Below are 72,089 nucleotides of genomic sequence, written 5' to 3' on the forward strand. Positions count from 1 at the left end.
TATTCAATTATATATCACAGCTGCCTTTCCAAGTCCTAACCTTCTTCTGATTTCATAACTGCAGTCTCCACTCTCATTAATGATTGAGCCAATGTATGAAAAATCTTGAATTACAGTTTTAGGTACTGGTTATAAAACTTATTTTTTAAAAATTATTTGCCTATCAGTTATAAGAGAAAAACTAAGGGAGGCAGCCTGTACTGTATAGCTGGCCACACACACACACACACACACACACGAACATCACAGAGGGTTTCTTTCCCTCTGTTTTAGCCTACACAGTGGGGAACACATTTAAGTAAGTGGGAAGGTACCTGAGGTGGTGGGCCTGGTTTGGATCCGGGCCCAGGTGCTTGCTGTTGCTGCTGCTGCTGCTGCTGCTGCTGCTGCTGCTGTTGTTGTTGTTGTTGTTGTTGTTGTGTGCCTTCAAGCCATTTCCAACTTATGGTGACCCTAAGAGGTTTTATTGGCAAGTTTGTTTAAAGAGAGTCTGCCGTTGCCACCCTCTGAGGCTGAGAGAGTTTGACTTGCCCAGGGTAACCCAGTGAGTTTCATGGCTGAGTCGGGATTTGAACCCCAATCTCTGGAGTCATAGTCCAAGGTTCACACCACTAAACCACCCTGGCTGTCATAGATGCTTATTAGCAAGTTTTAAAAGGCAATAGCATTTTAATGTAGCATGTACTGCAGTTTACACCCAACTTTCTTCCTGAATGTGTCAGTTCAAGCACAGATACCTGCCTTACATCTTTTAGACTAAGGAGAAATGCAAATATTATAATTCAGCTTTTGCAGTTTCCTTTTCCCCTTTAGCATGCTTTGAACAGTCTTTAGCACTCCTTTTCCCTAGCTGGTTTTTTGCTCCTGGGGTAATTCATGTATCTCTTGGTGTACAATGGCATCAGCAATATGTCCCTTGGCATCTGTGGGGTGGGGGAGAATATTTTTTGTCTGTTTGCAAATCTTTTGTGCAAGTTTGTATTCTTTAATCTCTTTGTTTGGATGTGATTTCCATGTCCTGAATGAAGCTCTATTTTCTTTACTAGTTTCCTTTGCGCTGCCTTTTAACTATGCTGGTGACCTCCTGGACCTGGTGGTACTTTCTTGACCTGAAGTATATATTTAGTTGAACTTCTGTCATTTAGTTTTTGAATAATCTCAAGTGTTTGACAGAGATCTGAACTTCTCGACTTTCTTTTTCCCAGCCCCTTCCTTTTTGAGAAGCTTCTTGGAGTCAAGAATGAATACTGTAAGTTGGGCTTTCTTGGTGTCACATCATGTACACCAGGGGTAGGCAACCTGCGGCCCGCGGGTAGGGTTCCCATATCCTGCCTGGGGGCGGGACTTTCCCGATTTGGGGCGGGTCCACACGGTCCCGCCCCGGTTTGGCCCCGCCCCTGGGACTCCCCCCCCCAGCGAGTCCTGCAGGCTTGGCTGGGGCTTGGAGGACGGCTGTCTTCCAAGCCCTAGCCATGCCTCCTCCGCGATCGCGGAGTCCTCCAGGCTTGGCTGGGGCTTGGAGGACAGCTGAAGCCAAGCCCCAAACCTCTGCCTGGCTGCCTCCGTCTCTGTGGGGGGGGGAAATCCCGGGGGTGGGGGCAAAACGGCGACGGAGGCAGCCAGGCAGGGGTTTGGGGCTTGGCTTCAGCGAGGCCCCATTCCCTTGCCTGGCTTCCTCCGTTGGCGACGGAGGCAGCCAGGCAGGGGAAAGAGCCTTTCCTCTTTCTCCTCCTCCTCTTCTTCTGCTTCCTCCTCTTCCTCCCCTTCTTCTTCATCTTTTTCCTCCTCTTCTTCTTCCTCCTCTCCTCCTCCTCCTCTTCTTCCTCCCCTTCTTCCTCTTCCTTCTTCCTCCTTTTCCTCCTCTTCTTCATCTTCTTCCTCCTCCTCTTCTTCTCCATCTCTTCTTCTCCTCCTCTTCTTCTTCTCCTCTTCCTCCTCCTCTGCCTTTTCCACTCTTCCTCCTCTTCAATGCCCAAATAAGCTGTTTGGAATGGGGGGGGGGGAGGTTAGCCAGAAAGGGAAGTACATTTCTGCCATCTGTCTAGGAACAATGCCAAAATGTCCTCCATTTTGATCATGCCTAAGAAACATGCATTTATATTAACATTTTTAAAAAAATCATCAATTTTTTTTGCGTGTCCTCCATTTTTAAGAAATGTGTCCTACATTTGAAAATTTTATCCTACTTTTGTCCTACATTTGTCCCAGTTTGGAGGTCCAGAATTATGGCAACCCTACCCGTGGGCCGGATGCGGCCCGGCGAGGCCTTGGGACCGACCCCAGCCCGGTCCTGCTGCCGATTGCTGCCGGGGCCTTTGACCTCTCGCGCACAGGGGCAAGGGGGGCAATTGTCTATAGACGCCTCAGAAACATGCATTTATATTAACATTTTTTTTGCGTGTCCTCCACTTTTTTAAAAAAAGTGTCCACCATTTGAAAATGTTGTTCTACATTTGTCCCGGTTTATTTATTTATTTAATTTTTAAAAAAATTATTTAATTATTTATTTTTTGGCTTCGGCCCCCCAGTTGTCTGAGGGACAGCAACCCGGCCCCCGGCTCAAAACGGTTGCCTACCCCTGATGTACACTAATGTCATCACATACATTTTTTGATGCAAATCATCTATATCTTGAACCCTGTGTGATTTGTACTTCGGTAGTTCTTAAGAACATAATTCCTTAGGACTGAACCATATTGGAAAGAGGAATCCAAAGATAGGTTCAAGGAACCTGCTATCATGTGTGAGTTAATAATAAGTTAAATGATGACTCTGTATTGACTTGTGGGCAGTTAACAACAAAAAATTGGTGTGGCTAATGAAAAAATATACACGTACCCATTCTCATCACAAGCCAAATGCCTGGGATAGCACATCCTTGGTATCTACATGTGGAGTAAATAGGGACTACTCTGGCTAATTTGCAAACACACTGGTAATTACATTTATTTATCAGTTTAACTACTTATATCCTACCCTGCATCATACAATTTCAGACAGGCATACAGTAAAATTAGTTTAACCAGTGTAAACAATATAAAACAGTAAGAAATTATTTAAACAGAATAAAATATATTAAACAAGTTGGCAGGTTAAAACCAGAAAATCAGAGTAACTTGAAACATTTTAAAATCACAATGCATATGCAGATTTCAATAAAGTAAATTAGGCCCCCAAGAGTTTAATGTTTTTATATGATGCATAAATGATGCCAGTTTCTACAGAATCCTAGAGCTGGAAGGGTCCACAAGGGCCATCCAGTTCAACCTCCTGCCATGGAGGAATACCCAATCAAAGCGCCCCTGACAGATGGCCATCCAGCCTTTGTTTAAAAACCTCCAAAGAAGGAGACTTCACCACTCTCCAAAGCATCGTGTCCACTGTCAAACAGCTCTTTCAATCAGGAAGCTCTTCCTAACATTTTGATGGAATCTCTTTCCTCTAGCCTGAATCCATTCCTCCGTTTCTGAAGCAGCAGAAAGCAAATTTGCTCCATCCTCAACATGACATGCCTTCAAATATTTAAGCATGTCTATCATGTCAGCTCCTAACCTTGCCTTCTCCAGGCTAAGCCTATCCAGCTCCCAAAGCCACTCCTCATCAGGCATGGCTTCCAGAACTTTGGTGTCATTCTGGTCTCTAATGGGCGGGCATTCTGCAAGTGGGGTGCCACAGTAGAGAAGCCCCTCTCTCGTGTCCTCAAACATTGTATTGGCCTCCCTGGTGGGACACCTCTGTGCCTCTTGCTATATTTACGCCTGCCCAAAGACCGGGGGGGGGGGGGACTCCTCTGTCTTTGGGCAGGCGTAAATATAGCAAGAGGCACTCCCTCAAATATTGAAGTCCCAACTGCTTTGGGTTGTGAGTTTTACTATAAGCACCTTGAATCCAGACTCAAAGCATATTGGCAGCTGCTGCAGCTCCTTTAGGATCAGTCTTATACAGATAGCTGTGCCTTCTAAGCAAGTGTGCTTAAAACTGTCTGCTGGATCAGACCCATTAAGGACAATGGTAGGATGTCTTGATATTCTTCAGCAGAGTTTGATAGATCTGATCTTTGCGCTTATTAAGATGGATATATGCAGAAAGTCATGCCTGTTGTGTGGCTGGAAGTTCTGAAATCTCATTGACATATGAATGTATTAGTGTATGGAACTTGTAAATGACCCCCTTGCCTTGTTTTGGCATAGCCATATCTGAGGCTGAAGTTTTTGATATTCACCTCCTATATATAGCATCATCATTCCATCTGGAAATCGCACCAACCCCCAATATTGCTTTCTTCTTCTTCCACACACAATAACCACAGATATTAAATACTTAATACTTCCTTGTTATGTTGCTCACTATACATTTCAGTAAATTATTGCCAGCCTGGCCTCCAAAGAAAAGACGGAAATTTTATTGCTAGAAGCAGGAGTTCCTTAGGGATTTTTTTATTTAATATCAGAGCAATTAAGAGGGATACATTATTGAGCAGCAGAAGTAACAAGCGACATAAGTGCTGTGTTGCAATATAAACCTTATCTCAGAAATAAACATTGAGCTTCTTTTTATGAACATTCAGGTTTATTCCAAATTGTGAAAAACACAAGTTGGAAAGATAAAACTTTCAGTGTTTTCACATTGTGGAGTAAGGCCCTGTACAGACTGGTGCTTTGTGCTGGTCTGAGGCCAAAATTAGGGTTTTGTAGGGCTGGGTGTCCACATGCGCCCAGCCCTACAATAGGTGCATGGGCGCCATGATTGCGCATGCCTGTCCATCAAGGGCACAAAATGATGACGTTTGCATGGCGCAGCACCCAAACAGTGCCATGCCACACGGACATAATTGTTGCGTGTGAGGGCGCCAATAGCAACCAGCGACCGGCAGGTTCTTTTTAGGCCTCGCGGAGGCCAAAGTGTTTGTCTGCTGCGGCCTCCATCCAGGACAGAAAAGGGTGGCATCTTGCCGCCCCTTTCTGCCCGTCTGTGTCCCCCTAAATCTCTGAAGCCAACTCTACCTTGTTTCCACAAGATTTTAACCTAGCTCAATCATCTGCCTTTCATAGAGTGGGCTAACATCCCAACTATATTTTAAAATAATAACAAGTTACAAAGTAATACTAGGTCCCAGGAGACAGAACTCCCCCCCCCCCAAATTGGAATAGTTGCACAGAAGGGAGACTGAAATGACAGATCTAGAGTAATACTCAAGAGTGTGCCACAATTATAACTTTTATGGCAAGCCGTGGAGCTCCTTCTTCCCTGTTATCCTGCCACTATCAGGCAAAGGTTGTTTTATTCAGGTAGGCTGTTTAGTGTTAAGGAGGGAGCTTTCCCCCTTGTTGGTGCTTTATTATTCCTTATTGTTGTGTCTTGAATTGAATTGGAAATTGTTTTGAATTATGTTTTTCTCTAATTATGTTGGTTTATTTGTGATTGGAACATGGTGGATTTTGGGGATCATTCGTGTATTGCATTTTTAATTTTTGTTGTTGTTGTTGTTCATTCAGTTTTAAAAGACACGTTGCAAAAGAAACATGAGATGGGGAGGGGAAAAGAAAAGAAAACTCCTGCAAAATTAATCTTATGAAGCTCCTCAGTATCGTTGAATGGCTGCTGGATGGGAGTTGAGGATCAGCAAAGCCTAGTGATATTGACTTCTCAGGAGGGCTAAGGTCAGTCTTGTTATCTTTCTGCAGCATAGCCAGTTGGATTCTTCATCTCCTTGATCAGCCATGGCACCCAAATTTCTGTTACTTGCAGTTTTCCAAGAAGTAGCCCTCTCACAAGCTATGGGAGCCACGCCTTTATTGGCCTATAGACAGCCTCCAAATCTTAAACAACTATTCACTTACAACAAGATACATTACATGGATGATAATGCAGGGACAAGACCTAGATGCCAACTCTGTTCCCACAACTACTCTTGGAGCAATATTACATGGTCCATTAACATCACCCACAACATCAGAGCTGCATTTACTTGCTCTTTCTCCAACATGCCATCCTTCTCTAGCAGTACCCCTCTATACTCTACACTGGATAAACAGGACAGTCTCTATGCAAGAGGGATTAATGGACACAAATCTGACATTAGAAGCTGAAATATCCAAAAACCAGTTGCAGAACATTTCAACCTTCCTGGACACACAATAAGTGATTTACAGGTTGCAATCCTTGAACAAGGAAATTACAATGGAAGACTAGAAAGAGAAACAGCTGGATTTAATTATATCCACAAATTCCAATCCACTAGCAAAGGTATGAACATAGACAATGGCTTCATGGCACACTACATATACAGTGGACCCTTGTTATATGCTGGGGTTTGGTTACAAGATTCCCTGTGGATAACAAAATCTGTGTATGCTCAAGTCCCATTAAATATAATGACATAGCAAAATGGTGTCCCTTATAAAAAAATGGAAAATCAAGGTTTGATATTTGAAATTTATACCTTTTTTAACATTTTCAAATCATGGATGGTTGAATCCGTGTATAAAAAATCCATGTATAAGAAGGGCTGACTGTATTGATACAAGAGTCCTGGCTACTGCACATGTAAGAAAAGGAATCTTATGAGAGAGAGTTATGAATCCAAGGAAACTGACTTTTGGTAATCACATTTATTGCTCTCACACATCAGCACTAGCGGACCACTATAAAGACTTGAAAGTCCTGATCACCTTATGCAACCCTGTGAAAATTTAGGACAAGGGTCATGATTTCATTCCATCCCACCTCACAACTGTGTAAATATGTGTTATGCCTGAATATTTGTTATCACTGCACTGAATTTGAAAAAGTGAGTTTATATGCAGGAAATCTCATATCAAAATAAAAACTAGTTAGTCTTAGGACTTTATCATGCATGATTTTTAAACCACCATAAAAGTTGAAAAATAGCAATTTTGGTGATACCTATCGCATGACACTGTCGGCCTCATCATTATTTTGTCTTCAAAGAGTTGTTAGAATGCACCTTGCTACTGACAGGGAAAACCCATCAATAAGTTCCCAATCATGTTGGTATAGCATTAGTACTCAGGTGCAAGAAGGTACTCCCATGGCAGTTCAAGATAAGGCAGTTGCATGGTATCAGTGAATCCTCCTCTCCAAACTCCTTATTCCAGAACAACCTTTTTTTAAAAAAATAAAAATAAACTTTCTTTCTTTCTTCCATTAGCAAAACTCTGGAAATGTGTTAAAAAACAAATAACCCCCCTCCCCAGAAAAATGCAAAAGGCATGCTAGGTAGCACATAGGACAGGGAAGGTAAAGTTCAGGATGAGGATGAAGAGGGCACGTGGGACCACCAACAGACTGGTTGTGATAGGGAGTGCTCCCAAACCAGTCTGTAGGCATTTCCTTTCATCAACACAATTGCAGAGAGAATGGGGGTCATGTGATAAAATCCTTAAAGGTTCTGCCACATTTTTATTTCCTTCTCTCTCTCCCTCTTCCTTCATCCTCTTCCTTCATCATCCTCTGCTGCTGGTGTCACAGGTTGGATTCTCATGCTTTAGGCCTGATGAGGTTGATTCATCCATTGCCCCATTTGCTGCCACACAATGTGCTCAGTTTTAGCCAGTATAATACAGAGCATATGTAACTGTCTAACCTCCCATATCCCTTTGTACTCGTGGCTTTTAGCAGCCGCCATCCGCATCAGATGTGTAATCTGGACTGGAGCGACTGCTGTTTTCTGGCAGTGGGGATACAGTAGTAACTTGAGGTTACTGCTTAGCGTGGGCAGTATTTTACTCTTGAGGCCATGGGCCAGACCAGTAAAATGGCATCCTCATTGTGCCATGGCTATTAAAATCTTTGAATGTCATTATATGTTGTGTGCCCAGATGCTCAGTGGGTGTGGGCAGATGTTGCTTTGTTTAGGCGGCTACAGTGGAGCTCTGCTAATTAACACCAGCAGCATCATGTAATGCAGTGTGAAGGCGAGGAATGGTACAGTTTAACTAACAGCACTCTTTTCTATATTTGTAGCTGGAAGCTTCCAAGTTAGCTGCCTACCAAAGCAGAAATACTGCAGGACCTTTCCCTGTATTTAGGATTTTTCTTTAAAAAATGAAAGTTTTGTTTAATAACAGGATGTAAAAAAAATGTTCAGTGGGCCCTTGGTTTCCACTACAGTTTGGTTCCAAAATCCTTGTGGATACCAAAATCCATGGATGCTCAAGTCCCATTATATCCAATGGCATAGTAAAATGGTGTCCCTTATATACAGTAAAATGGCAAAATCAAAGGCGCGTTACAGAGAGCCAAAAAGCGGCACTCTGCCTGTGCTGTCATTAGCTGCGCCGAGAAGCCCCAGTGGCCAAACCGCGAGGCTTCCCGGCGCAGCTAAAAAGAAGCGCCAAAATGGGGCTTCTTGCGTCGCAGAAATGACGCGACGAGGTGCCAATGGCGCACTCAACGCGTCATTCTCGCGATGCTACGTGTGGACTCTAAGCGTCCGACACGTAAAAATGGCCGCACCCGTGTGTATAAGGCGCGGCCATTTTTATGCCCCCAGTGAGGCCAGTATGGACGCTAGGTCATCAGCCAACCCCAGCACATGATGGGGGCGCCGCAAAGGCCCGTTTGTAACGGGCCAAAGTTTGCTTTTTGGAATTTATATTTTAAAAAATATTTTCAACCTGTGGATGATTGAATCCATGGATAAAGAATCTGTGGATATGTAGGGTTGACTGTATGTTATGACAGACAATACAGTAAGAAAAATAGGGGTAGGGAAGAGCAACAGGGAAAATATAGGGCTTACCTGGGGAAGTGGGAGGGTCTGACCTATATCTTCCAACATTTCACAGATGAATACTGGGACACATGTGGCCAAGCAACAACAGAGTGTGATTAAACCCATTATGCTGATGGATGAACGAAGGATAGTGGGAGAGAACCAGTGGGAGAAATAGTGTTGCAGCAGGTGTAGTGAGGCTTACATTTATGTTGTCTCATGATCACTAACCATGAACACATGAGTCAAGCCAGCAAACAGTAAAGTTTCAACAGTGTATTTATGTGGATGATGGAAGCAGTCAGCTTGGGGGGAGCAGATAACTTTGCAGTATGCCCCAGTAACCACTTCATAGTTGTTTCAGCTGTTGTGGAGGACAGCTGTGCATGGGTGCTAACTGGTTTATAAGCTGGCCCATTGTGCTGTTGGCAAATAGGGAACTGCTTGAACAAGTAGGTATTAGATACTTCCTAATGGAAGTCTGTAACAAGCAGAGATGCCAACATAACCAGAAGTTACTCTAGCATAGTACTCCATCAAGATTCTGGTCCAGTTCTCTGAAGATGGATCCATATGTGTAACCAGGGGACATCATCTGTGAAGGAAGGTATCAGCATGTTACCAGCAGAGAACCAAACACAGCTAGGGGTGGGAACAAAACCCCAGTGGGGACTAAACATGTCCACTGTGGACATGGAGTGCAAATGAGCTGAATCTGGGAAGGGGAAGAAATGGCAAGAGAATGGAGTATGCTGGAAAAGGTAAGGCTGAATGGCTGGAATCGTGAACAGTAGTGCTCCAGATGATGACATTTTGTTGCAGAATCTATATGATTGTTAATATATGGGAAAGTGGGTACGTCCTGCCTCCAAGTGATGACATAGTACTGGCTGTTCTACTTGAGTGGCTGCTCACTATCACACTGCAGTGTGCTTTGTGCCCCAGGGCATGATGAACCCACTGGACAGCCAGAATTCAAGCCAGGCAACTGAATGTGACTTGGCTATTAATTCAATTGGAATTTCTGGCTGCTTCTGAGCTGTCAAAAACAAGTATCTGTAAACAGATAGATAAATGTGCTCCTAAGCCATTTTGACATAGGATTATTCACTTTTGACATGTTATGAACATTAAAGGAAATTTAGTGTCCATCTGGACTGTTGATTTTTGCCAAATGCCACTGCTACCAGCTGCAAAATGTACATGCGAAGAGCCATCCAGCTGCCACCGACTCAGCCTGTGCCAAGCAAAAAGCAGCCTGCCAACACTCTCTCTGAGTTAGTACTCAGTCAGCATGAGGAGAGCTGTTAGGTAAAAAAGGAATTGGCTAGAGCCTAGATTCTCAAATTGTGTTCTTCATATTGCAGCTCCCTATGCCCACGGACACACAAACACACACATTCTGATCTTTTTCAGTAAATGGAGTCTGGGTGTGACCAGAGATGGGAAGGAGTTTCAGAAAGATGTAATGTTTTGTATGGCTTGCAATAGCAACTGATGGGATAGTAGAGGGCAGGGAATGAGGAGGAAACAAGTTAGGCTGTGAGTATTTCCAGGAGCACTGTAGGATCTTATTTAGAATTATTTCTATTAGCTGATGCTCAGCATTTGGGTCAATGTGGGGAATGGTAGAAAATTGACTGTGGGTCAGTTGATAGCATCTACCTGATAGCATGTGGGTTTCTTTTTGATTATCCTGTTTTTAAAAAGTGCACTGTTCTTGCTCTTCTCTCTGCTGGTGCCACCCAGCTAGAATTGCTATCCTAGGCCTACTTGATATTTTTACATGTTAAGCTCCTCTGGACTAAGGCCCCATACAGACAGGCCAAAATAAAGCTGCTTCGGGTCACTTTGGAGGTATGCTGTTTAAATGATGCATGCATACTAAGAGTCCAGAAGTTGCACCAAAGGGGGCTTTGCACTGGGTCTCCCCAAATTCGGGTCAGGAAAACCCAGCGCAAGTGTGAACGACCCCAATTTAAACCAGTTTGCAAACCAATTTAAAACGTATTGTGAACGGGCCCTATGTACGGTCTATCCCACCAAAACAATGTGCTGGATCTTGCTAACTGTTGTGTTGATGTGTGGGATAGTGGGGGTGGGGTATTTAATGATATATGTTTTAATCTGGAGCTCTGATGGCAAAGTGGTTAAATGCTGGTACTGCAGCCACAGTGAATTTGATCCCAGACAGGGCTCCAAGGTTGACTCAGCCTTCCATCCTTTTGTAGGGCAGTAAAATGAGTACCCAGCTTGTTGGGGGCAATTGGCTAATGCACTGTAAACCACTTAGAGAGTGCTGAGTTCACTATTAAGTGGTATTGAAATGTAAATGCTATTGCTATTGGTTTTAGTTTTTTCATTGTTTAATCTTGTTTTAACATTTGTATTTTGTGGATGTTTACCAATATTTTTTTTGTGGGCTTTTTGGGCTATGTGCCCATGTTCTAGAAGAGTTTTCTTCCTGATGGTTCGCCAGCATCTGTGGCTGGCATCTTCAGTGAATGCTTACCTGGAAAAGAGTTGGATGCCGGCCATGAAAACCTTCGACTTCACATTTACCAATATGTTTTTTAATTTATTGTTAGCTGCTTTGAGTCCCAAATTGGAGAAAAGGTGACAGAAATAAATAAAAAAATAAATATAACAACAACAACAACAACAAGTGTCTCATGATTTCTTACTTCCAAGCTGTAGTGAGCTTGAACCAGTTGCCACCTCACAGACTAATCTACTTCACAGCATTATTCTGAGGATAAAATAAGGAAAGCCCTGTAGGGTGGGATGCACCTCTTGGAGGAAAAGTGGAATTAAAAAAACAACAACAAAACAACCAAATAAATAAGACAGATTTTTCAAGTGGTGTTTTAATATAACTCTTAGCAAAGTAAATGAACGTGGAACAGACAGGAGTCCCTCATTAGAAGTCTTACAGTCTGGTGCTCCTACTTACAATTTCCTTTAGCTAAATGGACTTGATTGATGGCTCTGGGGTGCAGCATTGCATCCCAAGTGACTGCAGATTGTTGTCTTTCAACCCTGCCATGACTGTAATCCAATGTCCTGGTTTCTGCTACTATTCACTTCTTCCTGAAAGCATTTTTCTCTATAATCCCAGGCATGGAGAGAATCGCATCTCTCCCTACTGCTGCATAAATGCACATTACTGTGACACCCTTCCCTACAGATGGAAGGCTATCATAAATGCCTGCATTTAGAAGCACTGGAATGGGCTTAGTATCCTCAAGGGTAATCAGGATGAGGAAAAATAGTCCTGATTCAGGCTCTTTGCTCCACTTGGTGGTACGAGTGAGTCAAAATGTTTCCATTAAGGTCACTTACATTTCACATCAGCATTTTTTTTAACCTTCCACATAATTGAGGAGCTCTATATCTCAAACCCCATTCCCCCACTGGAACATCTCAGAAGATTATGACAAGTATGGCTTCAAAGTCCCAGTTGTACAAGGCAGGAAGCAAATAGTATTCAAATGAGTTTATTTCTGTGCAAAGCCCTAAACCCTTTGCTTTGACTACTTGAAAATAAAGGTAGTGGCAGTGAAGTTGAAGTAAGTTTTATTGCTACACTTCCTCTCCGCACAGCTCAGAATAAATATAGGCTGTTCCAGATAGTACTGTGGATCTAACTTTTCATTACCGAATGTGAGCAGTTCTTAATTTTTAGAAAAAGGAAACATTGGGGCTTGTCTATCAGGAAACAATGTCCTGTTGTCTGGCAATTCTTTGGGGAAACAAGGAAGTTCTTATCACATGAGTTACTCTCTTCTGCATTGACAAAGCCAATGCTAGGCCTCATCCCACTTCACTTCATGTGCAATGACAATTCTGTGTGAAAGGATGAACACTCTGGCCTGTAGGTCACTCAGCAGGACTGGAACAGTGCTTATGCTAAGCTTTAAATACCCTGAAGACACCAGGTCTGATCTTGGAAGCTAAGCAGGGCCAGCTTAAAGGGAGACCACCAAAGAATACCAGGTGCTGTAGGCTGTATTTCAGAGGAAGGAACTGGCAAAGCCACCTCTGAGTATTTTTTCCAGAGAAAACCCTATGAAATTCATGGGGTCACCATAAGTAGACAGGTGACTTGAAGATGCGCACGCACACATACAAAATTATTTGATTATTTAATTTAATTAATCATGCACCTTCCATTGGTTACGGTATTCCTTGCCAATCCTGTAGGGCTGTTGGCACTAGCAATCCAGAAACATCAGGAGGGCTGACAAAACTACAAACTGCAGAATCCATTGGACAATTCCCTGGAAGTTAAAATGGAACCTAGGGCTATAACTGCAGGGTGAAAGGGTCTCCTACAGTGGCAGCAACAAGTGGGACCCCTACAGCAAGTAGTAACCGGAGACCAAGGCCCTAGTGATTTGCTGTTTTTTGCATATTGTTTCAACAAGTGAAGATATGAGTGTCCTAGAACACTTTCCCCCACCCTAGGTTTTATAGCTTTCCTACAGGTGGGAGTTGATGGGGCTGATGCAGAGATCTTCCACTATCTGTGGATACTCTCCACTTGAAATGTCATCCTTCAGAGGTAGCTTCACACAAAGGTGATGAAAGTGATGTCAGAGGGGGGGCAGGGCTAATGGTATCTCCTTCTCACATCTTGATATGTGAAAAGGAGTGGATAGAGCTTGAGGTTATGGGGAAAACAGAGGTCAGGAACTGCTAAGTAAGGAACAAAGCTTGTTCTGGGAAGTTGGTGAGATCAGCTAAGGATGGAGGTTGGCCCAGCACAGTGGCAAGCTGAAGACATCTGCAGCTCAGTTGGATCTGACCTAGCTATCTTTGATCAGCCCTGATGGAAAAGATAATCTGCAAAGGCAGTTTGGATGCTGAAACATTTGGTGCTTCTCTTCAGATAAAGACATCCTGGCCAGGTTCAAGACCTTGCTTTAATTCTTCTGCCACTAGAAACCTCATGACTATTCTTCAGCATGTTCCTTTGTGTAGTTTGTTTCTCTGGCTTTTTGCCTGACACTCTTTGCGTCTTGACCTTAGATTGTCAACAAACAACCCTAGCAGCAGATTATCACTCAACAAAGTAGTTTATGACTTGGCAGCAGCAACCTGTAATAAAGATCCACAAAGGATGGTACTAACCCCAGGTTTAGTGGTTTTGATGCAGGCCTTAATTTGGGGATCCACTTCTGAATCTCATAATTCAATGTGAACATTCAATCACTGGGTGTGTGAAGAAACAGTAAAGAGAAAAGTAAAGAGAAAATATTCTTTAGAATATTTATATTCTATGCTTTCTTTATTTAAGGCATTATATGTGGGATTTCTGAATCTCCTTTTTTTATCAGAAAAAAACTGCAGTAGATTAGGATAAGAGAGTGATTTTAGTTTGGAGTCATCCAATGAGTTCCACATTGAATAGTATCCCTTCACTATAAAATATATACAGCAAGGACTAAAGAATTAAGTGAGGGGAAGAGATTGCCTTCACTTTTCATTTGAAAACTCCACTTTGGAACTTGAAGGAACTCTGTGACTACATGTGAGTATATTGTCACTTTGTCAGTGATGAAAGGCAGGAGGGTTTGAGCATCTAATTCTCCTGAGCCCCTTTACATTGCCTGCAATATGCTTCAGCCACTGAAACAGATTAAACTGTGGTTATTGCTTTGTGCGTCTCTCTTCTCCAAGTGAGAGGAAGTTCCAGGGCAGATTTACAAGGTCAGTTTCCATGCAAGAAGAAATTGCTAGAGCTTTCTGGTATTCTGGTTTCATCTTTTTTATTTACCAATAAACTGATTAAACAGAAGGGAAGCCACAGGGCAAGGACAGCTAGTCACCAAGCAGAATAGCAGATCCTCAAAGTGACTACTTGCCAAGCAGTGCAACATGAAGGAGACAATTGGGAGAAAACAGAAATTCTTCCTTGCCAATCTATTTGAAACGAGTGGGAGAGCAAAGCCAAATTGAGTTAATTCATTTGAAAGCCAGAAACCTGAACTCTGGGGTGAAGAGGGGCTATTTCCAACCCATCCTCAGACTGTCATGGGCCACACCATCCCCTGTTTTCCAAGTTTTAAAAAATCCACTTCCATTTAGGAAGAAAAAAACCAGGTCTGGGGATAAAACAAGGAGGGCTTGAGGGCAGTTCACAACAAGGTAGTGTTTAAGAGGAAACAATTTGGCTGCACTGCCTAGGATTGCTGGAAGTTGCTATCTGACAACGTCTTGAAGGCCCCATGGCTCCCACCCCTGGTGTAATGTTTCTAATTAAAAGTCAGTGTTTAAAGGCATTTTAGAGGTATTTTGATATTTATTTTTCATGTTTTTGGCCATTCTCTTCTCAAGGTTTTGTTGAAAATATAACAAACAATGCAGTAAGACTCACTTTTTACACATGGTCAGAAGTAACAGCAAGATCCTACAATTTTTATTTATTTATTATGGCATTTATACCCCACCCTTCAGCCCTAATGGCTCTCAGAGCGGCTTACAATTATTATTTTTAATCAGACAGTTCCTTGCCCTCAGGCTTACAATCTAAAAGACACTACACAAAAGGAGAAGGGAATGGTGGAGAGAAAGGGGATGAGGTCCAGTGGTTCTTCTCTCCCTCTGAGGTCTGAACCAAGGCAGATGGACTGGAGGGAGGGCTCTTCTTCTGCAGGCTAGCCCTGATGGAGCTGGGCCAGCCTGTTCACTCCCATGCAGGCTGAAGGAACTTATTGGAGGAAGAGTGCTCTATCTTCAGGCTAGCCCTGGTGGACCTAGCCTGCCTTCCTCTCCCTCAAGATGGTGGATGAAAGGAGGGCTTGTCCTCTTCCAGGCAGGCGTGTTGGAGCTAGCCTGCCTTCCTCTCCCTCAATGAACAATGATATCAAATTACTTCTAATAAGTGCCTTGCCAAGCTACAGCAAAGCAGAGGGAGAGATCAGTCTGTGTATGAGATAGGGGTGTTGGAATGAGAAGATGCTTTTAGGCTTCCCCGTATAGGCATCTGGAGTGTGTCTGCAATACACAATTACCAATTGATGATTCCACTTTAATTGTCACAGCTCCATTCTGTGGAATCCTTGGATTTGCAGTGTAGTGGCATACATAACACTCTTTTGAAGATTATCGCACCGGGGTTAAAACTGTTTCAAAGCGTCCCCAGAAATGGCGTCCCCTGGAACTCAATGGGAACGCGATGGGAATGCCCGGCGGCAAAGGCAGCATTTCGGTGTGCAGTAAACTGGCGTTCTGGGCCCCATCACATTCCTGTGATGCTCTGTGTGCGCCCCCGCGCGGGCACGTTAGAACACACCGGGGAATGTTTTAACCCCGGTGTGATAATCTTCTTTGTTTGACAGCTCTGGTCCACTGCCCTGAACTACAGTTCCCAAGGTACGCCAAGAAGAGGCACTGAGGGTTAGATCAGTTTACTTCTGTAGCGTAGGCAGGCATCTGGTGGGCTACTGGAAGAAACAGAGTGCTTAAGAAGTCAAAACTTTTTGCTCTAGTCCAGCAGGAATCTTCTCATGTTCTTAAGAACTGCTGGATGCTGCTCTTTTATTACAATCTGTTCTGAATAACTTGAAGACCAAGATGGGTGTGGAGAGGATCACTGTGCCTAGAAATAGACTTAAAAGAGGAAAGGGCAGATGTGAGAAAGGACATTAGTTGAACTATTATAAGAATCTTTGCATTTTCCACAGATTTTAATATTGATTAATAGAAAGCTAAAGGTTGAGTTTTCATGTGGTAAATGCTAATACATAGAATATGTGAAGCACGACAGGAGCAGATTTTTAAAGGAATGGTGCTGATAGATTGACCTGGGTTGTGGAGCCACCTAATGGGAGAAGTGGCTTTTGGATCCTAGAATAAATATTCTGTGGCCAGTGAGAGAGAGAGAGAGAGAGAGAGAGAAGAAAAAGCATTTATTGTGTCACACACTGAAGTTGTTCCCAAAGGGTTGTGTGTTGGAGTTTTTTTGTTATGGGAATTAATTTTCTTGTGTACATTTGTTTTATTTTGGGTGGCTTTCATCTTTAAAAGTAGAACTAAACATGCTGTAGTTACTAATGAATCATGGGCCCAAATGTCCTGACCTCATAGGGACGGAAGGCAAGAGACTGGTGGGGTGGGGTGAGGGGGGGGCACCATTGGGAGGTTTGCCAGCAGAGACCGGCCCTTTTCCAAGGCTTGGATTAGGACAGCCAGCAAATGTTTCCCATGCTCTGGGGCCAGCCGCTTGGAAGATGGATATGTTAAGGTTGTTGCTTCAGAACCATTAGAGGAATAATCCTTGTGATGGTGGTGTGTGCCCTGATATAGATACTACACCTGCTGTATTTCTTGGCAAGGGCCATTGTCCAGTGGTGTTTTATTGAATCATTTCCTGTATTGCTATGTATTTTATATGTATTATCCTACTAGAGAGGCAGGCTAACTCCAACAGGCCTCCCTGGAAGAAGTTTACCCATCCATTAAGAAGCCAAGCCCTCCCTCCAGTCCATCTGCCTTGGTCCAGGCCTTGGAGGTAGAGAAGAACTGCTGGCCCTCATCCCCTTCCCCACCATCACTCCCTTCTCCTTTTGTGTCATGTCTTTTTAGATTGTAAGCCTGAGGGCAGGGAACCGCCTAATTAAAAGATTGTATGTACAGCGCTGTGTAAATTTACAGCGCTTTATAAATAAAGGATGATGATGATGGTGGTGGTGGTGGTGGGCCAGGTGGATTGTGTACAAGAGTACCTTGCCTCAGTCCTGACTGGCCTCTCTAGTGAAAGGCACCTTGTGTGGTTGATCCAGAAATCCTGAAGAACCGTTGCCAAGAAGACATTGTTAGTGTTACATGAGGGGTGCTGTGAGGAACTGGAAAGCAAGCATGTGTACACACATATTCATACATACCCTCCAACCTTTCACAGATGAAAAAAGGGACACATGTGGCCAGGCAGAATTGAAGCACTAACTTTGCAAATTGGCCATCTGAATGGGGTTTGTAGGTGGGTTTCAGGCAGGATGCAGTTGGGTGGCGACATTGGCAGCATTTCCCCTGCGATAATACCTGACTGCATCCCATAATAGACTTGAACACGGCAGGGGTAAGTCGGGTTCTTTTGTAATGCGATAAACTCCCTAGTCCAGGACACTCCTCTGCCACCTTTTTTACAGTGGGAGGACTGGCCTTTGGCCATAGCTAAGCTAAGCTAAGCGAAATAGTTCATTGGAGATTTGCAGATACAGGTACAAATATCTACCAAGCAGAAATACTGATACCCAGTTATGTGCACAAATGCAGCACCCTTTTTAAAAAATTATGAATGAACTGCTTGAACTTACCGTCTTTTGAAAAATGTCACTTCCTGGTGGAAACAATTATGTGACCACTGGTCCCTGTCTCTACAGCCCCAGCCACAAGTTCCTCTCTCCAGTGTCAGTGCAAATCTGCCAGTCACATATCCACTCATCTGAATTTTCCTGGAAATTCAGGAGAAAATCAAGATTCTTTTTTCATTCATTGGTCAGAATGTCATGTGTCCAGACCACTATGAAGTGGGTGAGGTATTCTTTTAGATAATATAATCAAGTCCATACACATGCAAACTGCACTGCAGTGAAAATTTATGCTGGACAAAGAGCTAATGCATTGTGGGTATGCTTAAAACAGGGGTAGGTAATTGCAAGGTACATGTCCTACAGCAAAAATACATTTTGGGAGGGTTCCAGAATGTCCTCAAGAGCGTGGGACATTACTGCAACATTTTGGCCCCCTAGGGAAGAGGCCTTCTTTACATCAGAAAGTGACCTAGAAGGTACTATCTGTTTTTAGTAAGCACTCTTCTAAAAGTTCCTGGGTCAGTAATGCCCCATGCCCCCCAGAGGGCATTTAAGCCAAAAGCCTTCCAAAACAATTGTTCATGGGGGCGGGATTCTGAGGGCCCACCTGTGTCTCGTGGACCACACTTTGCCCACCTCAACTAACAAGCTAGGCGACCCAGCTGTTGACATCCAGTGATACTGCCGCAAATATATGAAACTAACTGGGAATAATTCTTTGTGGACCACTTCATCAGATACACGGTTGTTCGCAAAAGCTTGTGCTAGGTGGCAGCCCAGTTGTAAAATACCCTTCCCTTGGAGGCCCAATTGGTGCCAACATTGGCATCATTTCACTTCTTAGTTAAAACTTGGCTTTTCAGTAAAGCCTTCCAGCCTAATTATTATATCCAGGTTGCGCATGTGTTATGGCTGGTGCTATTTTAAATTGTTTTAACTGATTTTAAATTATCTGATAAATTATTTACTATATTCTAGCTCTTTTAAGTTATTGTTATTTATTGTTTTAAACTGATTTCATTGTAAGCCACCCTGAATATTTAAAGAAATTTTAATTTTAATTTTTTTTATCCCAGTTAGTCACAAAGGTGTTACTGGATTCCTTTATGTATTTTGTGCTAAAACAGGCAAACATGGCTAGCTCTTTGAATACTGCTGAAATTGTGTATCTTAAAAGACTAATGCCTGAATTTGCTTAATTTCCTCTTCCCTCCCTATTCCTTCCTCCCACCTTGTTGTTGTTGTTGTTGTTGCTTGCCTTCAAGTCATTTCTGACTTATACCTAACTTAAGGTGAACTTATCCCAGGGTTTTCTTGGCAAGACTGGGTTTGCCTGGTCATCCTCTGAGGCTGAGAGAATGTGACTTGTCCAAGGTCACCCATTGGTTTTCCAAGAGTGAGCTGGAATGTGAACTCTGGTTTCAAGAGTCACAGTCCAGCATTCAAACCACTACACCATGCTGACTCTCCTTTTCCCTTTTATACTGTATATACAGTGGGCCCTTGGTATCTGTTGGGGTCTGGTACCATACCAGGCTCCCCTGTGGGTATCAAAATCTATGGATACTCAAGTCCCATCAAATACAATGGAGTAGTAAAATGGTATCCTTTATATAAAATGGCAAAATCGAGGTCTGCTTTTTGGAATTTATATATTTTAAAAATATTTTCAAGCCATGGATGCTTGAATCCATGGATAAAATATCAGTGGAAATGGAGGGCCGACTGTATTTGACTATGGAGAGTCAGTGAGTGGTTTGAGTGTTGGGCTAGGACTCTGGGAAACAAGGGTTCAAATTTCTGCTTTGCAATGGAAGCTCATTGGGTAACCTTGAACAAATCACACTCTTCCAGGAAGGCAAGGGCAAAGCTCTGAACAAATCTTGCCAAGAAATCCCTGAGAAAAGGTTGCCTTTAGGGTCACCATAAGTCATAAATCACTCAAAGGCATATGACAACTAGAAATATTAGATTGTGAACCTGCAGGAAGAGACTTTCTTACCATAGGCACCACTCTATTAACAACACCAACAATTAATAATTGGTATCAAGGACCATGAACAGGCTGACCTTGATTTCCACTGATCAGTTTGATCGTGCATTCGGAGTTTATGAAGCGAGATAGATGTGCAAATGGCACCTACTACTCTTCCTCCATCTGTGGCAGATTCCTGAAACTCCATTATTGGCTTCTTTGCTCCAAGGTCGGGATTATCCAGCTTTAGTGTCAGCATTCCCTGCTTTCTCTGCAGGCAGAAATAGGTTTCCAAACCAAATCCCACTGCCACAAAAGAGCCAAAACCTTAATATAGCCATCAACCTGATATTACAGAACCTCTGCCTTGCTGAGCAACCTTAATACGTTAATAACAGGGGCTGCTCATATTGAGTGGCTTTTATTATATCTCCGTGTGTGGTCCTGCACATTGAGCCAAGCGACTATGTCAGCAGGGAAACCACCATCCTTTCCTCCCTTGACGGAGCCCAAATCACCAGACAAATGAGCAGTTTTTCTTATCTTTCAGGAGTCAGTTCCCCTTTATTAGGGGAATGTTGTTTGCTGTTATTATTGTCAAGTGGACTTTGACATATGGTGACCCTGTGAGAATCCTCCAAGAGTGCTCTTCATCAATAGCCCTGCTCAGGTCTTGCAAACTCAGGGCATCTGCAATGCAGTGGCGTTCCCAGGGTTGGTGACACCCGGTGCAGTAACTCATGGCCTCCCCCACCCACTGACCTCCTCCCATTTCACACCATACAAAATACTTAGTAATGTTTTTTGTACTAATGTACTTATAAATTTCCATAGATCACTGAATGTAATGGCAATATTTGTGATATAAACAACTAGCAACATTAAATTTATACCTTTAAATTATGATATCATACACACATAACAAATGTGCTTACATATGCATAGTTTCATGTGGTTAAAGTGACAATTTGGTAAAATGTGACATGTTTAAAGAAATTTTTTTAAAAATTAAATATTTTTTTAAAAAATTAAAAATTGAAAATTGAAATGTTATTATTTTTTAAAGAATCCCTGGGGCCTCTCCTTTCTATTCCCACTGAGACTTACCCCACTCACTCCATCTCTTCAGCATTTTAAAAAGATATAGGCGAATGCCACAGCCCATTTTTACCAAAATGCAGATGTCTGAGGATCAGTGGTGTCACCCCCCCTTAGGGTGTCACCTGATGTGATCTGCACTACCGCAGCCCCCTAGTGATGCCACTGCTGCAATGTGTTCTTCCTCTTTTGCTACAGCCTTCCACTTTATTCAGCATGATAATTCCCCTACACTCAGTCATTATGAGACAACCCAAAAAGGGCTGGGGAGTGTAAAGGAACACAAGGTTTCAACAAGTCACACGCCAGCCAGCATTTCTGGACTTCAGTATTAACAACACAGGGGGTGTCACTTCAAAGAGTCCTCCTGTGTGTTTCTCTGCTGTGTGCCTTCAAGTTGTTTCTGACTTATGGTGACCCTGTGGCGAATCTGTCATGGAGTTTTCTTGGCAAGATTTGTTCAGAGGAGGTTTGCCATTGCCTTCCCCCGAGGCTGAAAGTGTGTGACTTTCCCAAGGTCACCATGGGTTTCATGGACAAGCCAAAAATTGAATTCTAGTCTCCAGAGTCTTGTCATCCAACACTCAAACCACTATGCCACGCTGGCTTCCTACGCCCTCTATTTTTCCCTTTTACCACTAACTTCAGAGCCCTGCCTGAGTAATTGTGCCACTCTGTGATTAAGAGCCCATTAGTGCCAACATGGGCTTCCAGGATTGTATCAATTAGTCCTATAGCCACCATGATTAATTTACATCCTGGAGGAAGCAGATAAGGCTTCATGTTCAAGTGACTTTTAATTAGAGAAAAATAAATAACAGGGCAAACCAGGATGGTTTATTTTGAGAATATTGAGCTGCAACTTTGCTGGCTCTTAGATGTCTCTCATGGAACTCAGGGAGAAAGTACATTGTGTATACAAACAGAGGGCAAATGACTTTGACCCTGAGATGAACCGGGGGCTTTCCATCTGTCCCAGAGTCCAGAGAGGTGAGATCTGTCTTCTTTTACTGGTGGCTAGGAATGCACAATGAGTTCAGGAAGACAAGCCTAAAATCATTTGATACAGATTAACGGATCTCATATCAAGCTCCTTGTGCTTTCATTATACTGCAAATGCAGTGCTTGGAAAGGGTACAGTTTTGGATCAGAGCTCCCAGAATCACACAGCTAATCGCACTAGCATTTAAAAACAAAAAATAGTGCCCAGTTATCTTTTAAGATGTTGCCAGCTGCTTCTTTTAGGGCGTTGTGAACTGCTTCTTGAAAAGCAGCAAAACAATAACAACAACAACTATAAACACTGCAAAGTACAATAACATCTGAAATCCAGAAAACAACAATATCGCTGGATATATAAACACTGCAGTTGGGACAGTAAGGGGTCAGGCAAAGGTTGGATTCCACCTCTTGCCCCAGCCGAATCTATCTTTATCCTCTGAATTAATTTCTCTAGCATTACCTCAAGATTTGGCCCCTGTTCACCCTTCCTTATGCAATATAAAATTAACTCAAGAATGACTCTGCTGCGAACGCCCCAGGTCCATGGCAGGCTTGAATTCCTGCACATAAGAGTTAGCAAGGAAGAGGTTGCAGGGAGCCCACCTTGATAAAATCATTGTAATTTCCCAGCAGATCTTATTATGTTTGGAAAGGGTGAAGGGATCATGGCTAAGGTATAAGACTGGAAGCACATAGTCTGATAAAACGCTGGAGAGCCGATCTGCTAATTCCTTTTGTCTGAGGTATCTGCACCAATCACCCATTGCATTCAATCTGGTTTCAGACCATTCTTTCCTGTCCTGGGAAACCATCTAAAGAGAGCTCACAGGAAGGACATTGAAACTTGAACAGACAGAGAAAAGGGCATCCAAGTTGAACAAGGGACTTCTCCTTGGGGACTATTTAGCTTAGGAAAAAAGCAAGTCAGGGGAACCATGACAGAGCTATAAAAACTATGCATGGAGTACACATGGAGGAGGTGTTTTCCTTTCTTGGATGAAGCTAATGAAGCTGAATGGTGGGGGGATTCAGGAGAGAGAAAAGAAAATGCATCTTCACAAACACATAGTTATGCCATGGAATTCATCACAGCTGAACAAAATCTGGAGGGTTGTTTGTTCATTCTGCTTTAAATCCAAGGCAGAGGCTGGAGAAGTTCCTTTTTGGCTGCCTCTTGGCCTCTGGGAGTATAATCTTGAAGAGTCATTTCTCCAAGCAAACTTTCTAGACTAGCTTTGCAGCTTTCTCTTTCTCTGCCATTCTATTAGTAAGTATGGACAATATTTGATCTCAATAACTTTCTTTGGGAGTGTTTATTGCATTTTTACACTGCAGATTATTTTAGAGAAGAATATGAAAGAAGCTATGCTCTTCCTAGATTTCTTCCTTGGTGGCTTCTTTTTTGCAGCTCTTCTGCTAAAGACCCATCTGAAATGTCTTGCAAATGGCTACAGTTCCCATTCTGTTCAGAAGAGGGCAGCATTAAACCTTGAATTGCACATCAATGTCTCTCTAGATTAGGCTGGCAAATGTAAGGAAGGAAAGGGTTCAATCTAGGTGGGAAAGACTCCAAAAAGCTTTGCTAAATAACATTTCCTGAACACGAATTCTATGGTTTGGTTTGTTAAAACCAGAATCTCTCTTCAGTTCTGACAGAGTAAATCTGTAATCTGGAATTACAGATGTTTTCATGTTGTCATGTAATATTATCTTCATGAAGTGAAGTTGAACTGATTACTTTGAGAATCAGGTATGTTGCAATGGTAGTGCATGTACTTGAAGTAGTTCAGTAACTAACACACACACATGTGCGCTCATGGGTTTGGGTTGGAGGCCAGGCCCTTGGTTTAAAATGTAAATGAAAATCAGATTGGATGAAAACTGGGAGAAATTAATTTTCATGCCCACATTCCAATCCCCTTCTTAAAGACAATGCTTGGAGAAGTTACTTTTTTTAGATTACAACTCTCAGACTCCCCTACCCCATCTGAAAACCACCCTCTAAAACCCAGAGATGGGGAAAGTTACTTTTTCTAACTACCACTCTCAGAATCCCCATGTTGGCTGTCTTGGGATCTGGGGAGATGTAATCCAAACAGTAACTTTCCCAAACTCTAATGGTTGTCATTAGAGGAAAGCTTTATTACTGGGCAGGCAAGTACAAGCTCAGTCGCTGCACAGTTTATAGCAAGGGATCAGAATTAGCCAAACCCTTCCCATTCCTCCTGGCTGAATTTCAACTGAGCCACATGCTCTCCTTCCTTCCTTCCTCTCTCTTTCCTCTGGGCCAGAGACAGCAAAGCATAAAACAAGCTGCCTGTTGATAAGAACAGGAAAACTATCTGATTTGGTGTAGGCAATTGTTCCCCTTGTTTTCGGGGTTTCTGTGACCACCCACACTTGATTGAAGTCCGCTTGTATTTTGGTGTTTATCAAGGACCTTCACATATCACAGAATTGGCCCAGACATGCCTCATATTGGTCTGATTAGTAAGCGCAGACTGAGCCAGGAAAGCCGAGTTTGTTCAAAAGGCGGCATAACTTTCCCCCTTCCCGCCTCCACTTGTGGATGCTAAGTTCTATATAATGGGGTAGAGGGCTTTTTGTAGTTGAGTCAGAATTGAACGCCATCATTATACAATTTGGTATACCGAGCAGAATTCAGCAGAATTGATCATCTCAGCTTTTAAAAACAGGAGTTTCTAGTCCTGGTGAATATTAAAGGGAGCCAGGACATGAATGGGGGGGATCAGGGCTTGTATTTATAAGGATGTATTCTACAACTTACTGGGCACTAATTTAGACTGAAATCTAAGCATTTTTAGCTGGAATCCCCAGGTGTTTTGTTTTGTTTTTTGGAAGTGGGGTTAAAGATTTCTTGGAAAGCTGAGATCTTATTCAAGGAGTTGTGATTTCCCTACACAGTGTTCTTTGATAGGCCTCACAATGAGCCACACAATCCTCTTTTAGTTTATTTTAAATGACAGAAATTAAACTTACCACAAAATGAATTTTCTTGTCAAATCTTCTTATCATTCCTATGTTTCTTGAATTGGAGCATTTCCCACTCAGTGTTTTTTCCTTACCTTTTCTACCCTGCTATATAGCTGAACAGGCTTTCAGAGTAGCTTACACTTGACTAAAAGATGACAAGGCAGTCTTTACTTGCAGTCTAAAAAGACATAGCACAAAAGGAACAGTGGAGGGGGAGTGTAAAGGAAACTTTTTTTTTTTTGGTCTGTTGCAACACATGAAGAAATTCATGTGATACTGTTATTCCCATCATCATTCCTGCACTCCTATGAAAGCATCCATTTTTACAGTTTCTGAAGGGGCACCAGAGCCCTTCCAGAAAGTAGACTACTCAGTTGACTTTGCGAATCAGCATGAGGTATGCAGATGTGTATTGTGAAAATTTTTGACACTGAGGGAGCCAAATAAAGGGATGCTGAAGGATGGATAAGAATGAGATGGAATGGACTGAGTAGACTGTCCTGTCACTCAAAAGCCCAGATGAAAGCAGGTGGCAGGAAGAAAAAAATGGAAATTAGATGGTCCTGTCTGCTTCTGCCTTTGGATTTACCCAGATCTGGAATGTAACTCAGACAGATGACCCTTGAAGGAATATGGCCATCAACATCCCTGCATAGTTCTTTTGCTTTGCTCCAGTGACTAGCAGAGACACAGGCATTTTTTCAGAATGAGTAAAATCCATCAGGTCTACTTTGCTACTTTGCTGTGTGTGTGTGTGTGTGTGTATGGACATAAAAATATCCTGTAGCACCTGCGAGACTAACTGAGAAAAAGAAATTCCTAGCATAAACTTTTGTGGATTCCAGTCCAGTTCATCAGATGCAATTTTAAACTGCAGATTACTCTGCTTTTCCATTGTGGCTTTGACACACCTTCCATTGTCTTCTAGCAACAAAGACTGATTTTATAATGGAAGTCTTTGATTTTGTCCTAGAAAAAAAACTTCATAATAACAATGATTTAAAAACAACAACAACTCCCAGATCTCCTAAAAAGAAAATGGTGCCATTGCTGGTTTTTGTTTTTTTGTTTTGTTGTTCTTTGTGGGGTTTTTTTGGTTTGTTTTTTACTATTTGTTCATTTACATTCCACTTTCTCTACCAAACCTGGATTCTATGTGTCATATAGAAATTAAAATAAATACAGTGGGAGGATACACATATAGACACATATAAATTAAAACATGAAAAATGTTATTGCTAAAATTTGATTAAACTGAAACCCATTTCAGTTTAAACAAATTCATGAAAAAGGCAAAAGAAAAAATAACCAATGGAACCATACACTAATTTTTTTAAGAAACGAAGCAAACTCCTAGCCATCAGGTTCCAGAAGGTACTGTAGTTGGAACAGAAGTGTTTTCATTTGGCAAAGAAGGATCCCAAGCAGGGAGATATCCTAGATCCCCTAAGGATGGAGCTCTAAAGCCTGGGAGCAGCCACCAAGAAGGCCCTCTCCAGAGTTCCCATAAAGCATTTCCTCCACCTGGCTGTATACCTGGAAAATCTCCCATCAGTGGTGGTGGCAGGGTCTCATTTAGTAAGCACTGTCATTCTGCTGGTGGATTGGCTTTCAGGACCTACTGAAGGCCATTTTGTGGTCTGAAATATTGTAGCTTACAGGGGTTTGCTTTTTAAAAATGCTTTCTGTAGCAGCACCACTGTTGCTGAACAGAACAGGAACGGCAAAAATAATTCTGAAATTTCAGCTTCATTCTCCTCCTTTTTACAGTTTTGTTTTTAAAAAGGAAACATCTATACTGCCCACTGGAACGCACTAGCATTCTTTAATACCCTCCTCAAAACAGATAATTTAAGGGAAATTATAGCTATGTTAATCACAATTGTCAACATCATCCTTTAATACTGATTTCCCCCCCTTTCCCACAACATTCTTTCCCACAATATTCTCTTCTGTGAACTGTTAAAATAACAAAAAGGGATCAACTCTCTCCAAATACCAACCTTGGCAGAAACTTTTGTTAAACAATTTTTCAAAAGTAGTACAGTGCTCTCCTAGTTGTGCTTAGTTAGAGGTAAGTCCCACTCTCTTCAAGGGGACTTATTTGGAAATTACAACTTAATTCAGGGTTTATTTTTCCTTTTTACAGGAGTTCTCCTGCCCTCCTATGCAATGTTCAGTCATTGTCATTATCAGTCATCTTTATCATCCTCATCCTCACTCTCCTCCAGCAAAACCCACCTCTGCTAAACCTTAGAAACCTTAATGTTTTTATTTCTTATGGCTGAGCACATTACTGATCTGGAAGAACTTTGGTTTCACTCTTTCATGTCATTGGGAAGTACAGAGTCTATAGAGGTATCCAGCAGAAGAGCATCTTTAATTATGCAGGACAATCAAATGTACAGATTGTAAAGAAGACGCAAGCTATCCTTATTTATGCAGCATAGGAACATATATATTTATAGCTATAGCTATATACAGTATCTATATATGGTATAAATGCATATATATATATATACATATATATATATATATATATATATATATATATATATATAAAAAATTTAAAACATTTATACTTTACCCTTTAGCCCAAAAATGCTTCCAGGGTGGTTTAAAAATTGGTAATTTGACAATTCCCTGCTTTTAGGCTTACGATCTAAAAAGACATAACACACAAGGAAAAGGGGGTGGCAGTTAGGGAAGGGATTAAGTCTATCAAATATTGTCTTCTATTCTCTCCCTTAGAGACTGGAGCAATGGTAACTGGCATGAAGTGAGTGCCTTCCATCAGATGCTGGTGTACATAAATATTTGTCAGAGGCGAGAGGGTTTACTGTTGTGCAGAATATTTGTATGGGCATTTATAACAGTGCTACCTAAACTATCCTATAGTGACAGGAAACAGTACTGCATAATAGCTATAATTGTTCCTTTCTTTCCTGGAAATTCTCTGAAGACCAACACTCACAGACTGACACTGGTCCAAGGACCATCAGTTTGAGCAGCACTGATTTATACCATGATGGACTATATCCAAGCTTACCCCACATTCATATTACAATGACTGAGGGCCTGAACAGATGGAAGGGAGAAGTTGGCTTCTCTGGGTTTTCCCGATTCGCAGGAAGAACCTGCTGACCACACCACTGGCTCCCACAATGAGCCAAAGACCCATGGGCAGTCCACACTGCTCCCCTTCCTCTGCCAGGATGGACTGTCCAAAATGAAAGTATTTGTGGGTACATGCTGCACCATGCCAATTTTTTTGTCTTCCACCCCAAACACATGCACACATGCACAGATTCACTACCAGCTGCCACAAATTATCCACCCTCCTGCCAGCCCATTCAACACACTATGCAACTGAAGGTGCAATTGCGAATCATACAACAAAATTGCCCATATGGCACACTGGATGGCCCTTGTGGTCTCTTCCAACTCTACGATTCTATGGTGCACTCAGTGGCCCAGTACCATAGCAAGATCATGGAAGTCCCCCATTCATGACCCCTTTATCCCCCTTCTCTCATGCCTCCTGTTGAACTAGCCAGTTTGTTAATGTTATTATTAAATCCATTGTAGTATTGGTGATATCTGTGTTGAGGTGGTAGGTTTACACTCATGCTTTTTACTGCTTATGCAGTAATCCCCTGAATTATTACTGAATTTGGAATTATAGCATGGTGACTTCCATGTCACCAGCAATGTGGTGAATTTTAGGAATAGGGCTCAGCAGTTTAGATGGTTCTAAAGTTCAGACTTCAACTCAGAGTAGATTTGTTGCTGTATTGATACAGAAACCATCACCTTGCAGGGGTTATATAGTTGGAGGGCGAGGGCAGCAAATGTACTATTTTTCCAAATTAAAATGTGGAGGTCCATAAACAAAAGGATACTGAATCCTTCACAGCCCAAACACTGCCTTCTTCAGAAGAAGATGAATCCCATTTCTAATGTCGGGTAGACTACCTATTAACACCACTTTCATTTTGTTTGGACTGAGCTGCAGTTTATTGGCTCTCTTTTTAAGGAAAGGGGAGAAATTATGTGGTTTGCATTTTAAGATGAATTTACTTAATTCTTAGTTTCTGAACCAATACAGGGACCAAAACACAGCTGTACTTCCATAGTCATGTGTTCCTAATTTTTTTCCTTGTAGTTCTCCAGTTTAAAATACACACAAAATGTGTACATAGAAGGACAGCGCACATAAAAAAAGCATAGATGAATGAAAATAAGAAATAAAATTCATTACATTAAGGGAAATTGTTTACAAAGACTTGGGAAAATATGTATATGTACAAGCATACATATTGTGCACAAAGATTTGTACAGTTTTAAATGGACCTTTAAATTATATAGAGAGCCCTCAATTAATAAAGTAGGTGTATTTCTGGGCATTATTTCTATAACAGATAATTTGGTACCATGGGCAGAAATAACATGCAAAGAATAGTTTTCTAGACCACAAAGAAGAAGAGCAGTTGAACATGATTCAACAAACTTTTTATTCGAAACTAAGAATGTGTTCATGGGAAATGAAACAACCAGGTAAGGTAAGCCTTGCATAATGAAGCAAAAACATTTTGAATCTTCTTGAGACCACTTCTTGAAAGGTTCTTCAAAAATGCACCCAGGGAAGCTTTTTTTTCATTAGACTCCACTTTTCTTATGATTTCCATTTTGGTGGAAATCTGTAGATCCGTGTTGTTGTTGTTTTAACCTATGGGGGTGGGTGGCTGGTAAGATAGCAGTCTTTGGCCTGTTACAGACAGCCAAAATAAAGCTGCTTCGAGTCACAGTGGAGCTATGGTGTTTCAATGATGCATGCATCCTAAGAGTCCAGAAGCCTCACCAAAGCCACGCTCCAGTCCTTAGGGCTGGAGCGTGGCTTTGGTGCGACTTCTGGACTCTTAGGACGTTTGCATCATTGAAACACCATACCTCCACTGTGACTCGAAGCAGCTTTATTTTGGCTGTCTGTAACAGGCCTTTGTTTTCCCCTTTTCTCTGTTTTGCTGCTCTTTTGTAGTTTACAAAGTCTTCAGTTTCTTGGCCAAGAGTGCTGGTGCCTCACAAAACTACAAATGCCAGGATTCTGAAGGATGGAGCCATGGCAGTTAAAGAAGTGTCAAACTGGATTATTTTTACAGTGTAGATGCACCCTTGGTGCCCTCCAGAAGTCTTGTATAAAACTACCAGAGACCTATGTTAAGCTTCCTGAGGGCTTCTAGGAGCTGTAGAACCAGAAGGCAGTCATTTAGGAAGAACCAAGTGGATCAGGATGAAATTGGGGTGCTATCCAGCCATGGCTGAAGTACTTTTATAACACATTGGTTTCAGTAGAAGATTTGTTACATATGTGGTTAGCTCCCATGGAACTGAGTTGATGTGATTTTAAAAGCTTAACTTTGTTCACACGAACCCTTCGTTCAAATTGATCTGAGCAGGCAATTGCTCTTCACCTTTTCTGAAATGTGTAGTGAATTTGTACACCCCCCCTCCCATGTGGTAAAAAAGACCCTGAATTTCAAAATGGACCTTTTTTTTCCCTTTAAGAGTTAAAGGAACTGGAGCATTAAGCTGTTTTGATTCTGTAGATCTCAAGGTGGATAATTTAACCTTGAATTATGTATCAAAATCCCCTGTTTCAGCATAAAGGCTGCCTATGTGCACATTTAATGAATAAGACCCTTATGGTTGCAGAGAGAAGCTAGATTTATACATTCCATTAAACATGATCTTCACAGACTAATTAGCCAGTAATTTCACCCTTGCTTGTAATATACACCAGTTTATGGTCAATAATAGTAAAATGTATGTAAACCATGCTCTTTATTAATAAACATTATGTGCTTCCTGCTTTCCAATAAAGTAATGGATGGCTTTTCTCTTGCTTACTGCTGCTGTGCTGTTAAAAAGAAACTTAACAAAATTTGAAGTATCAATGGAATCTTTTGACACGAAGAGAGAGAGTATATAATGTATAGATTCCACTGAATGACTTTCTTCCTTGTCACATTAACACAGGAGTCAGACTCCTCCAGCTCTTCAGATGTTGTTAGACTGCCATTCCCATCAGCTGTGATTGCTGTAGCTAATGAGAAGGAATGTTGGGAGTTGCAGTCCAACAACATCTGGATGGCCCAAGGATTCTCATTCATGTGTTACTCTTTAACAGTACAACTACATCTGAAGACAAGCAGGCTTTTACCTTGTGAGAAGTCACCTACACAACTACACTAATCTCAGAGAAGAATTATAAAACTGGAAGGGACCTCAAGGGCTGGATATGTACACCCACTCTCTCCCAGTGCAAGAATTCACTGCATAGAATTACAGAACTGAAAGGGACCAAGTGTGATCAATTGCACACACACGTGTGTGTTTGTGCTCTCATTCTCTCAATCACACCAGTTTTGTGGAGATCCTTTGTGCAGTTATGCCCATTTTATTGTGAGCATGCATATGCAACTCCTTCTTTGTTTACATCTATAGCCTGAATTCTAAAAGCAGTCCCAATAAAAATAGACTTACTGAATCAATAGTTTTTACCTTTAGAGTTTATCACATGAGACAAATCCTGTGCAGAAACTAAATTTAAACTGAAAACAACCCGCATTTGTGGGTTGGCTTTCAGATGATGTTTGGGGTTAACCCAAACAGAAAGTTGAAAAAAACCTCATTTGCAGGATGTTTTTCAGAGGATGTTTGCGTGAAAGAGAAATAATGTGAAAATAATCTAAATGCAAAGTTGTCAAAACCAGTTCTTTTTTACTTTCACTAAATTCTGAAAGCACAAAGGAGATTATTTTTGCATTATTTCTCTTTCACGCCAACGCATCTGACAACACCCGGATTTTAAAATCCCTTTTCTACACGAATTTACAAATTCGCCCTCATTGTGATAAACTCCTTATGTATTGATTGACTGTCCAACAACTTATGCAGTGAGGCTATTCTAGTTGGGAAAACTAATGCTGATCAGATTTCCAAGGCTGCTGCCACACTGCAGAAACAAAGCAGTTTGACACCACTTTAACTGCCATGAATCAGTGCTATGGACTGCTGGGATCTGTAGTTTTGTGAGATATTTAGCCTTCCCTGTTAGAGAACTCTGGTGCCCCACCAACATATAAATCCCAGACTTCCACAGCATTGAGCTATGGAAGTTAAAGTAGTGTCACACTATTTCTAACATGTGGAAGCAGATGGAGTCCCTAAATCTTTACTGTGGTTCAAACTTGAATCAAGGGTAGACGGTGTCCAGGGATGCAAGGCCTCACTGACACTTCCCAAATCTAATGGGTGTGACACATCCAAACACTGCCATGCCATGAAATTTCAATAGTGATATGGCAGCAAAAAGAAAACCATAAATTTAAAAAAGCCACAATTTGGGCATAAAACAAGCCATGAGGGGCATGCTTTTTTTGAAAGTGAAAACTCACCTCTTCTATCACTCTTAACTAGGGCTGCAGGGTAGAAACACTGAGATTTCAGCACTGAAACCTGAGACTTAGGGATGACCTCTTTGTTGTCACAAAAAGTGGATTCAGGTGATATTATAATAATGATGTTACAAAGGGAGGTTCCTGATAGTGTCATTAAGCAAAACATGTGAAGTATCAATCACAGTTGGATAGAGGATGCTATTCAAAGAAATCCTAACAAATTTGAAAATATACAAATCTACACACAATTTTCAAGACAGCACTCTTACTAAGAGATATCTCCTCCTCTTCAGCGGGAGGACTGGAAAAGAGAAGCCAAGACCTAAGATATGAGAACCTTAGTGCTGTGCCACTGAAGTGTGGTGTAGTGATGTGGGGGCACATTTTGCAGATGTCAGGGGCCACCAAATATGCTGCTTAGGCTAGCAGTTGAATTACCACACCATTTCTTTAAAGAAAATTGTACTTGTTTGGGCCCTGAGCTGGTGTGGGAGTCATGATACTGGGGGAGGTGTGTTAATCCCTTTTTATTTTAACACATTATCTATCTTCACTTCCTATCTTCACTATGAGATGACAGATGTCTCCTCATAGAGAGCTGCCGTTTTGTTTATAAGGGAAAAACCAACATTAGTATGCATTCAAGTATGCTCTGATTTCTTTTGGTTTCTAGTGAACATGACCCAAAGAAAGAAATGAAATTATCTATCAGGTTGAGGCGAGCAATCTCTTTTACCACAGTTGTATAACTAACTTACATCTAATTGTTTGCGTCTTCAGAAGAGTTTTGAATCTTTATTGTCTTCCTTGCCACACAATAGGCTGGGCAAGTTGAAGAGCTTTAAGTTTTCAAAGGCGAGAGTTTTTGAGTGCCTGCCAGCGCAGATCTGTTTTAACAAACAAGCTTGAGGGTGCTTATTAGTCGGCTGTGGTTTGCAAACCATGAAGCCCCTGGAGTCAGATCTGCTGATCAAATAGTGAATTTCTGTATATCGCTGAGGCCATTAGATGAAAAGTGAAGCACAACAGCATATAAATATGGGGTTTCGGTTACGCTTTTGTAAATGACTTTCGGCTTGGAACTCCAGCAAATTAAGTATTAAACATTAGTAAGACCAATACTTTTTCAGATTGCTTTGCTTGGGTGGGAAGGATGAGCAGGCCTTCAACCTTTGTGTCCAAGTACAACATTGCTTAAATGGTTACCTGTTTCAGTGCCACAGGACAGCACTATCTGCAAATTTGAAAGATTATACATTGTTTATTCAAAAGGGGTGGGTGCAACCACAAAGGGAGACTTACAACTGTTGGCTTGTGTGGAACCTGGGGCTTAAAATCAAGCATCAAAGAACATCTTAAGTGAAGAAAATATTTATTAATGTATTCTGTATCTGAGAGTTTGAATCCCCAAAGTTCTCCTAAGCCCCAAAGTCTTTAAAAATATACCATGCAACTTCACAGAAAGCCCCTCAAATTCATGAAAATTTGCAGGGAAAAAACCACCCCAGCCCAGAATCTTCCTTCAATCCTTCTTGTTAGAGTACCTTGAAAAATGGTAACAGGAAGTGACAGAAATCACTTCTGGTCCATATTTTGCAGGAAAAGTCAGAAAAAATGACCCTTGACCCCTACTCCTGCCCTATTGGCACACAGTTGCTTGTACAAACTTAGCTGCACAAACATTCCTCCACTTACAATAGGAACAAGTGCACCATCAGTTGCAAATATGGGTGGGAATAGGAGACTTTTGTCTAGCCCCTTTTTACGTCCACAATCAAGAGTACTCCAAGCTGCATTCACTCTGAAGACTAGCCCCTCTGCAGCTGTCACTACCTCACCAGTTTCAGATTTTCAGGGATTCCGGGAGGCCCATAGATGAGCCAGAACTTGATGTTGGTCTATGCACACACTCTTCTTGCTTGTTATGGATGACTTTCCAAGCCTCTAGCACATCCCCTCCAAATTCTAAACACGTGGGGAGGAATCCCACCCATATGTTCCCTCAGTTTATAAGCCAAGTGTTTTTGGGAAAGCTTATCAGGTCTCCCATCAGTTGGTCTATAGGCCCCAACAGGGCAACCTCTGCTGTTAGGCACAGAAAGGCATCTGCTTCAGGTGGCAGATACTGGGGCTGGGTAGGGAAGGAAAGAATGCTCCCAACTGTTTGATAATGGAAAATCAGCTGTGCTGAAAAATGCACATCCTCAGTGCTAAAGTTAGATTCAGATGTTAGCCTAGCCATCTTCCTACAGGAGAATGGAAGGGGTGCCTCATGTACTACATTTTTTGGGGTTGACCTTGATTCCAGGGCCTGGTTGAAGCATAATCCTTCAGGGCCTCTAGAGGATGTTCAGCAAATCCAGGGGATTCCCTTGCAGCTCTGTGTTCAGCTTTAGGAAAATACCTGCATGTGTCTCTGCTGTTCCTCTGCTCCTCACTGGCCAAGAAATTTGTTTTTTTGCAGGGAGCTGCCATGTCTAAAAGGTGATTTGGTAGATTGGAAGGGGAAAAAATCATAGTTCCACATGTGCTTAATGTACAATATGCCACCTAATCCAGGATCTCAACCATAGTCTTTCTTCTGACGGTCAGAAATAATGGGCATAAACTGATGTCTAGCACTGTAATCTCTCCCTGTTCCCTTCACAGGTGTTGTCCATTTCTTGAATGTGTGCAAAGAACTCAACAAATGGTGCACTTACTGGAGGAGCTGATCCAAAGCTTCTGGCCAGGATCCCATGCAATGATTCCTTTGATCGAGAAGAGATGGAATAGGGGATCCCCCTTCACCCATGGCAGCCCCATCTGTAACCTTCAAAATCATTTTGGGATCTTCCTGGGCTTCCTATATGTGGCAGGGCTAGGAAGCAGTGGAGAAGAAATTTCTCTCATGTTAGCAGGCATCTGCTAGCATGACATCTACAAACAATTTCCCCCAAATCAATCTGATCTACCCCAGCAAGCACTTAATTCATCACATTTTCAACTAATTTCTTTTCCTGGGTTATCCATCCATATGTAGACCTCAGTTGTTACTAATTAGCCCATGACTCAAAATCCTTTGACAAATTGTTTATAGGACTGAATTTCATGCTGCAAGTTGCTCACGAATAACTCACTGTGACTACCGCTACAAGTGTTTGTTATTTGTGGTGAGTGGCTGGTCTCAAAATGAAGAGGAAATAAATTTTTAAAAAGTCATATGGTTTCCTTACCAACATGGATTCAATGTCCATCAACTGATGGAACTTTGGAACAGGCTGAAGGATCAGTGCAGCATGCATTCCTTTCATCGCCACCCCACACTTTTAAAAGTTTTCCTAAACAGAAGTTCCCTCACACTTTGCTTGTAGAGACACTAGAAGGTTTGAGAAAACTACACAGTCAAGTGAATGTGCAAATTACATCACTACAAATATTACTAATAAGATCTACAGCATTTACCACCAGCTCTGTTATTACTTTCTATAAGAGAAAGTGATGTAGATTTGAGTCAGTTGACTCAGACTCAGCTCGCTTAAGCGATTCTGTTTGGACTTGACTTCACAATAAATGATGCACTGACTTGACTTGTGGTGTATACATTTTTAACAACCAGCTTGCTGGCCTGATGTCTTCCAGAAATGGTACGGAATGGAAAACAGTTTTCCTCCTTTGAACAACGCTTCCATCTCATTGCTTTTTGTCTATCAATCATTTGATGGAAATGGTACTTTACCTTTAACCCCTGCCTTAAGCTACTGCCTAATGTGTTTGCTGTTCTCTTCTGAAAAATATGCCCTGTGCTATGGGAGCAAGTATTGCTAATGTTCCTAGGCAAAGCTTTAGAAGGCCCCTCCAGTGTGCAGAGCAACAGGCTGTTAAACAGGCCTCAAACCTTTCCTGTGATGGCATGGTCCAACAGTGATCAAGTTGGGGGTACACATGGGGAGTTCATTGTGCAAGGGGATACTTAATATTCCTTGTGCAACAACCTTAAAAACATATATGCAGGCATAACAGGATCCCTTCCACAGCCCTACATGTGCCTATAAGCTTCTGGCTAGATTTAAAACCTTCCTTTCTGTTTTTCCTACAAGACCTGTTAGCAGCAAGGCCTTCTGAATTTCTTTCTTAATAAGGCAGTTCCCAACCACCAATGTAACACCCCATTTTCACAGGGGAAAATGAGGACACATGTAGCCAAGCAATATCAAATATCTAGTTGACGGAAATGATTAATGAGGAAGAATTTATAAACCAGGAGAAGCTGCAGCACTTTGCTTTTGCCTGACCCTACTGGAAAGAGCAAGGTTTGTCATCTCCTGCATCCTGAAGAATTAATTGAGTGCAAACCACTCTTGGATTTTAAACTCAGACTGCAGCTCCTGAAGCAAGCTGAGGATGAAGGGGAGAAGTGGGAGGAGGAGAGAGAACCCAGGCCATTTTATATGCTGCTGGACAAGTGGGATGACAGAGGATTAATGCAGACTGTCCTTGCATGTCAGGACAGTTGGATGGTATGACATCCCTGTCTGTAGGTCCTCAGGCCTACCATCATAATGCTGTCTATCCTCATCAGTTGGAGAACTACCCTTCAGCCCAATAACAGTTGATTAACATTCTTATAGGAAATCCTTTGAAGGAAGTGTCAGATGTGAAACACAAAGTTGCTTGTAATGTGTGTGTGTGGGGATAATAGTAAGAAAGAGACTCATATATCAGTTCTGATTGGGTTTCCAAATTCTGTTGGCTTCTAAAATGGAGTTAGTGAACTATAAGATGGCGGTAGCTATGCCAAGCAAACTCTGGTTCCTCTCAGGGGCATTAGAAGGAGAGTTGATGTTAGTTGAGCACAGACGAAACCTCACAGTCCAAATTAAGAACAGTGCTGTGAGCTTTTAAAAACCCAATTAAAGTAAATATGTTGAAATGATTAAAAGGCACACACCATTTTTCAAGATAAAAGTTTATTATAGTTTTAAAAGGAAGCTCTTTAATTTGAAATGGAAAGTTTATGAAGCTGCAGGATAAACCTCAGTGAGAGAAAAAAATAACAGTTTTCAGATGTTGCAAATATCAGACGTTAACCCCAAGTGATCGTGCCACAGCCCTCTTTTCCTCAGTCCATGACATGTGTTTTGAGAAACTGGTAGGTGGCAGTCGCTGTCAGCTCTCTCTGAATCCAGTTTCTAAAGCTGAAGATTTAATAAAAGGAACTCTTCCACGCCTAGTGATAAGTAAAAGTCTCTTCAAGCAAACTACTTTTAGAGACACTCTCCTCTGAAGAAGGAAGCAACTGTGCCATTTCACCAAAGTTTTGCCCCCAAGCCATTTAGCCCAAGGAGAGGCAAAAAACCCAGAAGTAAATGGGAAGACAGTTCTGGTTTTGGAAAAATCCCCCACAGGCCTGAAATAGCTTGGTAACGCTAAACACAGCAAAATGGCTCTTGCTCTCCCTACAAGAGTGGGAGCATTTTAAATTTAAAAGAAGTTTTTAAAAATAACAAAACAACAACAACAAACCAAACACTGAGGGAGACTGGTCTCTTGGAGGCCTCAAAAACAGATTTTGGGGAAGGCTTATGTGGTCCACAGGTTGCACTTTCTGCATCCATGCCCTAAAAAAAAGACCCAAGCATTGTAACCCTTCCTGGGTGTTGCTCCATATTCTTCAACTGTCCCGATTTGACAGGGAGTGTCCCAGTTAGTCCTCTGCCATCCCACTTTTTCAGCTGCTTTTTAAAATGTTGCATTTTCCCTCTTCCTGTTTTCCCCTTTTATCCTCAACTGGTGCAAATGTGAGTTCAAAATACAAAAAATAATTTGCATTCAATTAACTGGGGAGGTGGGGGAGGAGAAGAGAGATGGGACAGAATCTTGCCCTTCCCAGTAGGTTCAGGCAATAACCAATTGCTGCCCCCTCATCTTCATCAATAACTTTTGCCATCTTGACCACACTTCAATGTCGCTTGGCCACACATGTCTGTGATATCATTCCTGTGGTGCAGTGACATGCCTAGTCAATTGTAGATCCCATTGAATTCAATTTTGCTTACTCTCAGGAAAATGAGTGTACAACTGTATCCTGAAATGCCAATCCTCTTGCCCAGTGTTTCTTTTCAATTTGGTCTGAGAATCCTACACCCATATTGTGCTATAGATCTGAGAGAACCAGTGTGACTTAGTGGTTTGAGCACTGGGCTACAACTCTGGAGACCAGGATACAAATCCCCACTCAGCCATGGAAACCCTCTGGGTGATCTCTTGGGCAAGTCACATTCTCTCAGCCTCAGAGGGAAGCAAAGGCACACACCCCCCGGCAGATCTTGCCAGCAAAAACCAGTGATACATTTACCTTAGGGTTGCTATAAGTTGGAAATTACTTGAAGGCACACAGCAACAAAATATGGTTATAATTTGTACATAGCTGAATTCATAACAGCTTTGCATGAACTGCGGTTCCCATTCTCAGTGAGAGATGGCTGATCTAGAAATGTTAGTTAATCTGGACAAACATGAACTGGAAAGGAATAATTACTCCTAATGTAGCTAGGGATGCCATATCCCGCCTGTAGGTGGGACAATCCCTCTTTGGGCGGTGCCGACCCGGTCCCGGTACGGTTTGGCGCCAAAACTGGGACGGAACCACCCGCGGCCACCTCCGCCCCCACGCATTCCACGGGGGCCTCCAAGGCCTCGCTGAGGCCTAGGAGCGCTCCCCGCGGTCGGAGCTCTGGCCGCGGAGACGCTCCCTCCCAGGCCCCGGCGAGGCCTTGGAGGCGGCTCTGTGATCGTGGAGACCTCCAAGGCCTTGCCGGGGCCTGGGAGGAGGAGGAGGCCGCTTGCCACCGCGGCAATGGCCGCGATGACGGGCGGCCCCCGCGCCCCTTCCTGGCCTGAGAGGAGGACGAGGCTTCCTCCCAAGCCGGGAAGGAGGACAAGGTTTTAAAATGTAGGACCTTTTTTAAAATTTCCTGGCCAGGAAATTTAAAAAAAAAGGTCCTACATTTTTAAACCTTGTCCTACATTTTTCCCGGTTTGGAGGTCCTCAGGTATGGCAACCCTAAATGTAGCACACAGGCTTATTCAAAAGTTTAGCAGAACAGACGGTATAGATTTCATAAGACTATACCACATAGCTGTATTTTTGAATCCTACACACCTATACTTTCAGGTGCCACAGATCACAAGAGCTAATCAAGCAAATTTGCAATAACGGTATGGTACAGTCCTGTTAAGACTGCAATTTCAGACTGAAGTTAAGGGCTGCATCCACACTGCAGAATTAATGCAGTTTGACACTGTTTTTAACTGCCATGGTTCAATGCTATGGAATCCTGGGATTTGTAGTTTGTTGTAGCAGCAAAGTTCTCTGACAGAGAAGGCTAGATCTCTCTATCAGAACAAACTGCAATTCCCAGAATGTCATAGTATCAAACTCCATTAATTCTGCAGTGGAGCTACAGCCAAGGTATGGTGTGTTTTTGTGTTCTGTCACATGAAAACAGAAACGAAACTCCCAAACATAGAAATTTCAGTTTATCAAGGAGAGGGTTAGGAATGGAATGGTGGTGACAAGGGGTTCAGATATTGTTTGGAGGATTAAAAAAATTGCACATGGGAGCATTCAACCATTGTATGCCCTATTTGTAAGCTGAAATGGTATAGAGCTATCACAGTTGTACCGTATATAGATCAGCTTTTGAGGTTGATTAATAAAATGACAGCCAGCATGGTGTATTGGTTTGAGCACTGGACTCTGACTTTGGAAATCAGGATTTGTTTTACTCAGTATAAGGCAGTGTCCTGTGTTTCTAGTAGCCCAACATGGGGTCTCTTCATTTTAACAGACAAGCAAGTCCTCTGTGAACACTATCCCACTGGAGAATACTGATTTTGAGTGGTTCTATCTGCTTGTGTGGCCAAGGCCATCAGTGACAATTCAGGGAAGCCCAGAAGAATACATTCTTCTTTTTCACAAACACAACCACAATGAGCGGGATGGCAGGGCTTCATGTTTACTCCCATCAGCGCAATCTGATAGTATTGAAATCAAACTGGTTTAAACAAAGAGCCATTGAACCCTTTTACAATGTAGTCAACATGGCTCTGATAAAGCCCCAAAATGGATTCCTCGGTGTAGACAACATGTCGCGATCCTTAATTTGTTTGTCAGACCCAAAATGTGAAATTTTCAACCCTGGCAATTTTCCCTCGTGGCAGGACACAGGGAGATACTGTAGTCGTTAATGTTAAACATTTAATCTAGAAATTGTGTGTGGTTACATCTCCAATTAGAAATGATGATTTGAGCTATTTTGGCAGAGCTGTGTATTAGTCAGGATCTTCAGACCTGAGGAATCAGTACAGCAAAGAAGGCCCAGTCATGACCTTCTTCAGACAGAACACCCACTGACTTCTTGAACCACTTCCTCTGCTTTTGAGAAGTCAGCAGAACTCCAGAGAAATTGTTTCTTGGCTTGGTTGCCTTGCTAAACTAAGCTCATGAGGGAAATGTGTCTTTTTCTGTGTGTGTTTGTTATAATTTCTCTATAAAGATACTAGCTAGACTTCAGAAAGCATTTCTTATCAGGCATGGTATCATTTTAAAATGAATTTCTGTTCCATTTACAACAGGGTGGAATCGTTGTGTGGCTTCCCATGTTCAAGAGCCTTAATATACGTAAGACAATTTCTTTCCATAAAGATCAGCTGCTCTGGAGGAAGAGACTGAAAGACAAGAGACGAGCACTCTCCTTCCCATGTAATTCATACTATGCAGAATTGTCTTGCTATGTTGTAGCTGAAGAGTCATACCATGGATCTATACTGGCCAAAATACTATGGCTGCTTCTGCAGTATTCTGGCCCCAAAGATGCCGGAAGTTCCCTATTACCTCCACATTCTGGAGCGATGCCAGACTGCTGTCTACATATGTATCCTACTGTGCCACCTGGCACCCCTACTGCAACCCCCCTGAGGTTGAAAGTGAACCACTCAACATTGAACACATCAGTGGCATCACTAGGATCACTCTGTGTGATAACTCATGATGTCACTCCCCTCTTCCCGTTCCACACCACCCAGAATCTTTGATAATGTTTTTTGTATTAATGTTATTCATAAATGGCAATTCCCATTTATCACTGACTCACACTGCACCCCTAAGCCTCCCAGTGATACCACTGGATCACATGGCTAGGTACCTTGTTGTGACCTCAGAGGGAGTGATTTGTAGCAGCAGCAGCAGTGCCAGGGAACACAGTGGGACACATGTGCAAACAGCCGCCCAGCATTGCTCTAGAGTGCTCTGGATTTTCCAGAAAAACTACGTCTTTTTAATCCAGTTTAAGAAAGGGACCCAATTCAATGTGAAAGTGGCCTCACATTGTGAAGATAGTTCACAGTTGAATTAGTGCTTAGGTACTGGTTCATGAAGACAGGGCTCCCTAAGGGCAGGTGGAAACTAGTTTATTTGGTCAGTGTAGACTTGCCCACAGTCTGTTATTACCGTCCCAGCCACTTCTTAGATATGGATCAAACTCCACCCAGGATGTGAAACTCACTGGGTTGCCATGGCCATGGTATTATCTTTGAGCCTAACTTAGTATGGTCAGAAAGGATGATAGAATGGGATAATCTCTATATATGCCCAGGGTTGACAAGAGCAGGGGAAATCCAGGATAAATTACTGGGGCCAGCAGATTTAGGGTTGCCATAATTCTCTACTATAAACTAGGACAAAATGTAGAACAAAATTTAAACCAAAATATAGGACAATTGTAGGATAAAATTTAGCCCAAAATGTAGGACATTTAAGGTCCTCAATTTTTCTTAAATGTCCTACATTTTGGGCTAAATTTTATCCTACAGTTGTCCTATATTTTGGTCTACTTTTGTTGTACATTTTGTCCCGGTTTATAGTAAAGAATTATGGCAACCCTATACAGACAGGGCAAAATAAAGCTGCTTCAGGTCATTTTGGAGGTATGCTGTTTAAATGATGCATGCATCCTAAGAGTCCAGAAGCTGTGCCAAAGCCAAAGCCAAAGGACTGGAGCGTGGCTTTTGCGTGGCTTCCAGACTCTTAGGACACATGCATCATTTAAACAACATACCTCCAAAGTGACCTGAAGCAGCTTTATTTTGGCCTGTCTGTATTGAGCCAAAGTTGCATATATTTCTGTCTTTGGGGCAGGGTAGCCCAAATTCTGTGTTTTTGATCTGGAGAGATCAGGGACTGCAGGCATCAGCCATAGACATTCACAACAAATTGATTCCCAAGCATTTGACACACAGCAAAAGGGGTTTAAATTATCTACTAAATGCTGCAGGGGTCCATATGTTGTGGGCCCTGATAGGACCTTCTCCTCTTGTTCTCTTCTGTATAGGCCCAGCACTGTCCAGGCATGTGAGGCATGCCTCTGTAACACCCATTTCAAATCTTACAAGATGCCAATTCCACTCCTCCTGGAAAGTTTCTAATCTTGCCTGGAGCCTAGAACTCTTGCAAGATGCCTTATTCTCAGAAGGTTTGAGGTGGGTTTTATATAGGCTTGCCATATCCCGCCTGGGGGCGGGACTTTCCTGGTTTGGGGCCGGGCCACACGGTCCCGCCCCAGTTTGGCCCCTCCCCCAAGACCTCCCCCCCCCCCAGCAAGGCCCTGGAGGCAGCTCCAGCCCTCCCCATGGCTGTGTGCCACCCTCCCTGCCTGGCTTAGCCTAGAGAGCAGGTCTTAAAGACATCTGCCACTCAGAGCTATTGCCAGCCCACTTGGTATATATACCCTGCAAGAGGCATTACTTTCAGGTTACAGTGAGCAAAGAAAAAAAGGCCATCAATCGTTCCTGTTTCCCTGGGAGTCTAAATGCCTCCTCATCTTTTAAATGTCTACCACTCAGTATTGTTGTAATTCTTTATCACAGGGTCGTTTTTGAGGCCCTAAACACCTTTCCTTGTAATATGCAAATTTCTCCGGAAGCTGACCAATGGGAAAGAAGCAATCAGCCCTCCCCTTGGGTTGGTTTTCAAGGGCTTGGAAGGAAGAGATTTTGCCTTGCAAGTTGCTGGTAAATAATAGAAGGCTTTGGGGTAGCAAAGGCTGCAGAAATAGTTTAACCCCCCCCCTTAAACATCCATGGCTCAGTGCTATGGGATTCTGGGAATTTAGTTTCTTGTGGCACCAGAGCTCTTTTGACAAAAGGAGACTGAATGGAGGCGTTGCCTGGCTGGGGGCAGAGCCTCTTGCCAGCAGTGAGAAGGCTGCGATGATGAGGAAAAGCAGGGGCTCCTCTGGTGGTCCTGGCCACTTCCCTTGGCTCCCTCCCTCCTCCTCCTCCTCCTCCTCTCAGAGCTCATTCACACTCCCTGGCTTTTCTCTCCCCCCCCCCCCCCCTCTGCACTTTGAGACCCCTTTAACTGCCAAAGCTCAATGCTCTGGAATTCTGGGGTCTGTGAGGCATTTGGCCTTCTCTGTCAGAGAGCTCTGGTGCCACAATAAACTACAATTCCCAGGATTCCATAGCACTGAGCCCTGGCAGTCCAAGCAGTGTGTTTTGGACACAGAGATCCTCCAAATGAATCCAGTCCCTAGCTTTTATATCTTTCTCACACACTGCAGGAATAATAACCCACTTTGAGACTGCTTTAACTCAGTGCTAGGGAATCCTGGGAATGCGAGTGTTTGGGAGACATTGAGACTTCTCTGTCAGTGATGGCTCTGAGGCCACAATAGACTACAATTCCCAGGATTCCCCAGCACTGAGCAGTCTCAAACTGGACCATTTCCTTAGTGTGGATGCACCTGGGGAGGAATTCTGGGCACTGCAGTTCAACTACGTTTGGAGGGTTATGGGACTCCCTGTCAGAGATAGCTCTGGGGCCACAATGTACTACAGTTCCCAGCATTCCCCAGCACTAACCCAGGACAGTTAAGTCACTCTCAAACTGGATTATTTCCTCAGTGTGGATGCAGCTTTGGTGAGGAACTCTGGGCATTTCAGTCCAGCATTGTTTTCTTTCTGCAGTGTGTTTTGGACCAGAGACAAGGTGACCAGGCATCCTCCTCCTTTTCCAGGACATGTCCTCTTCTGTCACATTTCAAAAGGTCCTCCATTTGGATCATGGCTAAGAAGCATGGATTTATAATTACATGGGTGCTTTTAGCTTTTATATTTGGCCATGTCCTATGTTTTTTTGCTTGGGTGCCCTACATTTTGGGGTGAGGGCATTGGTCACCTTGGTCAGAGAGCTTTCCAGGAGTTAACTGCCATTCTGCTGTGGTGCTGGAACAAACCACCATTCCCAGAATTCCATAGCATTCAGGCAAGACAGTTAAAGTGGTCTCAAACCAGATGATTTCTCCAGTGTAGATGCAGCCCAAGCCTTTTGCCTCTCTTATGCCTGAGATTTCAAAGCCCAGCCTTGGCACCACAACAAACTACAAATCCCAGGATTCCATAGGATGGAGTGATGAGAGTGAAAGCAGTGTGGCAGCAGCCTAAGTGTGCTTAATGCAGTTCTTAACATGGTGCACCTCTTGCCTACAGAGTCTCACAAGACTTTTTTGTTGAACAACTTGTACCCATTAACTCCATTTCATGTCTCCTTTATTTAGTGGGGAGGAATACAGACAAAACAAGCCAAAATGAAGAAAAACCAAAGTCCCTTGACCAAAGGGTTTGGTTGTGGAATAAGCCTCTGAAATATGCAAGAGGCAATGTTAAAATAAAGCCATGTTCAATGCTCAAATGTGCTGTTTGGAATGGGGAGAGGGGGGTGGCCAGAAAGGGAAGTCCATTTCCGTGATCTGTCTAGGAATAATGTCAAAATGTCCTCCATTTTGATCATGCCTAAGAAACATGGATTTATATTAACATTTCTAAAAAAGCCTCATTTTTTTTTGCGTGTCCTCCATTTTTTAAAAAATGTGTCCTACATTTGAAAATGTTGTCCTGCATTTGTCCTACATTTGTCCCGGTTTGGAGGTCCTCACTTATGGCAACCCTATTTAGGATCCTATGTATTCCTGCACGGCCGAAGAGAGTCGGCCTATATGGCCCTTAGTAGTAACTTTCAGCTCTAGGATCCTATGTATTCCTGCACGGCCGAAGAGGGTTGGCCTATATCACCCTTAGTAGTAACTTTCAGCGCTAGGATCCTATGTATTCCTGCACGGCCTAAGAGGATCAGCCTATATGCCCCTTAGTAGTAACTTCCAGGTCTAGGATCCTATGTATACCTGCACAGCTGAAGAGGGTCGCCCTATATGGCCCTTAGTAGTAACTTCCAGTTCTCGGACCCTATGTATTCCTACACAGCCAAAGAGGGATGGCCTATATAACCCTCAGTAGTAACTTCCAGCTCTCAGATCCTATGGATTCCTGCACGGCCAAAAAGGGCCGGCCTATAGGACCCTTAGGGGCCGTATGTTGTGCAGGCCTGATATAGACATCCGATTTGCCACAACTGCACTGATGGGTCTAATGAACTATTACTGCTGATATACCAAATTTTTAATTTTTATAAGCGCAGTCATTCATCGCCAAAAACACATGGATATTAACATCAGTGAAAACTTTTAAAGGACATGTGTATTTACTAATTTTCGTCTTTGTTTACCACCCTTTCTGTTACAGAAACAGACTGGTCTGTTAAAATGGAGTTCCAGTTGTTGTTGTTGTTGTTATTATTATTATTAGGGGGGCTTCCCTTACGTGGGGGATCTGTTCCGGACCCCTGAGTAAGAGAAAAAGTGTGTGTGCTGAAGCCCCATTGAAAATAATGGGGCGTGAGCTCACGGTGTGGTGCGGTGCACATGCCATGAGAACGCATGCCATCGCTTTCCCCCACGCGGTGCTGTATAGGCCTATCCCTGGTTTTCCACTCCATCAAATACATCCAAAGGAAAGCCTGGGAAAGCTCATGCTGCCAACTGCTTTCTTTCAGTCAGTCTCAAACGGTGCCACAAGATCTCCATCCATATGACTCACAGGGGTAGTAAATTCAAACAATCCACCAAACAGTGATGTATGTTCAGGTCCGTTTGCATCACTTATTCACACTAATGATGATGTGGAGCTTTAGAAAAAAACCTCAGAGGGAAACCCAATATTGATTATCTGGATAAAGTGGGGTTTTTGGTAGCCCCAGCCCAACTTAATCTAGTGTGTTCAGGATGCGAGTGAACAATGGAGATTCAACTCAGATTCCTCCTGGATTATTTTCACAGTGTGAATAACCCCCGAGTTTTTTTTTTAAAAAGATCCGCATCATCGGTAATGTGAATAATCTTTTTTTCTAACAGCCTTGTTAACCAGAGGTTGGATGGCCATCAGTCGGGAGTGCTTTGTTCATGTCTTCCTGCATGGCAGGGGGTTGGACTAGATGTAATATTGGCCCTTGCGGTCTCTTCCAGCTCTATGCTTCTATGAGATTTGTTCAGAATAGGTTTGCCATGGCCCTTCCCCGAGGCTGAGAGAGTGTGACTTGTCCAAGGTCACCCATTGAATCCAAGGCCAAGGGGGGAACTGAACCCTGGTCTCCAGAGTCATAGGCCAACACTCAAACCACTCTGGCACTCTAAAAGCATGTAGAGAAAGCAGGGCTGACTTCCCACTCTGCAGGCGTGCTTGCCTTCAACTGGCTGGGACTGGCATCGAAGTATTAGGATGGTGCGGCTCAGCTGCAAGCTTAGGTTTACTTCTCCTGGGAACAGGCACCTGGAGAGTTCAGAAATAGTGGTTTCTACACACATGTCTACCGAAATAATTATTTTATTTATGTGTCACCTTGTTTGTTATTGTTGTCGTGTAGTGATTGGAGAAACCCATGTTTTTCTTCTCGTTCATTGAGAACTTGATGAGATTTTTTTTAAAAAAATATTCGTTCCACAAATCCCCCTTTCAAAAGGTGATTTCTTCTCTCCCTTTCAGCAGCTAGCGAAATATTTTTCACAGATTTCTCGAATGAGGTATAATCCATATCTTGCCCTACAACTGCGTTCGCTGGCTCCCTCCCCGTTTCCGACCCCAGGACTCGGCGTATGTGCATTTGTTTTTGCTTTGTGCCCCAGGACTTGGTTTGTGTTATCGGCCCTGAGGAGCACCGAGGTGGGGCTAAGTGGGTTGGTGTATGTGATTGGATAAGTTTGCGATAGCTTGAGGAATGTCCTTAATACAGGTTCTCCTCCAGCTATTAATTGTGTCACACACTGGTTATGGGATTGGTGGGGAGGTGGGGTGTATTGTGAATTTTGATCGTGTCGACGGAGCTCAAATTGAAGTAGTGTGGGGCAAGGGGAGATATAGCGGTAGGAGGGTGGAATCACAATATAAGGGAAGACAGGATCGATACTTAATACCTATCCTGCCCTCCATCCACCCTGCTAACCCAATAGAACCGAGGGTCAGTCCAATCGTACCACAGACGCTGTCTCTGCTCCTGTGCAATGCCAGGTCAATCAAGAATAACATCCACATTATTCACGACCTTTTGGAGGATAGGAACTGTGACCTGGCTTGCATTACTGAGACCTGGCTGGGGGCCGAGAGTACTGCAGTGTGGGCACAGGCTCTCCCAGCCGGGTATGTTGTTAAGGAGCACACCAGGTTATGTGGGCGGGGGTGGGGGTGGAGGTGTTGTCTTCGTCCATAAAAACACTCTTACCCTAACCGGGAACCCTGTCCGGAAGATGGACTTCATCGAGTGTATGGTTCCAAAAAGCCTTAGAGGGGCTTATGGTTGGATCTGACGGCGACTCTGTTGATGCCCTGACTGACATCTGGAATAATGACCTTTCCAGGGCTATATACAGTATCGCTCCTAAGCGTCCTTTCCGGCCCGCTTCTAATAAGAAACCCTGGTACACGGAAGATCTCAGGGAAATGAAGAGGGCTGCGCAACGACTAGAAAGCAGCTGGCGGAGACACCACCGTTTGTCCGATAAGACACTCCATCAGGCTCTTTTGAAGTCTTATGGAGTGGCAATAGGTGCAGCAAAACATTCTTTCTATGCTGCACGTATTGCGTCTGCAGAGTCGCATCCAGCAAAGCTGTTCAGGGTGGTTAGGGAGCTAACTCAGCTCACTCCCGCCCTGAACACTATCTTAGAACCAACTAAGGCCTGCTGTGACAACTTTGACAACTTCTTCGCAGATAAAATCTCTCGGATAAGGGCTGATCTCGACGCTGGCATTTTATCAGAGACAATAGTAGAGGTGTCCAGAACTTCCCCTGATAAGAAACAACTATAGGCCGGTTTCACTATTGCCATTTTTAGGTAAGGTGATCGAGAGAGCGGTTGCCTTCCAACTCCAAGCTGTCTTGGATGAAACCGATTATCTGGACCCATTTCAAACTGGCTTCAGAGAGGGTTATGGAATTGAGACTGCCACGGTCGCTTTAGTCGATGATCTCCGTCTGGGTATCGACAGGGGAAGTGTGACCTTGTTGGTGCTCTTGGACATCTCAGCGGCTTTCGATACAATTGGCCATGGTATCCTTCTGGAATGCCTGAGGGAGTTGGGCATCGAGGGCACCGTGCTCCAGTGGTTCCGATCCTACCTCTCGGGCAGATTGCAGATGGTGCAGTTGGGGGACACTTGCTCCTCTAAGAGGGAACTCACGTTTGGTGTCCCTCAGGGAGCTATTTTGTCCCCCACTTTGTTTAACATTTACACGAAACCGCAATTGAAAATTGGTTGGAAAAATGCTTAGAAGTAATTGAGATGGATACAATGACTATGAAACTAAAAGAAGAAATATCGGAAGAGGAAAATCAAATATGGGTAAGAGTAAGAGAATTATATGAGACGGAAAAGACAAAATAAGAAAAGAATAGAAAAGGAGGAAGGCTGTATCGATTCTGTGTTGTAAGCTGGAGAGATACGGATAGATGTACAGTGGAGCCTTGTTATACGATGGGGTTTGGTTCCAAGATCCCCCGTGTATAACAAAATCCGTGTATGCTCAAGTCCCGTTGAATATAATGACATAGCAAAATGGTGTCCCTTATAAAAAATGGAAAATCAAGGTTTGATAATTGAAATTTATACTTTTTTTGAACATTTTCAAACTGTGTATGCTTGAATCCGTGTATAAAAAATCCGTGTATACGAAGGACCGACTGTACATTCTTATCGTATAAGCCAAAGAGGAATGCAGGAAGGTGAGATAAAGGTGAAGGGAAATATATTTTTGAGGAATGTGGGTCGCATAGCTAAAATAGAAGTAGCACTCAAAAAATAGGTAGAAGAAAGGAAAGGGAGGATGGGGCTGGGTTAAAGAGAGTGGAATATGGAATATATAAAGTATAGAGAATTGTACCCCTTTTTTATTCTGTAAATATTCAATAAAGATTATTAAAAAAAACATTTACATGAAACCGCTGGGAGAGATAATCTGGAGACACGGGGCACAGTGTTTTCAGTATGCTGATGACACCCAAATATGCTTCTCTGTGCCCCCGACTGATTCAGTGACCAAGGATGGGATCTCTCCTCTGAACACCTGCCTGGAGTCGGTAAAGGGCTGGATGAGGGAAAACAAACTCAGTTTGAATCCAGAGAAAACGGAAGTACTGGTGATAGGTTCCCCAGGCCCAGGGAAGGAAGTTTATCTACCTGTCCTGAATGGGGTCACACTTCCCCTGAAGGACGAAGTTCGCAGTCTAGGAGTCAAACTGCATTCATTTCCACAGTGTAGATACAGCCCACGTTTCCAGTGCAGGTTTAACTTTGGGTGCATCTGCACTGTAGAAATAATGCAGCTTGACAGTGCCGTGGCTCCATCTGATAGAAATCCTGGGATGTGCAGTAGTTTGCTGTGGCACCATAACTCTCTGAGAGAGAAGGCTAAAATATCATACAAAACTGCAAATCCCAGGATTCCATAGGACGGAGGCTCAGCTGGTATGAAACTGATCTAATAATGGGATGTCGTGTGATGTAGACACAGCGTTAAAGAGTGCTCTGCTTTACAGTCTGGAGGAAGGATGCTTTTGCTAATTCTGCAAATCCCAATAAATGGCAAGGGGCTCCCATCTTGTGGACACAAAGAAAGAGAGTTTAACATGTTCTATGCCTCGGATCAGCCCCTCCTAACCAACAGCCTGACCCAGGAGAAAAGCAGGCTAGAAATACCGTAAACACATAAAAATAAAAATAACTTGGTTTGTTTTGGAGAATCCATGGAGAAGGAGGGGCAACTGATTTTATCAATGCAATAAAACAGATGTTACGGTCTTATCCTATAAGACCAGATATCCACATCGTGGTCATAGTGGCCTCATGCAATTGGACTTTAGGAAAGTTCCTCCTGCCAAATTCACTCTTTCAGTCTCGAAGGTGCTGCGAGACACTGATTTTACAGAGTAACAAGGGCATATATCTTTGAGTCAATCATGACAGCTCAGCAGAACCCTGAGGTCATCTGAACTCACAATGGCTGAAAAGGTTCCAGAATGCATCCACTTGGGCAGATGGGCTTTGAGAAGCCAACACGGCTGGATCCAGTCAGCTTTCTCTCCTGGTTCTGCCGTTGTTCGTCTTCTGCCTGAGAGGTCAAGAAGACCCCACTGTAGAAGAAGAAGACCAGCAGCCAAGCCAGAAGCAAGCCTTCCCTCTTCCACCAACTCCACCAGGGGCACAGAAGGCAGCAGAGGCCAGGCAGCAGCAGGAGGGCATGTCAGGAGTGGGAAGCTTCAAAAGCCACTCCTGCAGCCCTAAAGAAGACCAGCAGCCAAGCCAGAAGCAAGCCTTCCCTCTTCCCCCAACTCCACCAGGGGCGCAGAAGGCAGCAGAGGCCAGGCAGCAGCAGAAGGGCAAGGTAGATGAGGGAAGCTTCAACAGCCACTCCTGCAGCCCTCAGGAAGACCAGCAGCCAAGCCAGAAGGGAGCCTTCCCTCTTCCCCCAACTCCACCAGGGGCACAGAAGACAGCAGAGGCCAGGCAGAAGCAGGAGGGCATGGCACGAGTGGTAAGCTTTAAAGGCCATTCCTCCAGGCCTCAGGAAGACCAGCAGCCAAGCCAGAAGCAAGCCTTCCCTCTTCCGGCAAACCCACCAGGGGCATAGAAGGCAGCAGTGGCCAGGAAGAAGCTGGAGGGCATGGCAGGAATGGTAAGCTTCAAAAGCCACTCCTGCAGCCCTCAAGAAGACCAGCACCCAAGCCAGAAGCAAGCCTTCCCTCTACCCTCAATTCCACCAGGGGCACAGAAGACAGCAGAGGCCAGGCAGCAGCAGGAGGGCGTTGCAGGAGTAGGAAGCATCAAAACTCCTCCATCCCTCAGGAAGACCAGCAGCCAATCGAGAGGCAAGCCTTCAATTTCCCCCAACTTCACCAGGGGCACAGAGGGCAGCAGAAGCCAGGCAGCCTCAGGAGGGTGTGACAAGAGTGGTAAGCTTCAAAAGCCACTCCTCCAGCCCTCAGGAAGACCAGCAGCCAAGCCAGAAGCAAGCCTTCCCTCTTCCCCCAACTCCACCAGGGGCAAAGAATGCAGCAGAGGGCAGGCAGCAACAGGAGGGCATGGCAGTAATTGTAAGCGTCAAAAGCCACTCCTGCAGCCCTCAGGAAGACCAGCAGCCAAGCCAGAAGCAAGCCTTCCCTCTTCCGGCAAACCCACCAGGGGCATAGAAGGCAGCAGTGGCCAGGAAGAAGCTGGAGGGCATGGCAGTAATTGTAAGCGTCAAAAGCCACTCCTTCAGCCCTCAGGAAGACCAGCAGCCAAGCCAGGAGCAAGCCTTCCCGCTTCCCCCAACTTCAACAGGGGCACAGAAGGCAGCAGAGGCCAGGCAGCAGCAGGACGCATGGCAGAATTGGTAAGCTTTAAAGGCCACTCCTCCAGCCCTCAGGAAGACCAGCAGCCAAGCCAGAAGCAAGCCTTCCCTCTTCCCCCAACTCCACCAGGGGCAAAGAATGCAGCAGAGGGCAGGCAGCCGCAGGAGGGCGTGGCAGGAGAAGGATGCCATCATGCCTTTCCAAGCTGTGCCACTCGGACACTGGGTGTGGACATTTCTCCATTTGGGGCAAGACAATCCCACCGGTTCCACCCAGGCTTAAACTCTCCCATCCAGGTTGAGCTGCCTTTGTCGGGTTCAAGGGACCGGATGCAGTTCTGCAGCAATGGGGAAGACGAGGGGAGCACTAGGGCACTAGGGTCTGGATTGAACTCTGGGGCTCCAAATCTCAGAGTCCAGCCGGGTGCTTTGAGAGCTGGCTGGATTCAATCCTCGGCTTAACCAAAGAAGGAAGTAACGAAGAGGAGGAAGGGGTGGAAGGAAGGAAGGACGAGAGAACTATATCTCCCAGCAGCTCCTGCCCATTATGCCCTTCCGTCCTGCCACTGCTGGTCAGTTGGCTGGCGCTTAGGAGAGCCCAGCCAACTGACCAGCAGTGGCAGGATGGAAGGGCATGGTGGGCAGGGGCTGCTGGGAGATATAGTTCTCTCTTCTTTCCTTCCTTCCTTCCACCCCTTCCTCCTCTTTCCTCTCCCTCTTTCCTCTCCCTCTTTCCTCTCCCTCTTTCCTCTCCCTCCTTCCTCTCCCTCTTTCCTCCACCTCTTTCCTTTTCCTCTTTCCTCTCCCTCTTCCCTTCATCTCCTTCCTCCTCTTTCCTCTATTTTATCTTCTTTTCTCTCCTTCCTCCTCCTTTCTCTTCTTCCTCCTCTTGTTTTCCTTCCTCCTCTTTCCTCTTCTCCTTCATCATCTTCTTCCTTCCTTTCTTTTTAAAAAATATATTCGTTATTAAATTTTAAAAAAGAAATAATATATAAAATTTAAAAACGCACATACATTTTCTTTCATAACAAACCACAGAGAAATCTAATTGTATGTCTAAACCATATCAACTCTTCCTTCTTTTTACTTGAGATCTCCTGCCTTCTAGTATTAAATGAGGTCTCCAGACATTATTAACAATGAAACATATTCCTTAACATCTAAAAGTAAACATACTCCATTTTCAAGAAGTATCTACAATCGCATACATGATTGTAAAGTCCATCTATTTGGGGTTGCTTTAAAGTACAGTAACTATTTTACAAATATTTTTATCACTCCAATTCAAAAGTAAAGTCTTCTCCTCATTCTGTTTTTTAAACATTTATCAAAGGCTCCCATTGCTTTTCAGACGTATTCACCGAATTCTTCTTTAATAAATGTCTTAATTCATCAGTTTCTATAACATCATACAATTTTATCAACCAGTCCTTTCCATTAGGTATTGTCTTCATTTTCCATTTCTGAGTGTAAACCATTCTGCCAGCTGAAATCATATAAAATAGTAGTTTCCCATACTTTTGTTCTAATTTATCATCTGAGATAATATTAAGTAAATACATTTTGGGGTCTTTTTCTATCTTTTCTTCTAATATAATTTGTATTGACTTATGCATTTCAATCCAGTATTTTTTTGTTTCAGCACATTCCCAGAACATATGAAATAGCCTACCGTGTTTTTTTCTCACATTTCCAACAAATTTTCTTTGTGTTTTTCAACATTTTTGCCTTTTTCAAGGGCTATACCAACGTAAATATATCTTACAATCATTTTCTTTCTAATTAACACTTAAAGTATACTTTAATCTCTGCACTCCTGTTTTCTCCCACTGATCAAAATCTATATTTGGTCCCAAATTTTGCGCCCATTTCACCATCTGGGTTTTGACTTGTTCGTTCTCTAATTCAATTTTTAATAACATTTTATAAAAAATGTTGATTCTGTCATTATCTTCTTCTTGAACATTTTTTTTCCTATTCCATATCTGCTTCGCCAATTGCTAAAGTCTTAACATCCATTATTCCTTCTTTCTTTATTTCCTTCTTCCTTTCTTTTCATTCCCTCCTTCGATTTTTCTTTCTTTCATCCATTCCCTCTGTCCTTCTTCCCTCTTTTTTCTTTCCTTCCTTTCCTACATCCCTTTTCCTTCCTTCCTTCCTTCCTTGCCTCCTTCCCACTTCCCCTCCTTCCTTCACTCCTTCCCCCTTCCCTGCTTTCCTTCCTTTCTTCCCCTTACCCTCCTTCCTTCCGTTCTTCCCCTTCCCCTCTCCCTCCCTCCCTTCCCATGAAAGAGGAGGGCTCCCAATAATCCAGAAGGCAAGAGAGGGCAGGCAGCAGCAGGAGGGTATGGCAGGAGTGGGAAGATTCAAAAGCCACTCCTGCAGCCTTCAGGAAGAACAGCAGCCAAGCCAGAAGCAAGCCTTCCCTCTACCCCCAACTCCACCAAGGGCACAGAAGACAGCAGAGGCCAGGCAACAGCAGGAGGGCATGGCAGGAGAGGGAAGCTTCAAAACTCCTCCATCCCTCAGGAAGACCAGCAGCCAATCGAGAGGCAAGCCTTCAATTTCCCCCAACTTCACCAGGGGCACAGAGGGCAGCAGAAGCCAGGCAGCAGCAGGAGGGTGTGGCAGGAGTGGTAAGCTTCAAAAGCCACTCCTCCAGCCCTCAGGAAGTCCAGCAGCCAAGCCAGAAGCAAGCCTTCCCAACTCCACCAGGGGCACAGTAGGCAGTAGAGGCCAGGCAGGAGCAAGAGCGCATGGCAGGCGTGGTAAGCTTCAAAAGCCACTCCTGCAGCCCTCAGGAAGACCAGCAGCCAAGCCAGAAGCAAGCCTTCCCTCTTCCCCCAACTCCACCAGGGGCAAAGAATGCAGCAGAGGGCAGGCAGCAACAGGAGGGCATGGCAGTAATTGTAAGCATCAAAAGCCACTCCTGCAGCCCTCAGGAAGACCAGCAGCCAAGCCAGAAGCAAGCCTTCCCTCTTCCCCCAACTCCACCAGGGGCAAAGAATGCAGCAGAGGGCAGGCAGCAACAGGAGGGCATGGCAGTAATTGTAAGCGTCAAAAGCCACTCCTTCAGCCCTCAAGAAGACCAGCAGCCAAGCCAGAAGCAAGCCTTCCCTCTTCCGGCAAACCCACCAGGGGCATAGAAGGCAGCAGTGGCCAGGAAGAAGCTGGAGGGCATGGCAGTAATTGTAAGCGTCAAAAGCCACTCCTTCAGCCCTCAGGAAGACCAGCAGCCAAGCCAGGAGCAAGCCTTCCCGCTTCCCCCAACTTCAACAGGGGCACAGAAGGCAGCAGAGGCCAGGCAGCAGCAGGACGCATGGCAGAATTGGTAAGCTTTAAAGGCCACTCCTCCAGCCCTCAGGAAGACCAGCAGCCAAGCCAGAAGCAAGCCTTCCCTCTTCCCCCAACTCCACCAGGGGCAAAGAATGCAGCAGAGGGCAGGCAGCCGCAGGAGGGCGTGGCAGGAGAAGGATGCCATCATGCCTTTCCAAGCTGTGCCACTCGGACGCTGGGTGTGGACATTTCTCCATTTGGGGCAAGACAATCCCACCGGTTCCACCCAGGCTTAAACTCTCCCATCCAGGTCGAGCTGCCTTTGTCGGGTTCAAGGGACCGGATGCAGTTCTGCAGCAATGGGGAAGACGAGGGGAGGACTAGGGCACTAGGGTCTGGATTGAACTCTGGGGCTCCAAATCTCAGAGTCCAGCCGGGTGCTTTGAGCGCTGGCTGGATTCAATCCTCGGCTTAACCAAAGAAGGAAGTAACGAAGAGGAGGAAGGGGTGGAAGGAAGGAAGGACGAGAGAACTATATCTCCCAGCAGCTCCTGCCCACTATGCCCTTCCGTCCTGCCACTGCTGGTCAGTTGGCTGGCGCTTAGGAGAGCCCAGCCAACTGACCAGCAGTGGCAGGATGGAAGGGCATGGTGGGCAGGGGCTGCTGGGAGATATAGTTCTCTCTTCTTTCCTTCCTTCCTTCCACCCCTTCCTCCTCTTTCCTCTCCCTCTTTCCTCTCCCTCTTTCCTCTCCCTCTTTCCTCTCCCTCCTTCCTCTCCCTCTTTCCTCTCCCTCTTTCCTCCACCTCTTTCCTTTTCCTCTTTCCTCTCCCTCTTCCCTTCATCTCCTTCCTCCTCTTTCCTCTATTTTATCTTCTTTTCTCTCCTTCCTCCTCCTTTCTCTTCTTCCTCCTCTTGTTTTCCTTCCTCCTCTTTCCTCTTCTCCTTCATCATCATCTTCTTCCTTCCTTTCTTTTTAAAAAATATATTCGTTATTAAATTTTAAAAAAGAAATAATATATAAAATTTAAAAACGCACATACATTTTCTTTCATAACAAACCACAGAGAAATCTAATTGTATGTCTAAACCATATCAACTCTTCCTTCTTTTTACTTGAGATCTCCTGCCTTCTAGTATTAAATGAGGTCTCCAGACATTATTAACAATGAAACATATTCCTTAACATCTAAAAGTAAACATACTCCATTTTCAAGAAGTATCTACAATCGCATACATGATTGTAAAGTCCATCTATTTGGGGTTGCTTTAAAGTACAGTAACTATTTTACAAATATTTTTATCACTCCAATTCAAAAGTAAAGTCTTCTCCTCATTCTGTTTTTTAAACATTTATCAAAGGCTCCCATTGCTTTTCAGACGTATTCATTGAGTTCTTCTTTAATAAATGTCTTAATTCATCAGTTTCTATAACATCATACAATTTTATCAACCAGTCCTTTCCATTAGGTATTGTCTTCATTTTCCATTTCTGAGTGTAAACCATTCTGCCAGCTGAAATCATATGAAATAGTAGTTTCCCATATTTTTGTTCTAATTTATCATCTGAGATAATATTAAGTAAATACATTTTGGGGTCTTTTTCTATCTTTTCTTCTAATATAATTTGTATTGACTTATGCATTTCAATCCAGTATTTTTTTTGTTTCAGCACATTCCCAGGACATATGAAATAGCGTACCGTGTTTTTTTCTCACGTTTCCAACAAATTTTCTTTGTGCTTTTCAACATTTTTGCCTTTTTCAAGGGGCTATACCAACGTAAATATATCTTACAATCATTTTCTTTCTAATTAACACTTAAAGTATACTTTAATCTCTTCACTCCTGTTTTCTCCCACTGATCAAAATCTATATTTGGTCCCAAATTTTGCGCCCATTTCAACATCTGGGTTTTGACTTGTTCGTTCTCTAATTCAATTTTTAATAACTTTTTATAAAAAAATGTTGATTCTATCATTATCTTCTTATTGAACATTTTTTTCCCTATTCCATATCCGCTTCGCCAATTGCTAAAGTCTTAACATTCATTATAAACCTTTCCCTAATCTGTCCATAAGTAAACCAGGTACAGCTAAGACCTTCTGATATCAATTGCTCTGTGACTTTATTTGTATGCCTTTTGCCTTTTTGATCAATCAGATCTTCATACCTTACCCATTTTTCTTGGCTTAGCTGGACCCAGTTACAAAACGCTTCCTTTACGGATGCCCATTTCGGAAGAACTGGGCTACGTTTCGGTTTAATATTCAACCAATACTCTTAATTGCTTCTTAGAATTTAATTTAGTATAAAATAGATATCCATACCATCCAAAAAGAAGTTCTACTCCCTTCCTTCCTTCCTTCTTTGTTTCCTCCCACCCTTTCTTCCTCTCTTCTTTCCTGCCCCTTCCCTTCCCTTTCTTTCTACCTCCTTCCCTCTTTCTTTCTTTTCTTTTTTCTACTTCCTCTCTTTCTGCTCCCTCCTTCTTTCCCTCCCTCACTTCCTTTTGTCCTTCCTTCCTTCCTTCCTTCCTTGCTTCCTTCCCCTCCTTCCTTCCCTCCTTTCCCCTTCCCCTCCTTCCTTCACTCCTTCCCCCATACCTCCTTCCTTCCCTACTTCCCCTTCCCCTCCTTCCTTCCCTTCTTCCCCTTCCCCTCTCCCTCCCTCCCTTCCCATGAAAGAGGAGGGCTCCCAATAATCCAGAACTAGACTCTGGGAGCCAGGGGCAGAGGATGATGATGGGTCTCTGCTGGTGCCTGAGACTGGCATGGCCCTTCTGCTGCTGCCATCCTCCTCTCTGTCCAGGAGGCAGCTCCAGTCTCAGGGGGAAATCTCCTTTTCCCCTTCCTTCTGCCTGCCATCTGCAGCAGAGAATGGGAGGATGATGATGAACCAGCCCCCTGTTGATGAGCCCAGCAGCAGGCCAAAGAGGCAAAACCAGCAGCAGAGAGTCCAAAAAGGCTGGCGAAAGACAGTTCTAGTATGGTTATTTTATAATAAAAAATGGTTATGTTAAATAGTGATTTGTGTGTTCATGCACTTTGCTGTGTTTTTTCTTCAGACCTTCTGACCTCCCAATTTCTCAGCTGCTTTTAATAATGTGCCAGTTTCTCTTTCCCTTTTCCCCTGCATCCTCAGCTTCCTTCCATTGCAAACTCCCCAATTATCCCAATTAATCCTTTCCCTTCCCACTGTCTTGAATTATCTGTATTCCTGCATGGCCGAAGAGGGTTGGCTTATATCACCCTTAGTAGTAACTTCCAGCTCTAAGATCCTATGTATTCCTGCACGGCCAAAGAGGGTTGGCCTACATGCCTCTTAGTAGTAACTTCCAGCTCTAGGATCCTATGTATTCCTGCACGGCCGAAGAGAGTCGGCCTATATGGCCCTTAGTAGTAACTTTCAGCTCTAGGATCCTATGTATTCCTGCACGGCCGAAGAGGGTTGGCCTATATCACCCTTAGTAGTAACTTTCAGCTCTAGGATCCTATGTATTCCTGCACGGCCTAAGAGGATCAGCCTATATGCCCCTTAGTAGTAACTTCCAGCTCTAGGATCCTATGTATACCTGCACAGCTGAAGAGGGTCGCCCTATATGGCCTTTAGCAGTAACTTCCAGTTCTCGGACCCTATGTATTCCTACACAGCCAAAGAGGGATGGCCTATATAACCCTCAGTAGTAACTTCCAGCTCTCGGATCCTATGTATTCCTGTACGACCGAAGAGGGTTGGTCTATATGACCCTTAGTAGTAACTTCCAGCTCTCAGATCCTATGGATTCCTGCACGGCCAAAAAGGGCCGGCCTATAGGACCCTTAGGGGCCGTATGTTGTGCAGGCCTGATATAGACATCCGATTTGCCACAACTGCACTGATGGGTCTAATGAACTATTACTGCTGATATACCAAATTTTTAATTTTTATAAGCGCAGTCATTCATCGCCAAAAACACATGGATATTAACATCAGTGAAAACTTTTAAAGGACATGTGTATTTACTAATTTTCGTCTTTGTTTACCACCCTTTCTGTTACAGAAACAGATTGGTCTGTTAAAATGGAGTTCCAGTTGTTGTTGTTGTTATTATTATTATTATTATTATTATTAGGGGGGCTTCCCTTACGTGGGGGATCTGTTCCGGACCCCTGAGTAAGAGAAAAAGTGTGTGTGCTGAAGCCCCATTGAAAATAATGGGGCGCGAGCTCACGGTGTGGTGCGGTGCACATGCCATGAGCACGCATGCCATCGCTTTCCCCCACGCGGTGCTGTATAGGCCTATCCCTGGTTTTCCACTCCATCAAATACATCCAAAGGAAAGCCTGGGAAAGCTCATGCTGCCAACTGCTTTCTTTCAGTCAGTCTCAAACGGTGCCACAAGATCTCCATCCATATGACTCACAGGGGTAGTAAATTCAAACAATCCACCAAACAGTGATGTATGTTCAGGTCCGTTTGCATCACTTATTCACACTAATGATGATGTGGAGCTTTAGAAAAAAACCTCAGAGGGAAACCCAATATTGATTATCTGGATAAAGTGGGGTTTTTGGTAGCCCCAGCCCAACTTAATCTAGTGTGTTCAGGATGCGAGTGAACAATGGAGATTCAACTCAGATTCCTCCTGGATTATTTTCACAGTGTGAATAACCCCCGAGTTTTTTTTTAAAAAAGATCCGCATCATCGGTAATGTGAATAATCTTTTTTTCTAACAGCCTTGTTAACCAGAGGTTGGATGGCCATCAGTCGGGAGTGCTTTGTTCATGTCTTCCTGCATGGCAGGGGGTTGGACTAGATGTAATATTGGCCCTTGCGGTCTCTTCCAGCTCTATGCTTCTATGAGATTTGTTCAGAATAGGTTTGCCATGGCCCTTCCCCGAGGCTGAGAGAGTGTGACTTGTCCAAGGTCACCCATTGAATCCAAGGCCAAGGGGGGAACTGAACCCTGGTCTCCAGAGTCATAGGCCAACACTCAAACCACTCTGGCACTCTAAAAGCATGTAGAGAAAGCAGGGCTGACTTCCCACTCTGCAGGCGTGCTTGCCTTCAACTGGCTGGGACTGGCATCGAAGTATTAGGATGGTGCGGCTCAGCTGCAAGCTTAGGTTTACTTCTCCTGGGAACAGGCACCTGGAGAGTTCAGAAATAGTGGTTTCTACACACATGTCTACCGAAATAATTCTTTTATTCATGTGTCACCTTGTTTGTTATTGTTGTCGTGTAGTGATTGGAGAAACCCATGTTTTTCTTCTCGTTCATTGAGAACTTGATGAGATTTTTTTAAAAAAAATATTCGTTCCACAAATCCCCCTTTCAAAAGGTGATTTCTTCTCTCCCTTTCAGCAGCTAGCGAAATATTTTTCACAGATTTCTCGAATGAGGTATAATCCATATCTTGCCCTACAACTGCGTTCGCTGGCTCCCTCCCCGTTTCCGACCCCAGGACTCGGCGTATGTGCATTTGTTTTTGCTTTGTGCCCCAGGACTTGGTTTGTGTTATCGGCCCTGAGGAGCACCGAGGTGGGGCTAAGTGGGTTGGTGTATGTGATTGGATAAGTTTGCGATAGCTTGAGGAATGTCCTTAATACAGGTTCTCCTCCAGCTATTAATTGTGTCACACACTGGTTATGGGATTGGTGGGGAGGTGGGGTGTATTGTGAATTTTGATCGTGTCGACGGAGCTCAAATTGAAGTAGTGTGGGGCAAGGGGAGATATAGCGGTAGGAGGGTGGAATCACAATATAAGGGAAGACAGGATCGATACTTCATACCTATCCTGCCCTCCATCCACCCTGCTAACCCAATAGAACCGAGGGTCAGTCCAATCGTACCACAGACGCTGTCTCTGCTCCTGTGCAATGCCAGGTCAATCAAGAATAAGATCCACATTATTCACGACCTTTTGGAGGATAGGAACTGTGACCTGGCTTGCATTACTGAGACCTGGCTGGGGGCCGAGAGTACTGCAGTGTGGGTACAGGCTCTCCCAGCCGGGTATGTTGTTAAGGAGCACACCAGGTTATGTGGGCGGGGGTGGGGGTGGAGGTGTTGTCTTCGTCCATAAAAACACTCTTACCCTAACCAGGAACCCTGTCCGGAAGATGGACTTCATCGAGTGTATGGTTCCAAAAAGCCTTAGAGGGGCTTATGGTTGGATCTGACGGCGACTCTGTTGATGCCCTGACTGACATCTGGAATAATGACCTTTCCAGGGCTATATACAGTATCGCTCCTAAGCGTCCTTTCCGGCCCGCTTCTAATAAGAAACCCTGGTACACGGAAGATCTCAGGGAAATGAAGAGGGCTGCGCAACGACTAGAAAGCAGCTGGCGGAGACACCACCGTTTGTCCGATAAGACACTCCATCAGGCTCTTTTGAAGTCTTATGGAGTGGCAATAGGTGCAGCAAAACATTCTTTCTATGCTGCACGTATTGCGTCTGCAGAGTCGCATCCAGCAAAGCTGTTCAGGGTGGTTAGGGAGCTAACTCAGCTCACTCCCGCCCTGAACACTATCTTAGAACCAACTAAGGCCTGCTGTGACAACTTTGACAACTTCTTCGCAGATAAAATCTCTCGGATAAGGGCTGATCTCGACGCTGGCATTTTATCAGAGACAATAGTAGAGGTGTCCAGAACTTCCCCTGATAAGAAACAACTATAGGCCGGTTTCACTATTGCCATTTTTAGGTAAGGTGACCGAGAGAGCGGTTGCCTTCCAACTCCAAGCTGTCTTGGATGAAACCGATTATCTGGACCCATTTCAAACTGGCTTCAGAGAGGGTTATGGAATTGAGACTGCCACGGTCGCTTTAGTCGATGATCTCCGTCTGGGTATCGACAGGGGAAGTGTGACCTTGTTGGTGCTCTTGGACATCTCAGCGGCTTTCGATACAATTGGCCATGGTATCCTTCTGGAATGCCTGAGGGAGTTGGGCATCGAGGGCACCGTGCTCCAGTGGTTCCGATCCTACCTCTCGGGCAGATTGCAGATGGTGCAGTTGGGGGACACTTGCTCCTCTAAGAGGGAACTCACGTTTGGTGTCCCTCAGGGAGCTATTTTGTCCCCCACTTTGTTTAACATTTACACGAAACCGCAATTGAAAATTGGTTGGAAAAATGCTTAGAAGTAATTGAGATGGATACAATGACTATGAAACTAAAAGAAGAAGTATCGGAAGAGGAAAATCAAATATGGGTAAGAGTAAGAGAATTATATGAGACGGAAAAGACAAAATAAGAAAAGAATAGAAAAGGAGGAAGGCTGTATCGATTCTGTGTTGTAAGCTGGAGAGATACGGATAGATGTACAGTGGAGCCTTGTTATACGATGGGGTTTGGTTCCAAGATCCCCCGTGTATAACAAAATCCGTGTATGCTCAAGTCCCGTTGAATATAATGACATAGCAAAATGGTGTCCCTTATAAAAAATGGAAAATCAAGGTTTGATAATTGAAATTTATACTTTTTTTGAACATTTTCAAACTGTGTATGCTTGAATCCGTGTATAAAAAATCCGTGTATACGAAGGACCGACTGTACATTCTTAGCGTATAAGCCAAAGAGGAATGCAGGAAGGTGAGATAAAGGTGAAGGGAAATATATTTTTGAGGAATGTGGGTCGCATAGCTAAAATAGAAGTAGCACTCAAAAAATAGGTAGAAGAAAGGAAAGGGAGGATGGGGCTGGGTTAAAGAGAGTGGAATATGGAATATATAAAGTATAGAGAATTGTACCCCTTTTTTATTCTGTAAATATTCAATAAAGATTATTAAAAAAAACATTTACATGAAACCGCTGGGAGAGATAATCTGGAGACACGGGGCACAGTGTTTTCAGTATGCTGATGACACCCAAATATGCTTCTCTGTGCCCCCGACTGATTCAGTGACCAAGGATGGGATCTCTCCTCTGAACACCTGCCTGGAGTCGGTAAAGGGCTGGATGAGGGAAAACAAACTCAGTTTGAATCCAGAGAAAACGGAAGTACTGGTGATAGGTTCCCCAGGCCCAGGGAAGGAAGTTTATCTACCTGTCCTGAATGGGGTCACACTTCCCCTGAAGGACGAAGTTCGCAGTCTAGGAGTCAAACTGCATTCATTTCCACAGTGTAGATACAGCCCACGTTTCCAGTGCAGGTTTAACTTTGGGTGCATCTGCACTGTAGAAATAATGCAGCTTGACAGTGCCGTGGCTCCATCTGATAGAAATCCTGGGATGTGCAGTAGTTTGCTGTGGCACCATAACTCTCTGAGAGAGAAGGCTAAAATATCATACAAAACTGCAAATCCCAGGATTCCATAGGACGGAGGCTCAGCTGGTATGAAACTGATCTAATAATGGGATGTCGTGTGATGTAGACACAGCGTTAAAGAGTGCTCTGCTTTACAGTCTGGAGGAAGGATGCTTTTGCTAATTCTGCAAATCCCAATAAATGGCAAGGGGCTCCCATCTTGTGGACACAAAGAAAGAGAGTTTAACATGTTCTATGCCTCGGATCAGCCCCTCCTAACCAACAGCCTGACCCAGGAGAAAAGCAGGCTAGAAATACCGTAAACACATAAAAATAAAAATAACTTGGTTTCTTTTGGATAATCCATGGAGAAGGAGGGGGAACTGATTTTATCAATGCAATAAAACAGATGTTACGGTCTTATCCTATAAGACCAGATATCCACATCGTGGTCATAGTGGCCTCATGCAATTGGACTTTAGGAAAGTTCCTCCTGCCAAATTCACTCTTTCAGTCTCGAAGGTGCTGCGAGACACTGATTTTACAGAGTAACAAGGGCATATATCTTTGAGTCAATCATGACAGCTCAGCAGAACCCTGAGGTCATCTGAACTCACAATGGCTGAAAAGGTTCCAGAATGCATCCACTTGGGCAGATGGGCTTTGAGAAGCCAACACGGCTGGATCCAGTCAGCTTTCTCTCCTGGTTCTGCCGTTGTTCGTCTTCTGCCTGAGAGGTCAAGAAGACCCCACTGTAGAAGAAGAAGGACCAGCAGCCAAGCCAGAAGCAAGCCTTCCCTCTTCCACCAACTCCACCAGGGGCACAGAAGGCAGCAGAGGCCAGGCAGCAGCAGGAGGGCATGTCAGGAGTGGGAAGCTTCAAAAGCCACTCCTGCAGCCCTAAAGAAGACCAGCAGCCAAGCCAGATGCAAGCCTTCCCTTTCCCCCCAACTCCACCAGGGGCACAGAAGGCAGCAGAGGCCAGGCAGCAGCAGAAGGGCAAGGTAGATGAGGGAAGCTTCAACAGCCACTCCTGCAGCCCTCAGGAAGACCAGCAGCCAAGCCAGAAGGGAGCCTTCCCTCTTCCCCCAACTCCACCAGGGGCACAGAAGACAGCAGAGGCCAGGCAGAAGCAGGAGGGCATGGCACGAGTGGTAAGCTTTAAAGGCCATTCCTCCAGGCCTCAGGAAGACCAGCAGCCAAGCCAGAAGCAAGCCTTCCCTCTTCCGGCAAACCCACCAGGGGCATAGAAGGCAGCAGTGGCCAGGAAGAAGCTGGAGGGCATGGCAGGAATTGTAAGCTTCAAAAGCCACTCCTGCAGCCCTCAAGAAGACCAGCAGCCAAGCCAGAAGCAAGCCTTCCCTCTACCCTCAATTCCACCAGGGGCACAGAAGGCAGCAGAGGCCAGGCAGCAGCAGGAGGGCGTTGCAGGAGTAGGAAGCATCAAAACTCCTCCATCCCTCAGGAAGACCAGCAGCCAATCGAGAGGCAAGCCTTCAATTTCCCCCAACTTCACCAGGGGCACAGAGGGCAGCAGAAGCCAGGCAGCCTCAGGAGGGTGTGACAAGAGTGGTAAGCTTCCAAAGCCACTCCTGCAGCCCTCAGGAAGACCAGCAGCCAAGCCAGAAGCAAGCCTTCCCTCTTCCCCCAACTCCACCAGGGGCAAAGAATGCACCTGAGGGCAGGCAGCAATAGGAGGGCATGGCAGTAATTGTAAGCGTCAAAAGCCACTCCTTCAGCCTTCAGGAAGACCAGCAACCAAGCCAGGAGCAAGCCTTCCCGCTTCCCCCAACTTCAACAGGGGCACAGAAGGCAGCAGAGGGCAGGCAGCAACAGGAGGGCATGGCAGTAATTGTAAGCGTCAAAAGCCACTCCTTCAGCCCTCAGGAAGACCAGCAACCAAGCCAGGAGCAAGCCTTCCCGCTTCCCCCAACTTCAACAGGGGCACAGAAGGCAGCAGAGGGCAGGCAGCAACAGGAGGGCATGGCAGTAATTGGTAAGCTTTAAAGGCCACTCCTCCAGCCCTCAGGAAGACCAGCAGCCAAGCCAGAAGCAAGCCTTCCCTCTTCCCCCAACTCCACCAGGGGCAAAGAATGCAGCAGAGGGCAGGCAGCCGCAGGAGGGCATGGCAGGAGAAGGATGCCATCATGCCTTTCCAAGCTGTGCCACTCGGACGCTGGGTGTGGACATTTCTCCATTTGGGGCAAGACAATCCCACCGGTTCCACCCAGGCTTAAACTCTCCCATCCAGGTCGAGCTGCCTTTGTCGGGTTCAAGGGACCGGATGCAGTTCTGCAGCAATGGGGAAGACGAGGGGAGCACTAGGGTCTGGATTGAACTCTGGGGCTCCAAATCTCAGAGTCCAGCCGGGTGCTTTGAGCGCTGGCTGGATTCAATCCTCGGCTTAACCAAAGAAGGAAGTAACGAAGAGGAGGAAGGGGTGGAAGGAAGGAAGGACGAGAGAACTATATCTCCCAGCAGCTCCTGCCCACTATGCCCTTCCGTCCTGCCACTGCTGGTCAGTTGGCTGGCGCTTAGGAGAGCCCAGCCAACTGACCAGCAGTGGCAGGATGGAAGGGCATGGTGGGCAGGGGCTGCTGGGAGATATAGTTCTCTCTTCTTTCCTTCCTTCCTTCCACCCCTTCCTCCTCTTTCCTCTCCCTCTTTCCTCTCCCTCTTTCCTCTCCCTCTTTCCTCTCCCTCCTTCCTCTCCCTCTTTCCTCTCCCTCTTTCCTCCACCTCTTTCCTTTTCCTCTTTCCTCTCCCTCTTCCCTTCATCTCCTTCCTCCTCTTTCCTCTATTTTATCTTCTTTTCTCTCCTTCCTCCTCCTTTCTCTTCTTCCTCCTCTTGTTTTCCTTCCTCCTCTTTCCTCTTCTCCTTCATCATCTTCTTCCTTCCTTTCTTTTTAAAAAATATATTCGTTATTAAATTTTAAAAAAGAAATAATATATAAAATTTAAAAACGCACATACATTTTCTTTCATAACAAACCACAGAGAAATCTAATTGTATGTCTAAACCATATCAACTCTTCCTTCTTTTTACTTGAGATCTCCTGCCTTCTAGTATTAAATGAGGTCTTCAGACATTATTAACAATGAAACATATTCCTTAACATCTAAAAGTAAACATACTCCGTTTTCAAGAAGTATCTACAATCGCATACATGATTGTAAAGTCCATCTATTTGGGGTTGCTTTAAAGTACAGTAACTATTTTACAAATATTTTTATCACTCCAATTCAAAAGTAAAGTCTTCTCCTCATTCTGTTTTTTAAACATTTATCAAAGGCTCCCATTGCTTTTCAGACGTATTCATCGAATTCTTCTTTAATAAATGTCTTAATTCATCAGTTTCTATAACATCATACAATTTTATCAACCAGTCCTTTCCATTAGGTATTGTCTTCATTTTCCATTTCTGAGTGTAAACCATTCTGCCAGCTGAAATCATATAAAATAGTAGTTTCCCATACTTTTGTTCTAATTTATCATCTGAGATAATATTAAGTAAATACATTTTGGGGTCTTTTTCTATCTTTTCTTCTAATATAATTTGTATTGACTTATGCATTTCAATCCAGTATTTTTTTGTTTCAGCACATTCCCAGGACATATGAAATAGCCTACCGTGTTTTTTTCTCACATTTCCAACAAATTTTCTTTGTGTTTTTCAACATTTTTGCCTTTTTCAAGGGCTATACCAACGTAAATATATCTTACAATCATTTTCTTTGTAATTAACACTTAAAGTATACTTTAATCTCTGCACTCCTGTTTTCTCCCACTGATCAAAATCTATATTTGGTCCCAAATTTTGCGCCCATTTCACCATCTGGGTTTTGACTTGTTCGTTCTCTAATTCAATTTTTAATAACATTTTATAAAAAATGTTGATTCTGTCATTATCTTCTTCTTGAACATTTTTTTTTCCTATTCCATATCTGCTTCGCCAATTGCTAAAGTCTTAACATCCATTATTCCTTCTTTCTTTATTTCCTTCTTCCTTTCTTTTCATTCCCTCCTTCGATTTTTCTTTCTTTCATCCATTCCCTCTGTCCTTCCTTCCTTCTTCCCTCTTTTTTCTTTCCTTCCTTTCCTACATCCCTTGTCCTTCCTTCCTTCCTTCCTTGCCTCCTTCCCACTTCCCCTCCTTCCTTCACTCCTTCCCCCTTCCCTGCTTTCCTTCCTTTCTTCCCCTTACCCTCCTTCCTTCCGTTCTTCCCCTTCCCCTCTCCCTCCCTCCCTTCCCATGAAAGAGGAGGGCTCCCAATAATCCAGAAGGCAAGAGAGGGCAGGCAGCAGCAGGAGGGCATGGCAGGAGTGGGAAGATTCAAAAGCCACTCCTGCAGCCTTCAGGAAGAACAGCAGCCAAGCCAGAAGCAAGCCTTCCCTCTACCCCCAACTCCACCAAGGGCACAGAAGACAGCAGAGGCCAGGCAACAGCAGGAGGGCATGGCAGGAGAGGGAAGCTTCAAAACTCCTCCATCCCTCAGGAAGACCAGCAGCCAATCGAGAGGCAAGCCTTCAATTCCCCCCCCCCCAACTTCACCAGGGGCACAGAGGGCAGCAGAAGCCAGGCAGCAGCAGGAGGGTGTGGCAGGAGTGGTAAGCTTCAAAACCCACTCCTCCAGCCCTCAGGAAGTCCAGCAGCCAAGCCAGAAGCAAGCCTTCCCAGCTCCCCCAACTCCACCAGGGGCACAGTAGGCAGTAGAGGCCAGGCAGGAGCAAGAGCGCATGGCAGGCGTGGTAAGCTTCAAAAGCCACTCCTGCAGCCCTCAGGAAGACCAGCAGCCAAGCCAGAAGCAAGCCTTCCCTCTTCCCCCAACTCCACCAGGGGCAAAGAATGCAGCAGAGGGCAGGCAGCAACAGGAGGGCATGGCAGTAATTGTAAGCGTCAAAAGCCACTCCTTCAGCCCTCAGGAAGACCAGCAGCCCAGCCAGAAGCAAGCCTTCCCTCTTCCCCCAACTCCACCAGGGGCAAAGAATGCAGCAGAGGGCAGGCAGCAACAGGAGGGCATGGCAGTAATTGTAAGCGTCAAAAGCCACTCCTGCAGCCCTCAGGAAGACCAGCAGCCAAGCCAGAAGCAAGCCTTCCCTCTTCCCCCAACTCCACCAGGGGCAAAGAATGCAGCAGAGGGCAGGCAGCAACAGGAGGGCATGGCAGTAATTGTAAGCGTCAAAAGCCACTCCTTCAGCCCTCGGGAAGACCAGCAGCCAAGCCAGGAGCAAGCCTTCCCGCTTCCCCCAACTTCAACAGGGGCACAGAAGGCAGCAGAGGCCAGGCAGCAGCAGGACGCATGGCAGAATTGGTAAGCTTTAAAGGCCACTCCTCCAGCCCTCAGGAAGACCAGCAGCCAAGCCAGAAGCAAGCCTTCCCTCTTCCCCAACTCCACCAGGGGCAAAGAATGCAGCAGAGGGCAGGCAGCCGCAGGACGGCGTGGCAGGAGAAGGATGCCATCATGCCTTTCCAAGCTGTGCCACTCGGACGCTGGGTGTGGACATTTCTCCATTTGGGGCAAGACAATCCCACCGTTTCCACCCAGGCTTAAACTCTCCCTTTGTCGGGTTCAAGGGACCGGATGCAGTTCTGCAGCAATGGGGAAGACGAGGGGAGCACTAGGGCACTAGGGTCTGGATTGAACTCTGGGGCTCCAAATCTCAGAGTCCAGCCGGGTGCTTTGAGCGCTGGCTGGATTCAATCCTCGGCTTAACCAAAGAAGGAAGTAACGAAGAGGAGGAAGGGGTGGAAGGAAGGAAGGACGAGAGAACTATATCTCCCAGCAGCTCCTGCCCACTATGCCCTTCCGTCCTGCCACTGCTGGTCAGTTGGCTGGCGCTTAGGAGAGCCCAGCCAACTGACCAGCAGTGGCAGGATGGAAGGGCATGGTGGGCAGGGGCTGCTGGGAGATATAGTTCTCTCTTCTTTCCTTCCTTCCTTCCACCCCTTCCTCCTCTTTCCTCTCCCTCTTTCCTCTCCCTCTTTCCTCTCCCTCTTTCCTCTCCCTCCTTCCTCTCCCTCTTTCCTCTCCCTCTTTCCTCCACCTCTTTCCTTTTCCTCTTTCCTCTCCCTCTTCCCTTCATCTCCTTCCTCCTCTTTCCTATATTTTATCTTCTTTTCTCTCCTTCCTCCTCCTTTCTCTTCTTCCTCCTCTTGTTTTCCTTCCTCCTCTTTCCTCTTCTCCTTCATCATCTTCTTCCTTCCTTTCTTTTTAAAAAATATATTCGTTATTAAATTTTAAAAAAGAAATAATATGTAAAATTTAAAAACGCACATACATTTTTTTTCATAACAAACCACAGAGAAATCTAATTGTATGTCTAAACCATATCAACTCTTCCTTCTTTTTACTTGAGATCTCCTGCCTTCTAGTATTAAATGAGGTCTCCAGACATTATTAACAATGAAACATATTACTTACAATCTAAAAGTAAACATACTCCGTTTTCAAGAAGTATCTACAATCGCATACATGATTGTAAAGTCCATCTATTTGGGGTTGCTTTAAAGTACAGTAACTATTTTACAAATATTTTTATCACTCCAATTCAAAAGTAAAGTCTTCTCCTCATTCTGTTTTTTAAACATTTATCAAAGGCTCCCATTGCTTTTCAGACGTATTCATCGAGTTCTTCTTTAATAAATGTCTTAATTCATCAGTTTCTATAACATCATACAATTTTATCAACCAGTCCTTTCCATTAGGTATTGTCTTCATTTTCCATTTCTGAGTGTAAACCATTCTGCCAGCTGAAATCATATGAAATAGTAGTTTCCCATATTTTTGTTCTAATTTATCATCTGAGATAATATTAAGTAAATACATTTTGGGGTCTTTTTCTATCTTTTCTTCTAATATAATTTGTATTGACTTATGCATTTCAATCCAGTATTTTTTTGTTTCAGCACATTCCCAGGACATATGAAATAGCGTACCGTGTTTTTTTCTCACGTTTCCAACAAATTTTCTTTGTGCTTTTCAACATTTTTGCCTTTTTCAAGGGGCTATACCAACGTAAATATATCTTACAATCATTTTCTTTGTAATTAACACTTAAAGTATACTTTAATCTCTTCACTCCTGTTTTCTCCCACTGATCAAAATCTATATTTGGTCCCAAATTTTGCACCCATTTCAACATCTGGGTTTTGACTTGTTCGTTCTCTAATTCAATTTTTAATAACATTTTATAAAAAAATGTTGATTCTATCATTATCTTCTTATTGAACATTTTTTTCCCTATTCCATATCCGCTTCGCCAATTGCTAAAGTCTTAACATTCATTATAAACCTTTCCCTAATCTGTCCATAAGTAAACCAGGTACAGCTAAGACCTTCTGACATCAATTGCTCTGTGACTTTATTTGTATGCCTTTTGCCTTTTTGATCAATCAGATCTTCATACCTTACCCATTTTTCTTGGCTTAGCTGGACCCAGTTACAAAACGCTTCCTTTACGGATGCCCATTTCGGAAGAACTGGGCTACGTTTCGGTTTAATATTCAACCAATACTCTTAATTGCTTCTTAGAATTTAATTTAGTATAAAATAGATATCCATACCATCCAAAAAGAAGTTCTACTCCCTTCCTTCCTTCCTTCTTTGTTTCCTCCCACCCTTTCTTCCTCTCTTCTTTCCTCCCCCTTCCCTTCCCTTTCTTTCTACCTCCTTCCCTCTTTCTTTCTTTTCTTTTTTCTACTTCCTCTCTTTCTGCTCCCTCCTTCTTTCCCTCCCTCACTTCCTTTTGTCCTTCCTTCCTTCCTTCCTTCCTTGCTTCCTTCCCCTCCTTCCTTCCCTCCTTTCCCCTTCCCCTCCTTCCTTCACTCCTTCCCCCATACCTCCTTCCTTCCCTACTTCCCCTTCCCCTCCTTCCTTCCCTTCTTCCCCTTCCCCTCTCCCTCCTTCCCTTCCCATGAAAGAGGAGGGCTCCCAGTAATCCAGAACTAGACTCTGGGAGCCAGGGGCAGAGGATGATGATGGGTCTCTGCTGGTGCCTGAGACTGGCATGGCCCTTCTGCTGCTGCCATCCTCCTCTCTGTCCAGGAGGCAGCTCCAGTCTCAGGGGGAAATCTCCTTTTCCCCTTCCTTCTGCCTGCCATCTGCAGCAGAGAATGGGAGGATGATGATGAACCAGCCCCCTGTTGATGAGCCCAGCAGCAGGCCAAAGAGGCAAAACCAGCAGCAGAGAGTCCAAAAAGGCTGGCGAAAGACAGTTCTAGTATGGTTATTTTATAAT

Source organism: Sceloporus occidentalis, unplaced genomic scaffold (genome assembly GCF_023333645.1).
Source record: "Sceloporus occidentalis isolate IW3139 unplaced genomic scaffold, rSceOcc1.0.p SCAF_4, whole genome shotgun sequence".
Lineage (NCBI taxonomy): Eukaryota > Metazoa > Chordata > Lepidosauria > Squamata > Phrynosomatidae > Sceloporus > Sceloporus occidentalis.